At 28.8% G+C, this 72,089-nt stretch overlaps 1 protein-coding gene and 1 long non-coding RNA gene across 2 annotated transcripts; one reads left to right on the forward strand and one right to left on the reverse strand.

The window, feature by feature from the left end:
* Positions 1-2,492: 2,492 nt before the first annotated feature.
* On the forward strand, positions 2,493-29,768 carry LOC129966784 (vacuolar protein sorting-associated protein 45-like). The gene is made up of 15 exons (XM_056081347.1): positions 2,493-2,715; positions 6,276-6,471; positions 8,542-8,621; positions 10,563-10,631; positions 11,770-11,907; positions 12,098-12,208; positions 15,247-15,381; positions 16,574-16,684; positions 19,633-19,800; positions 23,299-23,457; positions 23,580-23,687; positions 25,723-25,844; positions 26,496-26,627; positions 28,783-28,858; positions 29,402-29,768. Exons 1-14 carry the CDS (start codon positions 2,623-2,625, stop codon positions 28,835-28,837), a joined length of 1,677 nt encoding a protein of 558 aa, XP_055937322.1. The 5' UTR covers positions 2,493-2,622; the 3' UTR covers positions 28,838-28,858; positions 29,402-29,768.
* A 7,158-nt stretch (positions 29,769-36,926) lies between these two features.
* LOC129965413 (uncharacterized) lies at positions 36,927-45,515 on the reverse strand. Its single transcript, XR_008784209.1, has 2 exons — positions 45,384-45,515; positions 36,927-37,248 (listed from the first exon to the last, which is right to left on the reverse strand). It is a non-coding gene; the product is annotated as an uncharacterized LOC129965413 (long non-coding RNA).
* Between the last annotated feature and the right edge of the window lie 26,574 nt (positions 45,516-72,089).

Raw genomic sequence — 72,089 nt, forward strand, 5'->3', positions numbered from 1 at the left:
TTAAATTATAGTTGAATAACAAGGCATATTCATTTTTTAAAAACTGAGCAAAAAATTTTGTTGCGAATTTTTAGAGCAAAACTCAATTTAAAAATCCAACAAAAATCGGCCTATTTTTCACTGAAATTTTTAAAAATTTATTTCCCCTATCATTTCTAACAGGTTACTCTAATCGTTAAATCTAGTTAATCTGATCGTTCTTTAATTTTATTCTTATGAAAAAAAACAACAATATTAATCCCAAATTCTCATTTCAATGCAATCAAGTTTATACAATTAAATTTAAATGAGTATAGAAGAATAGTAAAATATGCTTCGAAACATTAAAAAGGGATTGGCATAGTGCAATACTGCTCTTATTTTCAATGTTTAAATCCCGAAGATGTGGTGTGGAAACTTAAAGAAGAAGAGAACTAGGGAATATATCGTCCTGATTATTTAACTGTGGCTCAAAATTACTAAGTCCGTATGAAAATAATCTTATTGTTTCTTTAAAACGGAACGGCAGTAATAAAATGTTTTCATAAATCGAACTGATTAACCACTTTCGATGAAAAGATGGATTGTCCCAGAAGTAAAAATGATGCTCGTTCCAGTTGACTGAGATTGTTTACGGGAACACAGTTTATAGCAGAAAAATCTTAGACCGAAAATAAATTCATTTAGAAAATATAAATCGTTTTCTGATTTCTATAAGATATCGAATACTTCGTGTAGCCTCGTTGCAAGTTACAGTGTGCAATTTTGACACACGCACTTGTGAATTTCGCACTTGTGAATTGAAAGTGGTTAAAAGAACTTCGAAACAGAACTTTAATATAACTAAACTAATTTCATTGTTTAGATCTACTTTTATCGAATCAATTTATAAAAAAAAATTATAAAAAGAGAATTTGGGACGCTCATTATTTTTCTCAGCCATTTATTTATTTCAATCAATATTCAGTCAATAGCACAGTTTATCGCATTTATACCAAAACGGAAAAATAAATGTTGTTTAAAAATTTTTTACTATAAATAACAGATAATTAATTGCTTTAGCAAAAGAAAATGACCGATTTTTGTAATGAAAAACAATTCAGTCTTTCAATTTGAGGGAATATCTAGTTAAATCAATAATAATAACTTTGTTTTATTATAAAATGTATAGAATATATTCTTAAAATATTAATATATAATATTCAGAAAATATTAACATAATTTTTTCGAAGTGGTTACGAAGAATGATTTGTTCCGAAGCATTTGCAATTGTAGAATGTGTTTAAGAAGGAAATATCCGGATCAAAGATCGGAGTTTGAATCTCATGCCGTTCTAAATAAATGTTTCTTTATGATTAATATCTGTTCCATTTAAAAAATGGCTAATATCTTTCAAAATTCCTTAATTTTCCGTATGGTCAATATCTTCCCAGACAGTTCTATAATTAGATATAGTGGGATAATAGATATAGCTTAAATAAATGACGCCTGTATCGATATACAGACTTTAAAATAGCAAAAAATGATGGTGGAAGGATCATGTTGACTTTATCCACAATAGGATCCTATTATGGACAAAATCTTGAAGTTTCCCGGAAGATTGATGCTTTGTTCTCATTATGATCAATTATGCTAACTTCTAATTACCATCAATTATCCATCATCAGTTTTTTTTCTGAAAATAAAAGAATGTTTTTATAGAATGCTCAGGTCGAAAACTTTTCTTTTATAAGCAAAAATTAAATTTTCGTCCTCCTCTTCTTAAGTAAAATTAAACTAATTAAAGGCATTGTGGCGTAACTTTATGCTACTCAAATTTCAAATAATTTTGCTGGACTCACATCTACTGGATGTCTTGAATGAATTTAAAAATATACTGAATAAACTAGTATATGACATTTAAAACATTTAATCACAGGGCATACACAACATAAAGTTACGTCAAGAAGTTTTCTTAGTATGTGAAATGTGAAAATAAAGCAGCTGACGTCAGTTCTGGTTAGCTCTAATTGCTTGATAAAGGGATGTCATTTGCAACAGCATTTTACTTTTGATATGATGATATAGAGAGCATTCCTTGCATGCTCTGAAAGAAAATTGTACTTTTATTAGAGCTCATATGACATTTATAGGGCGTGTTAGTTTCAAAACAAAGCCTAAATAATTTGATTGAAATTAGAGTTTATGGTATTTTTTAGCCTCAAAAACAAGATAAATAAATAAAACAGAACACTACATTTCTTCATATTTATATGTATAATAGTTTTTGGACCATATCATCTCTTTTCCTAATAAATAATTTAAGCAACAGTTACTTATCATCTTTCATCAAAAAAAATGCAAGAAAATTTGAGTAATGACGATCAAACGGGAAGCACAAATCTTAAAAAATATCAATCATTCCAATTTAGGCTGATTTTACAACTTTAATTTGTTTACTACTATGTTCGTTTGGTGCTAAAAATATCCATTATTTATATATCATTTCGTATTTCAATCTGGCAGCAGTGACTCTTAATGTACCGACAAAACAGAAACTGCTGTGATTCACGGAGAAATAATATTTATAAGCAATTATAACGGAGAAATATTATTTATAGTATAGGCGCAGTTAAGAAGAGAAATTATACAAAAGTTATTAAAATGAATGCCGCTACCGCAATCAAACTGTATGTAAATAAAATGATAGATGACTGTGGTTCGGGAATGAAGGTTTTATTGATGGATAAAGAAACAGTATGAAATTTATTGAAATTTTATGTATGATTATTGGGGAGACTTAAAAATAATGTCCGTTATCCTGCCAAATATGTCAAAATCATACCAACTCTTCAGAAACGCACCTGATGTTTTAAAATTTTGTACGGTCACAAAAGTAGCAGTAACTAACTTAAGATTACAATAAAAATTGTCATAATTACCATATTTCATAAGGTTTTTTTAATTCATTTGTGGCGAACGGACATAATTCTAAAGTCGTTTTGTGTTATTATATATATATATATATATATATATATATAATGTAACTTTATGAAATAACCATTATGTTTTAAATTACTTCTTTGCAATAATTTATGGTGTTTAAAGCGAGCAAAACATTCGTATAGTTTTCAGTTACGGCGAATTATTTTGCATTATTTGTGTTAACTTAGAATATGTATTCAGTTTTCTTTTCATATGAATTATTTGATTTTTATTAATGAACTAAAATATGTAATTATATATTTTTAAAGTAAAATGCTTTATGCTGGTATTTAACTCAGTATTTATTTTTCATTTAATTCTTTACATATAAAATCTATAGTGATATGATACAGCATATCCACATTATATCTTTAAAGTTATAATTATTAGATATTGAAAAGCATGAGAAAAAACGAAAAGTCTGCGCGATTAGGAAGTTAAAGAAGTTGGCAAAACAGAAGAATTTTGTAGAAGGCTTCTCGTCAAGGCCAGAAAAATTCGAACCAAATCTGTCAAAACTCACAAAAATAACTTGTATATTAATTATAATTAAATTTAAGTAATTAAAAAATAATTAATTTTAAAAATGGGAAAAATTCTAATTTCTCTCATATTTATTTGCTGAGTGTAAGGTAAGGTAAAAAAAATTAGGAACTTATTAAACTTTAAAAAAAAAATTTATATAAATGAACAATTTTAAACTAATGTAAGTACAGTATCAATTATTTTACATAAATTATATTGTTTAATTATCAACCTTTTAGTTGCAAAGAGTATTAATATATTTTCCCGTTTAAAAATTTAATTAAATCAAGAACCAGAAAATCTAATTTGGTTTTAAAATGATTAATTATTGGACCAGAGGTATAAATTACATTTAGTTATAATTCTTCTTCAAACCTTAAAATAAATGTAGCTTAAAATGAATCTAAATCCAATAAAAATATTTTCAAGCTTGAATTCTTGAAAAAATCATCAAAACTATGTTTTTTACTTCTTTACTTAAAAATTATTCATTTTTTTCTTGTATGGTATTTTCTTAATTTCTTAAATTTAGATTTTATTTTAATGCCTCATTAACATGTAAAATTTCCTCAGTTATGATACATGTGAGAGCTTAGCTGTTCTTTCAGAAGTCGGACATTTTTTTTTTTTTTTTTTGCTGTTAACTGAACTGAGAGTGTTGAAGATTCTTTCAGATGTATAATAGATAATCTGAAAAGTGCAAAGGCACTTCAAATATAGTATTGGTTCCATGCAAATTCTTCTACTGCCATATTGGACATCTGTTCTCCCCACCGCCTTTGTGGACTCGTTTTCTTTATTCCGTCCCATAATATTTCTCTTTCCCATAACCTATCCTTCACCCTATAATTAATAAGATCTGTCTTCAGCTGAATGTTCTCTAACTTTTATTTATAAAGTTAAGCCATCAAGTTAGTCAGATAGTTTCAGATCCACTTCTTGTGTCATTTGATTTAAAATCTTTGCTTTGAAATGAATTAGACTAATACCAAATTCTTTCCTTCTTTTAAGTATACTGAGAATTACCTTTTCTCCATTCTTAAGGAAAAAAAGTTGTTGGAAAATTTAACTAGATATTTTCTAAGATTGTTCAATAATGTCCAAATTAATTTGCTGATCATTCATTTTAAAATATATGATTAAACTTTATTAGATTCTAAAATGCAAACCGTCTTTAACACAATCCAAAAAGAAAAGAAAAACTTAAATGCCTTGAACCATTTTTTTCCTGTTTGGTTTCTTTTCCGATTCTAAGAGTAAATATTACTTACTGCCAAAAGATGCAGTACAAACTTTTAAATTTTGTATATATATGAAATTGCTTATCCCATTAATTTTTACAGTAAGATTCAATAAAATGGCAATATTGATTTTAACCACAAATGTTTTTTTTTAATAATTTGGTAAAAATGATTTCAAAATATTATAAACAATATATATATATATATGTACATGTTTCATTTGAAAAAAAATTTATCTACACAAATACTTTTTTTTTTTTTTTTACTCTCTCATGTATCAGAAGCATACAAGGAGAAGTATTGTAATGGATATTAGTGTTTAGCAGTATTGTATTGAAATATCAAATGGTTCAACATCAATACTTTTATTAATTTCTACATGTCAGATTTCATTCACCCCCTCCCCCCCAAAAAAAATAATCTAATTGTTTCTGACTTTGAAACACAACAATTCCAAAGATGTTTTTAGCTAGATGAACGAAATCCGGGTATGGTCTTTAAACCAAGTTTTTTTATTTATATCAAGTTTTGAACAAAATCTATTCTTAGGAAATATATCTGCTGCGAACAAGTCAACATGATAACCACAAAACATGAAAAGTTAGAGAGATAAAATTTGTTACTCAGTTTCAGAGTTTAAACTATAGATTCATATCAAATTTTGCACAAAATCTATCTACGAACTGATCATCTATTAGTTGCTACATTTACTTACATGTACATGCAAAGTTTTAGATAAATGAAATCTTACATGGGATCATGCATTAAAATTGTTGTTTTGTGTTAAATTTTAATTTAAATCCTTTAACAAAAAGGCATCAAAAATGCATTCCCTGTCTCCTTTGCTATACTACAAAGGGCTCTACTGCAAAACAACAAAAAATAAAAATCTGAGCACTTCTGTTATTCATAGATTTGCTTAAGGCCCGTAATTTTTATGCTGAGAATGTATAATTTTTTTGGGGATATGTGGAAGAAAATTTTAGAGACTTTTCTCTAGTTTTTTTGCAAAATAGACAGTTCCCAGGTATTAATCCAATCCTTGGATAGTTACACAAAAAATCTCATACATGCTAGATATTTACTCTCACCATGTCACTAATAGTAATGACTCTGATCTTTATTGATATTACTGATATTTTTATGTCTAATGAAGTTTAATCTTTAGATGGCAAACTTTAATCAAGAATATTATGTATTTGAAAATTTAATGCTAGTTATAATTTAGATTCTTTAGAGATTCATTCTGTTATAAGATAGACATTTATTTAAAAAAAATAATAATTCTTTTTAGATTTTAATACTTATTAAAATAAATAATATTCTAAAATGTTAAATGTACAAGCTTTGTAAATAATCTGTATTTTGAGAATTTAATTTATCATGGCTTCATTATGATCAATGATAATTGATTTGTATTTTTGAAAGATAATAAACAATAAAAAAAAGAGAGAAATTGTCTTTTTTTTTAACTGACACATACAAATTATTTTTGGTATATTTAATTTGGTATATCAAATTATTTTTTATATGTTACCTTAATTTTTCTCTCTCTCTTTCTCTCAGACAAGTATTGTAAGTATGGCATTTGCTCAGTCTGAAATACTGCAAAAAGAAGTCTTCCTTTTTGAAAGGTTAGATATGACAAGGTCTGAACCTATGAAGCATCTGAAATGTATAGCATTCCTTCGTCCTACTAAAGAGAATATAGATAATCTGGCCTGTGAACTGAAGTATCCCAGATATGGGCAATATTATATATGTGAGTATCTTTCTTTTTAATATAAATAGCTGATAATTTTTATATAGTTTAGTTTTTAATACATATTAAAAATTCTTATAATTTAACATTCCATTTTTACATCTATTTTTTAATCCTATATTTTTTATAAATGTTACGTGATTTCATAGAATTCACACACTCCTAATAATATCCTTGCTCATATGAGTAAAATATTCTTAAATCTTAGGTTTATGACTTGCCATTTGATAAAGTTAGCATTGACATTATCCATTTTTTTATTCTCCTTTGGAAAATAAGAGATTGGATTTAAAAATAAAAAATTAGATTATACATCTAATCCTTTAGAGAGTAAGAGATAGATGTATCATTTAATTAAATCTTTGAAAGCATTTTATTATATCAATATTTAATTAAATTTTATATTATTCTTTAAATATTATTAAATACTAATATTTTTAATTCATTTTAAAAGATTGGGGATGTCCTTTTTTAAAAGTATTTACTTTTAATTAATGCTTTTAAATCATTATCTGATTTTTATACGATTTTATTTAATTTCTAACCACCTTTGGCAACCAGTTGATTATCAGGACTAATGCTGTTTAAATTTTCAATTAAATATTTATGTACCTTAGTCTCTTAATAGATTCTTCAGCAAAATATTTTTAAGCTTCAAATATCTTTAATCACATAATTCATATTATTATAGAAGTCCTCAAATATTTTTTTCATTGTACTATATATTTCTTTAATTTGCTGTCAGTTGCCATATGATTTAAAATAGAGGATAAAACAGTTGCCATATGATTAAAAAAAAATGGAAGATAAAACTGCAATAAATATAAACATTTTTTGCTGAAACCAATCATATTTTTTAAAATATGACTACAGAAAATCAACTTCTTCAGTATAGTAATCTTATGTGCGTCGCAGAATATACTTTTTTAAAAAAATTTAAAGAATATTGAAAGAATTATTCTATATTCTTTTGTCAAAAGAATTTATTCAATAAAAATTTCTGATTACAGTTCTGACAGTTAATTAAAGTTCATTTTTTGTTAATTATAATAAAATTATATAACTTTGCACTCTTATAAAGAAAATATAATTTGATTTTTAATGTCATCATTCATATTTTAATTATAATATAGTTATGTAAAGTTAATATAGTGAGTGTTAGTTAAGTGATAATTTAGTTATAATATAGATATTTAAATAATCTTATTAATTTGTCTTTAGACAGCTATGCTTAATTAAATTCCATTTCATTCTTTAAAAGCCATTTGTAACTTTTGTAAAACAATTAACCTTTTATGATTTTTAAAAATCACTTGCAAAGTTACCATTTTTTTGTAAAGCAGCAAGGTTTAAAGATTTTTTGATGGAACTAAAATATTTTATGTATACTATAACATTTAATTAGAAAATTTTTCTTACTTAAAGAATATTATATACTGATATTTCATTCAGTGTTGATATTAAATGTATTTTTACGTCCTTACAAAGTGATGTAATGACATTTACACCACTTAACTATCAGCAGTACATTTGATTAATATGAAATATATTCTTTGATATAAGGCAAAGCACTTATGACAATTAAATAAGCATTTTTTTTTCTCTTAGTAAGAAGTATGAAAATATTTGCATTCCAAATAGTGTGATATAATATTGTTAAAACATGTGTCCTAATAATTAATTGTAAAATAAATTAATTTTAATTAACTTCCTGGCTTAAAGTGTTTTTAAAATCATTATTTCCTACTTTATAAAATGGTATATTTATTTTGAACAACAAATGCTTTTCTTTCCAATCATATTTAAAGAATTTGTTTATAAAAGTGAAAATATGATGCAAAAGATCTGTTCAAGCATTAAAAGCTATGCATTTTTTATGAATATTAAAATATTTGCATTTAATAACCATGAAAATGTTTATATTTTTTGCTATAATATTGAAAATGATAATCATACATATTAATTAAAATTGTTTAATCATAATTTTCTGGCTTAATTTAGAAATTCAATGTTATTCTTCTATATATCAAATGCATCCTGTTATCTCTTGATTTTGTTATACTTTTGCAGATTTCAGCAACATTGTTAGTAAAAGTGATATCAAAATCTTGGCTGAGGCTGATGAGACTGAATCAGTCAGAGAAATTCAAGTGAGTTAAATTGCACATATTATTTAAATGCATGCAATGGATATTTATCTTTAACATAAATATTGCATCTATAATTTTAATAAATATTTTATTCTGTATGTTATATGTTTTTAAAATACTTATTTATTATCAATAATTCATATATTCAAAAAATATCTAAATAATTAAAATTTTTATTGAATGAAATCTTAATTTTGATTATGTGTTACTTTAAGCAAGTTTGCTACTTTCATCATTTATGAACAATGATCAAATCACTGTTTGATAACATACAGTTCACTCAAATTGTAATTTAAAATGGAAAAAATATAAACAGTAATTTTATTGTATTTTGTGCAGTAATTAATTATCCAAAATTGATTTCTGCCTTTGCTCCTGGGTAAAGAAGAGGTTAAAATTGAAGCATCTATTTTTCATATTTAAATAAATGACTAGTTATCTTAGAGAAAAAGATTAAGTTTAACAGTTTATAGATAATGAAAATATACTTATAAAATGATATAGCTTAATTAGAATAACTTAAAATAATAAGTAAGATAGCTTAATTATGACAGAAACAAATTTAATAGAAGTGTAAATTTGGAAAATATTTTTAATCTCATTTAAATCTTTAGAGTTCCATTTAAGTATGTGTTACACAGAAGGAAACATTTGGAAAAAGTTTAAGGTTGTAGAATTTAACTTGTAAGATTCTTATAATTTTGGGCAAATTTCTGATACAGTTTACTAACTAGTAAGTTGTCATTGTACTAACAGCCATACGATTCTATTATTGTTGTAGAAAGTTTAATGTTGTGTATTTCTCTGCTATAACAAAGGAAAATGAGCATAATGAGTCAATCTGGCCAAATCATTTAACTTCAAGCTAATAAATTTGGCTTAAATTTACTTAAGAAGATTGCTTTATGCACCTCACAGTGGTTTTTGCCTGTTGAAATTTTAATTAAATGTTAACCAGATTTTGGCTTTTTTGGGGGGTGGGGGGGTGATAACTTCCAAATGTATTATGGCACTAAAATAGTTTTACATCATTTTGAAAGTAAAAAGAAAATTACTCCTCTGATTACTTTAAATAAGTTATGCAGTTTTGGACAGTTTTAATAAAAATATTTTTTCTATATAATTTTCAATAATACATTTCATTGTTTCAATAAAATTCAAACCATTTTCATCAGATTTTAAATTACTTCCATTACATAAAAATAAGAAAAATTGTTTCTATTTTTTTTCCACTATTTATTTGAGAAATAAGAAAAGGGAGCTACTATATTGCAAAAGATAATTTACAGTTAAAAGGTAAATTATCCAAACTATGTTTTTAATAGATCTGTGATGCCATAGGATTTGATCCCATTAAGAAATTGTATTAAACAGGTATAAGACCATTGAAATAACAGATCTAAAATGTCTATTAAAATCTGTGCATCAAATTGTTTTATTGGGGTAATTTTGCATATCAAATTAAAGCATAAAATTTTACTAGAAACTAAACATAATCAGTATTCCTCACAAAATAGCTGGTTTCCGAAAGTGATTATTCTAAAAAAATTTTCTTTTAATATTAATTTATGTTAATTTATGCATGTATGAAATAATTTGCTAGTTAATGATATTTCAAATTTATAAAGTACTCTTTTCATCATCTTCTTTATTATTTTCATATGATACATTATTGAATGTTAGGTTAAGAGGATTATTAAATATTATGTTATTCTTTCTTTTATTTTTGAGCCCACCCCCCTCAAAAAAAAAAAAGTTTCTTAGAGCTTTTTAATGAAATAATCACCAATTTTTGGTATTGAGAAACATTGATACTTGTTCTGTTTCTTTAACAAAACTATTTTTTCTGAGTTTTGTTTTTATTATTTATTATAGTATATGCCAATATTTTTATAAAATTTTTTTTTCATATAAACTACAATTATATTACTTTTTTTTTAGGAATTTTATGGTGATTTTGTTCCAGTGGCTCCTCATTTGTTTTCCTTAAATGTTTCGCCATGTTACCAAGTAAGAATTTCGTAATAATTATTTGTAGGGGTAATTGTGTTCTGGAATATTTTATTTTTCAAAATTTCCAGATTTTTTTTATTTTCTCCAGTCTGTGTCTAATTAAGACATATAGTTTCCTTATAACATTAGATTAGGAATTTTTTCTCAAACAATTACTCATCAAATGTGACAATTTGGACAACCTTTAAGTGTAAATATTCATTTATTTCTTAACACAGTTTTAATTTTGGTCTTGGAATTATCTCATAAACATCTTGGGCTTTTAAAGGTTTAATTCATCGCATTGAATCAATTTTCCCTTATGGGTAAATTCTGAGATTCTTTAAAAATTATTTGGGGGTTTAAATTCTTTTAAATTTACTACCTTGTCCAATATATCCTAAAAATCTTTTGAAAAAATAATCTAATTGAGTTTCAGATGCATTTGATTCATTATCTCCTAAAATTATTGCAGGTGAAAAATCAGAATCATTAAAGTTATAGACAATATCTTTACCTTCACAGCATCTTCGAAAATCCGTTCTAGAAAGGGTAGATATATATTAATTTTTTTCATGATTGTTTGCTAAGCATGCTTTCTTTATCTATTCAAAAAGTTTGCACATGCACCTGGTTAGAGCAACCAGTCAGTAATTCTGTGAATCCTGTGGTACTGGAAATGCAAATATATATTTCTAAATATCTGGAAGGAAATATTCTTTCATTATATGGTTAAACATTTAGCTTGTATTTAGAACAGATGCTATACCGTGGATTATGTGATTTTGTGAAGTCTGTTTGACAGTAGATTAGGCTTTGTGTGAGATTATTGTTATATAACAGATGTTTTATCATTTGAAACTATAACTTAGTTCTTTCATTGTGACTTTTTTGTGGAAAGAAAGGCTCTACATAATTAGTTGTGATAGTAGTTTATGATTATGGTAGAATATGATTATGGTAGAATAAATAATATTAGAAAGTGTGTTCTTTTCTTCCCTAATTTATATTTTGTTACATATTTATGCATACATTACATTTTTACAAATTTCATTATTTTTTAGCAAAAAAATGCTGCTTTTAAAACTTGAAATTATTATATTGTATTAAATATGATATTACATTTACATCTTATGTTTAATACGTTCTATTGCAGAGTCGATCTTGGAACCACAATCAGTTGCAGAGATCTGTTCAAGGTATCATCTCTGTTTTACTGGCTTTGAAAAAGGTTCCTGTCATTCGGTACCAAGATTCATCAGAGTGTGCTCGCAAGTTGGCTGAGTCTGTCAGAGTGTGTTGCATTATACTTCTATTTCAATGTTTATTCAGTTATTCTTGTGAATTAATTTAAATTTCTGTTACTGTGAATTAATTTTAGTGTTATATACTTGTACAAAATGAATATCACATTAAAGTTGTAATTTCTATACTTAAATAAAATTACTAAAGGTACTGTGTAGTCATGTACTGTGCTTTTGCAGCAAACCATATCAAAAGAGAATGCCCTGTTTGATTTTCGGCGACCAGATCTTCCTCCTCTTCTGCTCATTCTGGATAGAAAAATTGATGTGGTCACACCACTTCTAAACCAGGTAGATTAACTTCAGTTTTTAAAGGGGAATTCTATAAAGCCATTACTCTTTCCCCCCCCCTTCTTTAACCCCACTAATTTTCAAATCTGAGAAATTTAAAAAAAAATATATAATCTGATTATTTTTATATTCCTGCTATGAGCATCATGTAAAATATATATTTGTACTAAGATATATTTCATTATAATCAAATATTTTAAAAAAACTTCAATTCAGTGACTTTAATATTCTGTTCTATAAATATCATGCCTATGTAGGATAAAAATTAAAATAATCAATCAAGTATATTTTGCATTTTTAATTACATGCATTAAAGTTTAAAAGCTCTTCAAGGTATTATACTCAACTTTTCAAGTATATCTGTGCCAAATTTGATAACTCTAGGTCAAATAATCTGTCCTGTAAAATGCTGCACCTGCATGCAGGCATATGCACACACATTTGCCTTTATTATGGATAGGAATATATTATTTTGACTGTCATATTTTGTTGAAATTTAATGTTTCTTTATCATTTCACTTTTCTTTGTTTTAAAAATATGTATGCTAGAAATAATTGTAGAACTTGGCGTTATCTACAAGTTTAGATCTAATGTGAAATCTTTACATGAATTTTATACAAAAATTTCTGATAGTCATAGCAAATATTATATTTAATAAAAACCTACAAAGAAAATAGAATTAATGTATTTAAAAGTATTATATATCTGTATACAATTTATAAAGCTCTCTATGCTTTAAATAAGACAAAAAAATGTTAAAATGTTAAAAAGAAAAAAAAAAAATCAGATGTTAAATATGTTTTATTGCAATAATAATTTATGTATTGTTTTTATGTTTAAATGATAATTCTTTTATTGAAATTTTTTTATTTAATTGTTCTAAAAAGGCAGCAAAGCAAAATGCATTTAAATTTTTCCTTTTTCATTTGATTCAATTTTATTTCTTTTTCTGGAAATTTATCCATCATATGTCAAAGTCAGTTAATCTACTTCTAAATTTCTTTCTTTCATTCATTAGTTGAATTCAACCTACTTGCCTTCTTAGAAAATTGTCTACAAAAAAATGGGGCACTTTGTAACTTTGTTATTTACTATCGCATTTTCACAAAATTGATGTCTTTGGAGATGCCTTGAATGGCAAGATTTGTATCAATTGATAAGATGTTTAATTTCGAATTTTAAGATTTATTATTTCAAAATTTTTCCATTATGAAGTCCAAGATTTTTTCAATAATTTAATTAGATCAGCCTTTTATATATGTGTATCAAATTTTATTCTGAAATTCACTGTAGATCTTAAGATATATTTAATTTTATTTGCTGAAAATTCTGCCTACAAACAGCAAACTTAGAGTTGTACATATTTTAAGTAAATCCAACTTGTTAATAGCTAAAAAAAAAAAAAAAAAAAAAAAAAAGTTTATTCACAAAAATTTCTGAAGAATAATAAACATGATTAATGATTTCTTGTTAACACTAATAATAAACAAAATTCTTAAAATGGGAATATTTTTTGAATTTATAAATATTTTATTGTTTTAAATAAAAACAATATATTGAATTGAATATTTAAATAAAATATTGATTTATTTCTATTACTTTTTTAAGAAATTCTTCCTGATCAGTAAGATGCAAATTCGTTAAAACATATAGAATTCTACAGTATTTTAATTATTTCAATACTCTGAACAAATGTTAAATATTTTGATTTTTCTAATAGCACTTTAATAATAAAATTCAAATTACAAAAATATTATGGAAGTGGAAATTAATTACAGGAATGAAATTCAACTTATCTGGTTAACGAACTGATTGAGGATAATGTTTATTATGTTGAAACAATATTTTAAATAAATATTTTTTATATATAGCTTATATAGTACAAATAACTGTCTTCAAATGAATCGACCACTAAATTTTAGCAAATTTTCACATTTCATACCGCTAGGAGTCTGAATAAAAAAGCATATTTGAATTACATTCATTTATATGTGAGTGTGTTAACTCAAAAATTGGGCATGTTAGAAGGATGAAATGTTTTATATGATCTTTGCATCAAAATTATTTATTTTAATTACATTGTGAGCAAAAGCAGTTTAAAGGAAGTCTCTTTGTCTGCTAAACTGGCATACTGTCTGTAAGACAGAGTGACAGATATTTTTTCAGTTATGCAACAGCTGGTGCATTCAAGACGACCTTTCATGTCAGCTTTGGTGTAAAATTAATGTTGGTTCTTATTAATATAAAAAATTTTCCTACGTTACAATTCACTTTTTTCCAGATTCACACTTAAAAATTCTTAACAAATATTAAATGTCTGTTATTTATGCATTTATTTCATGACTTTATGAGATAAGATAATTGTCTTTTAATGAGTGGACATTTTTTTTCTAGAAATATATCATAGTTTCCGAGATATTGCTTAATGTTCTTAAAACTTATTTAACATCGGAAAAATCATTCAAAAACTTATAAACATTAAATTTATTATCAGAATTCCATAAAATTTTATTGCAAGATTAATTTCACGATGATAAATCAATTTAAAAAAAATTATACATAACTGTAAAACTTTTGTGTTAGTAGTTAATTAACTAAGTTAACCAGTTTGTCAATTGGAACAAACCTGGCCTTTTGAGGCATATTCATTGATACTGATTGTGTGAAGATGGGATAATAAATAATATACTGGAGTTTATACATATTGATTATGATCTTGAAACAATAGGATTATTTTGGGTATGTAATAAAGGAAATATTCATTTAATTCATTGATTTCGTCATATGTAATTGAAGGAAAATCTCCATCAATAACAAACACTTAATTAAACATTAAAAAAGTGTATTATGATTTTCCAATTTTTTGATAAGGCTGACCAAAAACAGAAACTAAGGATATAACTTTCCCATTGAAATTATTCAGTGAATTGATGCTAGGAAAGATTTATATGAATTTACATGCTTTTGTAAAAAAAATTGTTGTGTGCAATTCTGAATTATTCTATTCTTTAATCATTTTATTTACTTATTCTTACAGTGGACCTATCAAGCTATGGTTCATGAGTTGCTCACCATTAACAACAACAGAGTAAATTTAACCAATGTGCCAGGAATCAGCAAAGAACTTCATGAAGTTGTTCTTTCACCTGATCATGATGAATTCTATGCTGCTGTAAGGGAGCAAAAAATCATTTTTTAAAAAAATTAATATATTTATTTTGGTCTTAAAACTTGTTCAATGTTTTTAAAAATAAAATTTTGCAATAAGAGTTTTACTAACTTTTGGTTGTATAGAAGGCCACAAATTTTGTATATATTTGTTTTTTTCAATAACACTATGCTATTTTAATGATTTTAGAATTTAATTATCAGTTATTTGATGATTTAAAAAAAATTGATTTAAAGATCCTGTAATATATATAATAATGAATCATAAATTCAAGACTATGAAGTAGAAAAATTAAAATGGAAAATGTTCTTTTTAATGATATGCTTATAAAAATTTTTTAATTTATTTTTATTAAATTGAATCATAAATTAATGACTGAAGTTAATAGAAGTATTTGTAATTGGAAAGTAAATTTATTCTTATAATAATACTATGGTACTTATTTTTTTTTTTTAACTCTGTCTTAATTTAATATAGAACTAAACATAATTGCATGTGTTTTTGTATATGCATGTATTCTTCAATGTAACTTACAAATATTGAAATTTGATAGAATAATTGTTAACTTTCAGAACAAAGCATGCATATTAAGAAAAAATATTGTCTTTAAAAATATTTGTAATAAACAAAACCTATGTATACTTTTACTGGCTGTATTCATTTGTGTAAAAAATTGGTGTTTATATTCTGAAACTATTATTTTGAAAAAAAATTTGTTTAAAAATAAACAACTTTTACTGAATACTATAAAAAATGACACTGAATGTTTACCATTATGCAGAAATTTAGAATCTAATAATATTTAATTCTTATACCTTATATAAATTTTGAATAACAGCATAAAATGTAATTTTTAAAGTTTTTTTTAATCACATTAAAGTATCTTACATTTATTTTCTATTAATTATATTGATCACTTTCAGTATCTTCAAATTTTATGACATTTTAAAAATTTTGATTTGAAATCTTCATTTTTATTTTGAAGTTATAAGTATTTGAAGTGCATTTAATCATTATATTTATTATTATCTGAAGCAGGCATTAGAAATCTTAAAAACTCCTATATTTTACTTTTTTTTTTTTTTTTTGTCGAAACTATCAATAGAAAAATATGTATTGTCAGTCTCATAATGATAACCAAACTGACTATTTAAGTTCATTTTTTAAAAATATATACCATTTGAATTATTTTCAGAATATGTACTCTAATTTTGGTGAGATTGGTGTGAAAATTAAAGAGTTAATGGATGACTTTCAGAAAAAGACAAAGAGTCAGAAGAAAGTAGAATCCATTGCTGATATGAAAGTGAGGAATTATTAAATCTATTATGTGTAATATCATATAATAATGATAAATAACTATAACTGATGAATTAAATTTCTTCCTGGGAATAGTGTCTATATTTACTATTTTTCATTAAATCGTTTTTTGTTGTTCATCATTTTCTCAAGAAAGTAATTTTAAGATTCAAATATTGTTTGACACTAAACTTGTATTGCTTTAATAATGTATCACCTGTTCTGCTTATTATGTACATAAAATTTGCAGATGGAATCAAGTTCCATCCAGTATAAATATAGTTATTAGGAAATATCTCTTCAGCTTGCACACTGTTTTTCACAGTAATATAAATAATTCTTTAATTTTATACCAATACTGAAAATTATATTTGGATTTTATATTAAAAATATTTTTAAAAGATTGTCAGAATTCAGAAAAAATTGCATGACAAATATGGTGATTCATTAAAGGATATATATATATGTTACCAGCAGAGTGTGAAACACCGACATTTTTTAGAATGCCTAGACATTGTATATAATGCCAGAAGTTTTTAGACAAAGAATGAAGTATGAAAATTTTTACATACATTCCTCAGGCATCGTAAATAATGCCATTCTATAGAATGACAAATACTATTTAGGCGAAACTATTAATAAAGGCTCTGATAATGCTATTATATAAATGATGTGTATTCCTCAAAAATACAAATGTTATTCTGAAAAAATGATGAGTGTCATTACAAAATTTATTCAAAATATGTAAAGAAAAATAAAAGTTGTACAAAACAAAATCTATGCTTTGCTTACTAAGAAAATTAATTTTCATATAAAAAATTTTAAAAATTAAAAGTTACCTACTTGTTGCAAAATGGTAGGCTTGAATGACATTTGAATTACGTTTTTCACTCAAAAGCATTTTATATTTTGCCACTTTTTTTTACACATATATTTGACGAATTCTTGTCTTCTTCTTCTGGACTTAGTAACTGACTGGAGAAGAATTTCATAGTCAGGAATATCTTCTAAGTTAGTTCTTAGGGCATAAAGTAAATTGTAATTGCTGGTAACATATATATTGCATTTTAAAATAGTTTAAAAAATCTTTTTTGAGGGGGGAGGGCTAATGTTTTTGGAAGTTGTCTTAGGAAAAGACAAACATTTTGATAAATTTGTAATATATTTAAAAAAAATAGCTACTGAAATGCACATTCTTACCTTCCAAAATATATTTGCATCAAATCTGGTAACTCTAGACAAGAATCTAGCTAACAGAGCACCGACACATACACAAATGCACATTCTTTTTTATTAATAGAGATGGTGAATTATTTTTTTTAACTAATCTGATTGTAGGAATTAGAGTTGTAAATAATGCCTTTTATTATTAGAACTTTTGTTACATAAATTTTGACTTTTGACTAAACTTTTTTTATAAATAATTGAGACCAAAAAATTAGTTACCCAACCTCAACAACTAGTCCAATTTTATCAAGTGTGTGTTTTTATAAGGGCTCTTTCATATGGTATTAATGGTGACTTGTCTTAAAGCGCACCCTCCATATTTGTAGAAAAATTTGAAAAACACTTTTGCACTGTACTTCTTTGTGGGGGGGGATTGATAGGGCTCCCCCTCAACAGCATATGTAAAAAGTTTTATTTCATTGGAAAACGTGTGATCACTAGATAACATTACTAGTGGTTGATTGCCCTCAACCACTATCTATTTTAGGAAAAATAGGAAGGTGAAAGAAGGACAACAAGTGGACCAATTTTCCCACTTTGAAGTATTTCTAACCAGTTGGATTGTTCTATTGTTACTTTACAAGTATAATTTAAAATAATACTTTCTTTTGTACTGATAAAATTTAGTTCATCAAACTTGATTAACATGACTAAATTGACTTTATTAATGCTAGCTACCTGCAGTGGTCATATTAATGGTATAATGTTGGAAGCATTTTGTAATAATTTACAGAGCTAAGCAGTTTTATATAAAGAGATAAATTGATTAAATTAGTTAATTAGTATAAAATTGCAATACTTTTATTTTTCAAGAGTTCATATTCTATTGCAAGACGATTTATCTAAAATTAAAAGCATAAAATTAAAAACAATCTGAATTTCAAATAATTTTTTCTGTAATGCATTATGTGATTATTACCTGTGATTATTCCCTGTTACCATTATTTATACTTTAATATCGCAAATTGGATTGTTTTACATTAAAACCAAATAAATGTGATGTTAAATCTCATTTGATATGTATTTTTAACTTTTCCTATAACTTTTATCCTGGTTAAATACTTTCATAATGCTTTCAAGACATTTTTGGTTTTTAAGAAACAGAACAACAGTGCAAAAAAAGAAATGTATATGCTTAGAGACAGAAATTGAAGAATGATGTGCTTTTTAAACAGAACAGTCTGTTGAATCCACTCTAAATCTTAGGATATTCTATCCTTCTTGCATCCTTTATTTGAAAATAGTTTGAAAAGAAAGAATCCTATTCTATTTCTAGGAAATAGAATAGAGAAATAGAATTTCCATTCCATTTCCCTATTTCTAGTATAAGGTTCCCACCATTATAGGAAACCATTTGTTGTTGGAGAAAAAACATTGTAGGTTTTTTAATTTCAATTGACTGAGAACAAAAAATGTATGAATTTTAGAAAAGGAAGGAAATAGTGTACAACCAAAGCTTAGCATCATATAAACATACTTTATCATTACAATGGTTATGAATGAATCAGGACTATGATGTAAAGACATATAAATATATCCATTGAGCCATTAAAAAAAGCAGTGAAATCAGAAATAGATAGGAATAGAATTTTATACATTTTCTAAGAAACATTTTTATAAAGAGGCAAATTATTTGATCTCTTCTATAAAGGATGATAGTAATTATTTGTATTTTCTTGTAATATATATTGCCTAAATAACAATTCATTGTAAATATATTTTTTGCAGGCATTTGTTGAGACTTATCCTCAATTCAAGAAAATGTCGGGAACAGTTGCCAAACATGTGACTCTGGTAGGAGAATTATCTCGTCTGGTAGGAACTCATAACCTTCTCGAAGTTTCTGAAGCTGAGCAAGAATTAGCATGTGAATCAGATCATAGTGAATCTCTTAAAGTAAGTTTTCAAATTATTAGCGTCACTTTAAAATGGGAATATTTACATTTTATATGCTTCAAGATACTTAAAATTATACCATGTATCAGTACACCCATTTAAATAGAGATAAGTATGATTGTAATATATTGAAAGGTGATTTATATATTTCATTAAGATTTAAACTTTATTAGTCCATGCTCTATGTAATGAAACTATTTGAAGTGAAAACTGTGCAATTTTAAGAATTTCTTTTTAAAACCTATAGCATGTAGAAACAGATGTCATTCTATATAATATGGTCACTATGATTGCCTGCATGGATTTTTGTTCATTACATGCATATTGTCAATAAATTCATTGCAGGCTTAAGTATTTCAAATAAATATATAAAATTAAGCAAATGATTATTTTATAAATGTAATTTTGTTTTAGTTAGTTTATTTCTAATAGCATTTATTTCTATTGAGTAGACATTCAGCATTCTTCAATATAAAGAAATATTAGGATTATAGCCTCCCCCTACCCTTTCTTTTCTACCTACCCCTTCTCTTTCAAGCCTTTTAGTTATGCTCACTTAATTCAAATTCTTTCACAAATGCTTCTTTACAATTGCATCTAACTACTTTTTTGTACTTTGTTTGTTTTTAATGCATTTCAATGCAAAAAAAAAAAAAAAAAAAAAACTTTATAATTTTATTATTTATTTATTCATTTTATTTGTAAATTATTAATAATGAAAACTGCACCACTGCTTACAAAGAAATTAATTCAATTCTCTTGTTTTAGAAAGTAAAGAAGATGTTTTAAAATATGTTAACAAATATTTATTTTTAAAAATGATTGCATACTACAGAAAGGTTATAAAGGTCATTATATGATGGTCATCAGGCACTAAAAATATAAGAGCTATAAAGACTGAACATAAAAATAAATCTAAAATTGTGAAGAAATTAAGAATTTATAACTCGGAAATCAGTAGCTAAATTCTGAATCTTAAAAACATTTTTAAAAAATCATAAAGTTTGAATATATCCATTCTTATAAAAATACATTTTTATAATCCCGTACATACATACCCTGTACAAAAAAATTCCCAGTGAGTAAAATGTGCCCCATCCTCTAATAAGGTCATGTACAAAATTTCAGAATTTTATCATAATTTGTTAAAACAAATTTCCCCTCTCAGATATGTTAAAACAAATTTGGTGAAGAGTCAATCACAAATTAAAATGCAAATGTTTAGAGCTTCATTACAGATGATATGACGCAGGAATGCATCATAAGGAAATAAAATATGCTTTATATCTTTAGTTTTAAATACAAATTTTAAAATCTATGCTTCCTAAAAAATAATTAAAATTTTATTTCATGAATTACAGAATATAACTTAAAAATAGCACAGTCAATGAACTTGTAAAAAAACTTATGTAATCTTCTCTTTAAATAATCTTTCCTTTTAGTTATTATTTCTACAAATCTTTAATAATTTTGAAACCAATAACTAGCGAAACTATTATTTACTTATTCAATCTTTACTTTCTTTGTTAATTTGTGTACGACTCCTAAAACACGAATATCCGACTTGATTTTTTCTATTTGCAAACTTATATCCAGGCATCAAAAAGTAGTTTAAGTCATCATTTATGTAGTTTCATATCTTTTTTTTGGTAAATTGTTGAAATTTTGTACATGACCTTATTAGAGATTGGAACACATTTTACTCACTGGGAATTTTTTTGTACGGGCTCCGTATAAAAATTCAAATTTTGTACTTTTTTAAGTTTAGTCCCCTCAAAATTTTAATCAATTCAGTAACATTTTACACCTATTTTTACACATCTTTGTAATTTACAGTATATGTCTATGATCAATATTTAAGGAATAAAAGCCGCAGTCAAAGTTTTTGTGAAAGTTTGTTTATGAACATTTAGTGTTATTTATACAATAACTGTGATTTTCTAAGATAATAAGAATAAACAGGGAACTTCAGTAAGAATAGACAGGGTCGCCACGCCACCAGAAGGAAAATCTGGACAACAGAAAACACAGGGAATTATTGTCTTAAAAAAGCCTGGGAAATTTGAAAAATTTCATAAAAAGCTGGGAAAATACAGGGAATTTTAAGTTCCTTAGTTGTTGTTTTTTCCATCTAAAATATGCCTATCTTTAAAGATTACAAGAATAAAAATCAAGACAAGAATACAAGAAACTCTCATCTTTTCTACTCTTTCCCCATTTCTTTTATATACATCAGTCCAGTCATAGCTTCCAAAAACATAACAGTACCATTTGCGACTGTGTAATGTGGAAACTAGCATCTTTTCTACTCTCTCCCCTTTTCTTCTATATAAGATCAGTCTAGTTTTGATTTATGAAAAAGGCGTTCTTTTTCCATAAGATTCCTGAATCGCGGCTAATGAGCATGCTTGAGACTTTTGTATTTGTGCAAAAGATTGAAATACATTTCTCTGGCAAAAATAGTAACATTCAATCTGTGGATGCATAGCAGTGGACTTGGTCACTCACACATGAGTTTATTGAATAATTTGTTAATCATTTGAGGAATTGTGTGCTTATTCAGAGTAGATTAGAAAGTTTTTTTCTTAATTTCCTTGGCTTTCTTTCCTTGCTTTTTCCGCTCCCTAAAATCAGATTGCATTGCACATGAGCGCTATTTGCACATTTTCTCTTATCTTGAGTTCACGTACAGGAAAAATGCAGGGAATTTTTTTCTCTAGATTTGAGTGGCAACCCTGCATTAATATGGAATTCAATACTATTCTATTTCTTGAAGGAATACAAAATTGAATTGAATCAAATGTCTCAAAAATTGATATTACTAACATCAAACTGTTAGTCTTTTTCAAATAACCATTTTTAGCAAAATAAATTCATAGTTGAACATTTTGGAATGAATCCAGGTTAATCTGATAGAATTAAACTTCTAAGCTTTCTGAAAAGCTTTTTTTTTTGTATTTTATTATTTCAAATATTTTAGGCAAATTACTTATATTTGCAGCAATTCATTTGTCATAGCAATATTTTTTATTATCACTTATATTATCTTTTTTATGAGTAAGAATAATTTTGTTTTGTCTCCAAGCATTATGAAATACGTTTGTTTTCAAGAAAAGGAGGTAATTAAAAGAGGATAAGTAAACTATGCTTGATCTCCTCTCTTCCCCCATGTAATTTCAACATTTAAAGATTTCAGCTTCTGAAGCAATGTTTGTTGATTTGGTGGGGGGTGGGGTCCCCCAAGCATGAAAAGACATTCCAAGTTTAAAAATCTTCTTATTCATACCAAATTAAAATTATTAATGCAAAATCTCTGTTTAAATAGTCTTGTTCAAATGTTGATCATTTAATGTATATGCTTTACTTTCAAAATCTAGGAAGGTATTATTATAAATTGTGAAAAAAAGAGATATTAAATAATTAAATGTGACAACTGGAAAATTAAGTAATTCTAACCTCATTCATTTGCTGCATTAAAATGTTTTAACTTCAATGTAGAAAATACGCAAGCTACTGAACAATGATAAGGTGCGAGATATTGATGCTGTGAGATTGGTTATGCTGTACTCCCTTCACTATGAGAAGAACAGCAATAATGATATAAATGGTCTCATTGAGCTGCTGAAGAAAAGGAATACGAGTGAAAAATTAGTTAGAGTGAGTACCACTTTTTGTCTCATCCTTGTCTTCTGATTTGTAAATTCAAATATCTGTTTAATATGTGTGAATGCCAGTGGCTTCACATATTCATATTTCTTAAATTGCTCTTGAAATTTCAGATGGTACGTGCAGTGTTAGAATTCAGTGGTAATAAAGGGGGAAGAAGTGATCTTTTTACTACTGAAAATGTTCGAGCCTTTACAAAACGTGTAATTAAAGGCTTAAAGGTAAATAAATTTCTTTGTTGAATCTATTGTGTTATCATGTTATGTGTTATTGTGTTATCATGAATAAATAGAGTTTTTTTTAACATTATTGCCACGACATCGGAAGAACCGGTAAAATACTGGAAATTTAAAAAATCATCTGAAAAACAGAAAAAATGCAGGGAAATTAGAAAATTTCCATAAAAACTGGAAAAGCACAGATCCCCCCCCCCCCCCCGATCTAAAAAATGTCAATTTTTGTTCATTGCAAAAATAAAAGATCGTAGCCATAACTCTAAAAACGAAACACCGTTCGCGACCATACAAGCCCAGAAACTCACTCCCTTCCTTTTCCTCACTCACTCCCTTTTCCATTCGCTCCCTTTTTTACTTTCTTGTATACATTGTATATAGAAAATATAGTCATTGTCAAAAAAAATTCGAATGCGAGATGTTAACAAATGTCCATTTTTTTAGACTTCATTGAGTTTGAAAACCACATTTTTGGAAAATGTCCGCCTATATTTGACAAAAATAACTCACAAGTGATTTGAGCTAGACAATTGAAATTTGATATGGAGTCTTTACACCAAATTTGTATATTTCTGTCAAATTTTCAGTAAAATCAGTTCAGAGGAAGTTCATCTGCCGGCTCTTCGAATATTAATTAACACAATAATTACAAAGCGAAAGAAGCTAGATAGATAAAATTCGGTATACAGATTTAACATCCATAGTGTAGACACCAGCCAAATTTTCAGTCAAATCCAACTACAGTTGGCTGTTGTTACTCTGTACTTTCAGAAACGTATAAACGCAATAATTCAAAAATAATTCACTTTAAACTTACTATATGTGTTCTTGTTTTATTACTATAAATGCAGTTTTGTGTCAAATTTTTGTTTAGATTCTTGGATTACAGGTAATGAGCTTACGTGAGACTCTTATGGCTTCATGAGAGAATAAAACAAATTTCTCTGGTGGTAATAGCAACCTACGATCTGCGGAAATATCGTGGTGGTGTTTAGTCACTCAGACACGAGTTTATTGAATGGTTTGTTTATTATTTGAAAAATTGTGGACTTATTGAAACTAGATTAAGGTTGTTGTTTTTTTAACTATAAGCTGGTTAAAATCCATATTTAATATAAATTGGACGGATAAAAGTATGAATCTTGACTTTGCTAAATGGGTTAGAGAAGTTCCGCAGAATCCGTTTGCTACGCACTGCTCAATTTCTGAGACAATAAAAAGCTTAAGTAATATGGGGAAGCAAGCACTTACTAATCATACTAAAAGAGAAAAACATACAAAATTACATGCCAGTTCAAAAAAGTCACCAATGATATTGGTTTAAATGGAATGCAGGAAAAGGTGACATGTCAAGTCCGAAAATGTCAAATTTGAAAATAAGCCGCTTTCGAACTTTTTAGTTCAAGAATAATAATTTAAAGCTGAACTTTTATAGGCATTAAAATTGTATGTGTATTTATGTATTATTTATGTATTTAATGATATATTGGAATTTTTTTCACATATATTCATCGATAGTGAAATAGCCAGAAATTGTACGTTAGGTGGTACAAAAATGACATGTATTATTTGAACCTTCGTGAACATAATGCTGTATTAGTCTTCACATCTAATTGTGCTGGAATAAATATTCCAAGTGTTTTTCTGTGTTGTTGAAGATGAAGACTTGAAAAACAAATCAATTTAAGAATTTTCCTTATATATATATATATATATATATATATATATAATTGTGCTAAGATGTCGCACAGTAACTTTTTTATCATTAATTCAAACAATTTCTTTTCAGAGTTCTCTTTATATAATTTTAAAAGTTTTATCCCCCATATTTTACACTTTCATAATTTTTATTGTTATTTTGGGGTTTTTTTTTTTTTTATTTCTGAAACATTTTCTGAATGCCTTTTATTGCATGAATGCAAATTAAATGTATTTAAGATTAGGTTTCCTTTTGAAAATAAGTTTTTTTTTTTTTTTTCTTTACATTACTTTCATTTTGATGTTTATTAATGTTGCTTTCCAGGGAGTTGAAAATATCTACACACAACATAACCCACTTCTGAAGGATATCTTAGAAGATATTGTTAAGGGAAAGTTAAAGGAAACTTCTTATCCTTATTTGAGTGGAACACAACTTCGTGAAAGGTAATTTCTGTTTTTTTTATACCTATAACTGGTAGATTGTTTACAGAAATCCAACTTATTGCATTGTGTCTAATAACTTGACTTTAGAAAAATTTACACAAATCATTACTAGTCATGGTTCATTGTACCCCAAAATATTATTGTTCTGATATATCTATATGTATAGCATATATTATACTGTTAATATGACTCATAGAGTTTTTTTTATTGGATTTGGACTACCATAGCATATATTATAGGAAGGTTGAAAATCTCAACTGAATTCCTTAATGAGCCATTCAGCACAGATGGATTGAAATTTCCCTCTATTAATATCATCCTTGAATGAACTTACATCATCCATGAATGAAAAGTTCCACAAACAGATGTTTCTTTCTGTTGGAAAATTTCAAACTGCATATATTTCTTTAAGGTATATTTTCACAATTTGGCTTTTAATATTTACTGCTGAAGTGAAGAGTAGTTATGAAGCAGTTAACAATAAAAATGGGTAAACTTCTAACACTTCTTCTGTAAAATTTTGATTTTTACATTGTGCCTGTCTTTTACTGAGCAAATTATATAAGTTTTTTTTAATCCTATATTTTATTGTTTAATCAAACAAAATGATCGTTTATTAATCTTTGCAAATTATTTCAAATTCTCTTAAAGGCCTCAAGATATCATAGTATTTTATATTGGTGGAACAACTTATGAAGAATCTTTGGCAGTTTACCAGCTCAATAAGCAGTCCTTGGGAATTAGGATCCTTTTGGGGGGTACTGCAGTTCATAATTTTACAAGGTAAGTGGCATTTCTTTGTTATGAATGCATTTTTTTTATCAAATTCAATGTAATTATACATGCTAATATATTAAAGGAAGATAAGATTTGTGGGGATTTTAAGTGTATTTATACAGGTACCTTATGCATTAATGCTTGCTAATCCCTTCTATTACTACTTAACCCTAAGAAAATGGAGAAACTTCTGGAAAATCATATTCTTCAATCTTATTCAAGATTGAAGAATAGGATTTTCCAGAAGTTTCATTGATAATGGATTTTCAGTATACGCCATATTTTTTTTATATATCTTTTGATGAATGAGTTCGATTGAAAATTTTGTAGATCAGTTGTTCTTTTACAGCATCAGAGAGAGTCATGTATTGCGTCTTGATAACTGTTGATGCAACAATTCATTGTTTTCTTGATTCTCTAAAAATTGCACCTTCATTAGTAGATAAATCTTGCATATGATTTCCTGTTGTTGAAATCCGAACCTCAGTTAGAGTGAGTTAACATATCTAGTTAATGGCTTTTCATGTTGTTTGACTAGAAATATTTGATTTTAATTTCTTTTGGGGTATTTTTGATTTATTTATTTATTTCAATTATCCAATACATCCATCTAGTTGAATTGGCTTGTAAAATTAACCACATGTTGTTATGGTAATGCGGCAACAGATAAATACATCAGTGATTCAATTAATAATCAGGGTGTTATATTCTTCATCTCTGATTTCTGTTCTTTATTCTTTGGATTTTTTTTTTTCTATCTCTGCTCTTTATTCTTTTCACTTTTTTTTAATTTTGTGCTTGTATCCTTGGGAGTTACATACATTTTGTTCTTATGCAAGGTTTCATCAATATAATTTGATTGAGACATTGTTAAACTGCTTTTTTCTCATTTGAGTTTAATTTCTAAACAATTATCCAATTGAAAGTTTCTGTTAACTCAATGCAAGTATTATTATTAATAGTTTTTGTTATTTGCAGGTACCATTAATCAATTAACATAAACTATTATAATGACTTCATAAGATGTTTGTTTCATGTGATAAATTTATTAGTTAGCATTTTAATAATTTAAATTTTAAGAGATTTGAGTTTGTTGTCCTCTTATGTTATATCATTGCCATGCTATTTATTATACCATCATATGTTAAACCATGATGTATGAGGCTTTAGTTGGCATGAATTCGCAGAAAGAAGAAATTCTGTTGGTGGTTCCATAAAATTTTCTTTTACATAAATCATGACAAAACATGACTGATATCCATAGTATTGTTTTTTAAGCAATTACAAAAGAAACTTAATCTTGCTGCAAGAGAAAAATTCTCATTAAATTCTGTTTAAAATATTTTTGTGTATGAACTTTTGTTTTAAGCCATTTCTTTTGAAAAAGAAATGGCACTTATTTTAATGAAAATTATATTAGTTTGCAGAAGTTTTAACTCTCTGCAGTCTCTAATGTTGTTTGTAAAAAAGTCGTAAAACTGTAGATAAAAAAAATTTTCAATATAAACAAACTATATGGTGCAAAATTAACAAAGTCATCATATAAGCATAATTTAGAAATAAATTTTGCATTTTCATTGTCTAATTTTATGTATGAATATATTTTATAATAGTTTTCAGCATGCTTTATTTTATATTTAAACATTTTTTAAGTGAAAATAAGAATTAGTAAGAAAACTGTTATAATTGTAGGAATGGGCTTTTTCTTTCTAACCAAACATTAGCAGGCAAAAAAAGAAAAAAATGTGCAAGATGATAACTGTATTACCATGTTGCTGACTATTTACAAAATCATTTAGATTGATATTTCAATTGTAAGTTGTTTTATGCTCTCAAAAATGAATTATTGCAAAGATGACATTCTATATTAAAGTGTATATTTTACTTTATGGAAAGAATTGAATTTAATAAAATATCAATATATAAACAATGATTAAAATATTACATGTGTCCAGAAAGAAAGTTAGAGTATACAAAAGTGCTGATTTGGAAGATTTCCAGGAATATGTATATAAAAAACTCAGATAATTCAAAAACACCGTATTTTTTGCACTAAGACTTAAGTTTTAGGAAAATGTAAAGAAATATCTTTTTGTTTATTTTCAATCTGATATGCCATGTGGTTTATTACTGCAAAATAAATTTAAGATTTTGTTTTCAGCTTTCTAAATGAAATTAAGTCAGCTGAGAGATTTAGTTCTTATTCACAACACTGAGTCAATAACATTCAAAGCAAAGTAAGTGTTTTTCTTTTTTACTATACATAAATTTTATATAAAGATATTTTTGTTATATCTAACTACATTAAATTTATGTTTACCTTTTATTTATATTGTGAGTTATTTTTCTATCGCATTCATCATATACACTTAATTATGTTTGTGGTAATATTTTGAAAATGGGACTGTCATTTTTTTCCTCTTTTCAGTTTTCACATTTAGTCTGTTATTTCATGCAGATAGAATACAGGTTTCTCTTTGTATTTATATGACATCTGAGTAATTGTAATTTTTTGAAAAAATGGAATCAATCAAATTTCTTACAGACATATTTCTTTGAGGGAAAGGAATAATTTGGATATCCAAGGAGAATACATTCCTACATTTTCTTTCCATCTTTTTTCTATATTTAAACAAAAAAAAAAAAAAAAAAATCTGAAAAGGAAACATTCATGATTTGATTGTAAAATGTTTGCTTTTGTAAATCAAAGGTCATTTTCTTTATAATGCTTTTTTACATTTTTTCTTTTGCTATTTTTAATTAGTATTGTTATTTTACAGATTCTGTGCATAAAGCTAACAAGTTAATATTTTGCTGACTGGTCCTGGTTGATTAATTGGATGTTTGATACTTTTTTTTGTTTTGTAAATGAAATCATTTGATGTAAATTCATTCATATTATATGCATTTATGGAATGTACATAGTATATATATATATATAATATTATGCTATATGTTGATTTTTTTTCTTTGAATATGAAATTATTTATTCTCTGAGCTTTTTAATAATTTATTTCAAGCATAAACTGTCTTATATTATTTTTTGGGAAATTTTTCATATAAAATATATCCAGTTTGTTTATAGGAAAAAATGTGAATAATTTTGGTTTTTTATATTTAATTTCTTGCATCATTGCAATTAATTATCGTGATATTTGAATCTTATGCTTTACTAGTATATATATCATAAATATGCACTGTAAACAATTTCTTCTATTGTAATAAATATTAAACATCATTTGTTTTTTTTATCTTATTTTCGTAATTATTTAGAAAATAGTAGTTATCTCACCTTGAAAACAAAATCAGAAGGAAATACATACAGTTTAACCCCCTCCCCCATATTAAATTTAGAGGTTCTAAAATTTTTTATTGATAGGAATTTTGATTAACAGAAAAAGAAGGGAGGAAAAAACTGATTTTTTTTTTTTTTTTTTTTTTTTTTGGCTGCTCTAAAAATATTTATTTACAGTTAATTTTAAGGATTAAAGAAAAGTAAGTATATTAGACAACTTTATTATCTGACAATTTGATGGTGTCATAAACATGAAGTTATACCTAAATGATTTAATTGAAATGAAATATAACCAATATCCCAGAGGAATCAACTGAGCGCCAATGGTGGCTGTTTAAAAATAAAATCTAAGCTATTGTGGATAACTTTGAGTGCTTTTATTCCTTATTATTTGATTAATTCCTATTTATTGTCATCAGCATCTTTGGAATCTCAATCAAAGCAGTGTCAATGATCGATGACAACTAATCAGTTACAATAAATTTACGTTCATGTGTAAAAATCGTTTAAATTCACTAACGTTATTTATTTATCCTAATAAAATTAGTTTTTTCCCTATTTGTTTCATTTTTTTGCTATCTATCTTCAATTTTTTTTCTTGATTTCCTTCAAAAATTTCTTCTGCAATACCAATGATAGCTTGACAATTTTTCATTGTAGTGAACAGTCTGACTACATATTATTTCATTCACCACTGGTATAACAAATACGTCGAAACCGAGAATATCATTCGTTAAATCGGGGGCTATTCCTATTATCAGGGTTCAAAATAAAAAAATTCTGACATCTAATGAACAGTCCTAATAAGCAACTAAACAAAAGTATCCATAGTTAGAAAGTGGATATTTTTTATTCAGTAACTAAAATGAATAGCTACAGCAATTAATTAATTAAGTTGAAAAACTGAATTTATTTGAAATTTTAAAATATGTACTGAATAATGGTTGACATTTTTTTTTTTTTTTTTTGACTCCTAATTCGAAAAAAGTTCTTTATCTATTTTATGGACAGAAGAAAATACTGCATCCTTTACATCCTGCTGCAGTAGGCATGCTTTTATAGTTTCCGAAGCATCAGAAAAATCAGTAGTTTTAATGGGAATTTTCATTATCGATTTCTGCATCAGAGTCGCTATTCATTGGTTCTGATAAAAACAACAATTACTGAATATTTTGTCCATAAGGTCTTTGTTTTTAAAACATCGCAACTTTATTTACAGTTCTTCATCTCACAAACACTTTCAAATTGTCAATTCCAACAGCATTAATCGCAAGCAAAACCAGAACCCACCAAAGATTTTTTTTATTATTATTATTTCTATAACAAAGCATTTGATCGGATTGTAAGTCATAAAACGTCTGCGTTGTAAATATTGGATGATGAATATTCTTCATTCAGCTTGCGCAACTTTTCTTTCCAATCTTTTACTAAATTTTCATTTCCATCCACCTTTTCTCTTCTTTTGGACTACGAGGTATATTTTCTTAAAACGATCGATCCAAGAATTGGATACTGAAAAGCCTTTCACTTTACGCTTTTCGGCAAATTGAAGGGCACTTCTTTGATCAAATGCCCAATGACGGTTAATTTTTCGGCACGAACGATGATGTATCATTTCACTTTGTCAGATTCAAGAACAGAAAGAGGAATGGTTTTTATTGACTTTCTTATTTTCGACGCTTTTTCTTCACACTGTGCAATTTCAATTTCTGCTCGTTGTTCAACAAAATAATGCTAACGTGGAGATTTCAAGGTGTTACGCTAAAACTTTTTATGGTCCAACTTTCTTCTCGAATTTGCGTAAAATATTAAGTTTTTCTCTCAATGAAAAGCGTTTTCATTTCCAACAATTTGGTATACTTCATAATGTTTTAAAAATTAAATGTTTCTCAAAATCGAACGTCCGATACGTCTTACATCTATGCATTGTAGAGTGGGGTGAGTTAAGAAAGGAATTTCTTGTCCTATCTATGCGAAACCTGTATAACAGTTTACACTCCTTACTCATCTAATCTGTATAAGATAGTTATTGTGATCATTTTTAAAACAATCCGATATTTTTCCAACCCAACTTAACAACGGAAAAAAATTTCGTCTCTGCAATTAATTCGAGATTTATTATTTGTTAAATAGGGCTTTTTACTTTCATTTTAAACAAGAAAAAAAGAAAGGTACGTAATACTGCTAAATTTGGTAAATAAGGGTTTGTTGATTCGTAGAACGATCGTATACAGAAATAAAAATAAATAGCAACTTACGTAATATGAAAAGGAAAATGGCTTGATATAATTAGCTCTAGCGCATCTTCACAAATGGAACTCTGTTAAATATCTGATGAAAACGATTTGAATTTAATTGCAATAATGAAATATATTGCAAAGTGATGCAAAAAATGATGATAAGAACTTTAAAGAAATTGTCAAAATCGTGCAATTGAAAAGATATTTATTTTTGCTTTTTAAGAATGCGTAAAATTCATTTTTGTGTTATAGCATTTTCGGAAGTCATTATAGTATAAAACGCCAAGATGTGGCTTCATTTTTACTTCATTTAAATCTTTACTAATAATAAAGTTAAATTTATATGTTCGTATTATCTCTCGTTCTACAGGTCAGACCATTTGACCTATAGTTAACGAATTAGCCACATTTATACTTTGGAAAGCGGAAAAGTACACCTTGGATCCATTTTTTGAAATTTTAATTAGAATTTTGAGTACTTAAAAATGAAGCTGAATTCTGACATTTTTCTGCAATAACTTCCGAATGCATTATTGCAATATTTCTGGAGAAACAGTGGGTCGTCTGAGGCAATTAACTCTAAATAAAATTTAAAAAAACTCTTTTCAAGGTGCCCATTCCAACTCTGCATATATGTTTGTTACAAACTTGATAGCTTTCATTTAAAACGGCCTCTAGATCTCCATAGCTTACACACATATTCTGCTTTATTAATAGCAGACCAGCTGTTCACCAAGAATATTGATTTTATTTCATTGCTTAATATTCAAGATGAATGAAGTCCTTTTAAGCATCGAATTATGACAGACATTACATCCGTGTTATTTCATCATTTTACTTCTGCATTTTATTGTATTGTAACTGTATTTTATTATTATTCATTAACTGTTTTTGGCGACCATTTGGCTGCTAATATAAATGATTGCTGAAAACTTCCATTCAATATTTCGTACAACTTAACTATGTGCTCTTAATGGCTCTCTAGCAAAAGATTTTTAAAATTCAAATTTTGATATATATATAACGCATACTATTCTAGATGCCTTACATTGTTCTATTTATTTCATTAAGCTTTTTCCTACCTTTCTCGATATCTATTTAAATATACAGAGTAAAGTGCAAAGGGGCGCTTCAGCATTGTTTTCTATTGAAGTTCAATTTGAAGGCATGCGCTGTCTTATTCATGTAGTGCTTTGATGGAGGGATGCAACTTAGCATAAAATTCGAGACATGTGGTTTTGAATGGCTCATTTAGTTGTGCCATGTTGAGTGATGTGAATAATATTTGAGATTCTCGTGTCATTGATTCGGATTCGCTCCCAGTTTAAATTTCAATAGTTTATTTAAAAATCCCTAAAAAATGCAATGCATCATCAGAATAGATACCAGACTCAGTCGAGCTTCTCGAGGCACGCGCCGTCTTGTTCGCACTTAAAATACACAGTGTTTTTAAGTAGGGATACCTCTTAGCATAAAATATATTCGGAAGTCGAGCCATAGGGCTTTAAAGGGCACTTTTAATCTTGTCATGTTGAATGATGTGGGCAGCGCATTAGACTCCCATGTTGTTCACTTAGACTCGTTCCTAGTATTTCGTTTTACTTTTTCATTTATCATTATATCGGTTATAGAAATTTCTTTTTATTTATCTTCTATATAATGTTATTTTTCCAAATCTTTTTCAAATTTCAATTTATTTCAAAATATCTAGGAAATACTATATATCAACAGGTTAGAATACAATACGAATCGAAAGCACGTGCACAGTCTTATTCTCTTTTAATATTCACAGTTCTTTTCAGCACGAATACATTTTAATGGAGAATTATCCGGGTTTTTTTTTTTTTTTTTTTTTTTGTGTGTGTGTGTGTGTGTGTGTGTGTGTGTGTGTAGTACCAAGATGAAGACACGCTCATATACACACATTCCCTTTTATGAATAAGAGAGCAGTTAATATATTTTATCACATCGGCTTCAACTGCAAACTTTTTAGAACTCATCTGCAAAAATGAATTAAAATTAAAACGTTTAATTTTTAATTAATTAAATGTTTTTTATTTTATTTATTTTTTTATCTACAGGTTTTTAGTCTCCTTTTAACTTCGTAGTATCTAGAATTCGGAATTTTTTTTTCTGTGAACCAATACTGGATTACATTAACTACTGTTGAACCAACAACCATAAGGGCTCAAAATCTAAATAATGGAATTTCAACATTTGATTCAATTTTTAAGGAAATTTGAATACTGCGAATTCTAAAATTGTAATCGTGTAAATGCAGATTATGGAATAAGTTCGGAACCAATATTACGTTTACCAAGCAAAAAACAAACACCATCAAAAATATTTTCAAAATATAAGCTGCTAGTTGATATCCGACACGTTGCTGCCGCAGATGAAATAATTTTGCAAATATCATTTGAAATAGTTATATTATTTAATTAGGAATGATATGTATTTTCTTGTCGACAATGAATAAATGAATTGAAATTAAATGATACATAAAGGAGAAGTGTTTTTATGTATTAGATATAATAATTGTACTATGCCTATAACCGTCGCGCAAGTGCAATAAGTTGGCAAAGTTTTGTTGTAATCAGATGAACGGTAAGGCAGCGCATAAAACATACGAACAAACAAAAATTCATTTTTATATATTATGTTTTCATAAGCTTTCGTTGAGTGCACATTTTGTCTTGTTTCCTGAAAATTTACATGATCATTTTTTCCGAATTTTGTAATTATTGTTTGTTTGAAAATTGCTTGTTTTTTTAGAGTTGATATTAAGGATTTTCTTCATTATTACATCATGTATGAAATCAAGAAAGTGTCTGATATCAAAAGCGTTTAGTTTGTCGTCTTTTTATTCGCTCTAGTTTGGAAGTTTTTTGACTCCTATGAACTTGGAAGTTTTTGAATTATTGAATAATTAAATAAAAGAGAATTGTCGACTTTTTTAACCTTGCATATTGTCATCATTTCATTTAGATATTGTGAAATGGCATTCAGTGGGATATTGAACCTCTTTTTTTATTATTTATTCAAAGATTCGCCAGTGAGAAAAGAGGACATTTCTAAACTTTTCAGAAAATGAGAAATTTCCCGAGAATTTTCTCAAAACCAAATGGCTAGAGAATATATTTGCTGTTAAACGTTGGCCAATTTGTTATATATTGTAAAGGGCAAGTTTATTGCAGTTTGTTTCCATGTTTATTTTGTATAAAACAAAACAAGAACCGACCCTTTCTGTCATAGTGAGATTTTTTTCTTGTCGTTATCCAAAATTACCAACCATTTTCTGCATTTGACATTTTTGATGCAGTATATATACAAGAAAAGCTTCCTTCTTGCTTCTTGAAAGTCTTCAGTATGCAATTCACTTGTAATAGAATCTAACAGTTTTTTGGAAGAATGTGGCTTGCAATTTAATAGAAGTTGAAGATTGTGAAGCATTCAAAAATCAAACTGAACAGTTTTTATCAAAATATTTAATAGATTCAATTTTTGAGTTTTTAATGAAAGATCGATCAGAAATTGTGGGTAGAAATAAGATTCTAATGATACTCTCCTATATCCAGACCACAGTTAAAATGAGATTCTTCTTAAATAAAAGTGTTCAAATTGAAAGCTTAAAAAAATGATGTGTTGCAATATGGTTTATTTTAGATAAATTGAAAAAATGCGGTGGACTAGAGAATTTTCGAATTACAAAAGAACTTGTATTATATGCAAAAAAAAAAATGTCTGTTCTAAATATATTAGAGTAGGAAAAGACTGCAATTTCAAAATGATAAAAAGGGTATAAAAACACCGCCTTATATGTTTTTAAAATTTAAAAAGAAATGGAAATTGAATAGACGATTTCTTGATTTCAAAAGTCTGCTAGCAGACCAGTTGAAAAAGAGGGGAGGGAGGGGGCGGAATAGTGATTCCCAAAACATAATAGAATCGAATAAATTCAGGAATTGAGATTAACAGAACAAATTAAAACGTAAATATTTTAACGGCAGTCTATCTCCAGATCCTTTCTTTACATGTGAATAAAGGTTTATCTCTTCAATTTTCCCTTTCATTCTCCTAACACTGGTTAAATGTAAGGTTAAAGTTTCTCGAGGCATTAATTTTTTTTAATGCATCTTGATTCAACTAAAATGTCATTAGTTAGCAGTAATTTCACTAGCTAGAGTGTTGGTATGTTTGTGAAGTGAACACCCAGCAATAGTTTGGGTGAAATTAGCATCTGGTAGTAATCGGGTATTTATTAACCTTAAAAGAACTTGTATTTTTATTTCGAAATTCATTTTGAACGGTAAATTTTGATTTATTTACTGAAAGATGAGTGAGGCAGATGCATTTGATGCTCTTCCCTAAAGCATTTAGAAGTAGTAGACGAGAAAATAATGATTGATTTAAAAATTAATATTGAAAATATTTTATTTAAGTTTATCATCTGCTTATTTATACTAAAATCTGCAGTTTTTATACAAGTAATTCTTGAATTTTCGACAAACATTTTTGTCACGAAATTTGATTTTTTTTTTTTTTTTAATAAGGATAAAAAAATTAAGTTCAATACAAAATATTTGCTTTAGCTCTCAAGAGTTTATAGTTTGTTAATGCACATTTTTGTTAATGAACCATAGAAATTTGCTGTTTATAATCAGTTTTCCAATACTAACCATTTTCCCTTGACTACTTTTAAAATTAATTAACTGAAATTTAAACCAGTTTAGTTTATGTATCATTTTGTTTTGGGACAAAAACAGCGAATAAAAACAAATGAAGTTTATTTCACAAACATCTATCATAAAGAATGAATCAGTATCTGGCTTTACATCGATTTTATAACAACAACACCCCTCTCCTGAAAACATCAATTAGTTATATGAAATCACAAACTTGACAGTGTATTTTTTTTTTTTTTCTTGATCAGAATTCCTCAGAGATTCTGATGCATTTGTAACAGATTCGTTCATCTCCAAAAGCTGTAGAAGCGACATGAAGAATTGGGTACATCAAATCACTGTTCAAAATAAGTCCATCCGCTCGGGCCAGCATTCGGAGAGAAAACAAGAGTCCGGAGCACGTGTATCTGGAATTTGTAGAATAAATGGTAAATAAAGATTTGAAATATAAATGAAAGTATTAAAATAACGCTCAGCGTTCTTATGGTGAACTTTAGTAACAAATTGTTCGTCTGGAACATTAACTTTCCAAGCTTTTGAAACTGTTAAAGGAAATTTTAAAACTTTTTCTTTATTACGAAATGAAATGTACTGAATCTATTGAAACTCCAGTGCTAATGTCTTTATAAAAGTTATATAAGAAAAGAATTTTTAAATATTTTAGATATATAAACTTAAGAAAGTAAAACTTTGTAAAGAAAAAGTAACTGTTTTAAAAGGAAATATTGCGCTCTATAACAAAATAAAAGTGATAGGGAAATTCTTCACGCGAATTTATTTTTCTGGGCTAGCTAGACTCTACATTTTTCTTTTCACCTGGGCATAATAAAATCAAAGGACAATCAACATAGGACTAATTATATTTTTAACAAAAATAAAGTCATGCAGCATGCTGACGTATTTTGTAACATACGTTATGAACACATACTGAGTTCATATAATCTTCGGTAAGATACGTCATAAGAATATAAAATTCCCCATAATAAAAAGAAACAACAGCGTGAAGAGATAATAATTTTCCTGTAAATTATCAAGCCGCACTGGCCTGGTGGTAAGGCCTCGAACCCGAAAGATTTCAAGTTCGAGACCCAACTCCACAATGTAAGCTGGTCTGGTGCACGCCTACCGTCCTGATGTGGTGTGCAAACTTGGAGAGGGGGGTGCCAGATCAGGTGTCGTCCTTGTCATCTGACCGCGGTTCAAGATTACGAGGTCCATCCCGAAATAGCCCTAGTGTTCTTTTAAAACGGGACGTTAATATAACTCGACTAAACTTCTGTAAATTATCTAAGCAAAATTCTGATTTAGATATTACTACCATTTCACCCTTTCTCTTTTTCAGGTGCGAAAGATCGATTCCAATGCAGATCCGCCCCATATGTGCGCCTGTCGTGGGTCGGACGTAGAGAGTAAAGTTCTATCCGATTAGGATCCAAAACTATCCGGAGAGACTTCGAGTTGTTTCCAGATGGGTCGTATCAGTGCCGTTGTTCTTAACTTTGGTAACCTAGCTTTATGACGTAAAACTCACTCATACAGCTAGATAACCAAAGAAAATAGCAACGTTATTACACTCCTCTGCAAGGCTCCTCTGCAAGGCTCCTGAAAGAAAAATAAGTATGGATATCTCTGCATGTAATATTTTGTGTATTTTGATTGTGAAACTATTTGAACGTGTTTACAGGACCATCATAATACTCGAATGCGTATGAATAGACGACTTAAAAGGATGAAAAGAATCGCTGCAAAATTTACTTATTTTTTTTAAGAATTTATTAAAATCGGAGAAAAAGTATAGAAAAATAAAATTGTCACTTTATTTAAATTTTATTAAATATTTACTTTATTTAAATTTTAAAAGAAAATAGAAATGGCGATAAAACGTTTCGAAGTTATAGAGAAAAAGTATTAAAATTTCGATTCATTTTTAATTAAACTTTTAATAAATTCTTACTTAGTGAGCACCCGCTGCTCAAGAAGTAACTGCGTACCATATTTCTATTTTGCAGAATGATTTTTGCATCATATCGTAATTTAAATCCAGTTACATCCAGCTTGTAAAAACTACCATGTTAAAAGTTCATTGCAATTTAAAAAACTGCAATTCAAGTTTATTTCTAATGAAAAAAAATATATCAACTGACGGTAGTGTAGTGATTAAATGATTGTTTTTCAATATGAAACCACGTTTTGCTATTGAGTTACGAAGAGTAGCGGTTTGACTAAACTAATTTTTCTCGGTACTCAAAATTTTCAATTTCTTTCTCCGAATTGCAGTTGTGAAGGTCACGGGAAAAAAATCGATAGCATTCATACTTTTCTTGAAACTGAATATATTTCCATATTTGATTGAAATTTTTTTTAAATATTTAACTCATTGTTTTTAACTTCTATAACTGTTCTCTTTCAAATAGTGTATATGTATATACTGAATTGTAACATTTTAGCTTGTTTTGTTCGAGTTGTACTTCAAGATATAATTGGAGGGTTCAGAAGCCAATCAATATTAAATCATTGTTAGAATTTTCATTTGCCAAACAAAGCATTCAAGTCGTTGTCTTCGACACGTTTAACAGTGGTGCAAAATGACGGGGTCTGTCCCGTTGGAGCTCGAGTGTTGCTTCTAAACAGAAGTAATAACTAAATTGAATTAGATATTATTACAACATCACTTGTAATCATCACGAGATAAATCAACAAGGGTGGTCTCTCAAAAATTTTCTCGTATATTTTCACTCCCTTCCTAAGCTTAAAATTGTGGACATTGGCGAAAGCCGCAGACATCAAGAGGGATTAATTAATTTTTTTTTTTTTTTTCACATATGAGAATTGTGTGCTTTGTAATATACTACTACTAGAGAACTAGTACTTGTGACACTGGTTATTTTTACGAACTAGCAATTACATGGCGAAAGTTATTGCTAATTATCAATCTTTGTTGATAATCTAGCGTGCGATCACTGGCATATGGTTAATATGTGAGAGTCAGAAAATTGAATATGAGCACTTTTTTTTTTCGATCGATTTAAACCAAAATTTAACTTAGAATTGTAATCACAAGACCACATATTATATTTATTTAAGCCATTCCGTTTACACGACTGGCAGACAGATAGTCAAACTTTGGTCAGATATCGTTCCAAATTTAATTGAGGCCCACATTTTAGATGCTAAAACTGTAGCAAATTTTATTTATTTAAATTTTTATGTTTTGTAACCGTAGTAGTATTTTATTTGTTCTAGGATAGACAGACTTCTTCAGAATGGATTTCATTCAAAATTGGGTATCAATCTACAAATTTGGCATAAACTTCATATACTTTCATCCCGTCTAACATAAAGCTTTTTTTTTTTCTTAGTTATATATTGTTCATAAACAGACAGACATAGTTCCAAAAATACATTTTCTGTCTCAAGGAAATCTGAAACGTCAAAATCCGAGGCTGGCGACTTCTCTTTGCATACGAGAAAATAAAAAAGGGGGAAATATTCAGATCGACTGTGAGTCAAGGTTTATGATGAAATATAAAATTGTTCAGCTCAGTGAAGAAAATACAGCATTGTGAAGATGAACTTCTTTTCTAATAATAAATCTGGCACATAAAGACGAGTAAAATTCATCCCATTTTTGTAAATGGATTACTAAGCATTGAAAGTTCGTAAATATTTTCCTTTAACATAAGCTTTAAATTATGCATTCTTTCAAATTCTATTTTGGAATTTATTGCAAATATCACATATGACTTACATAGATTGATTTCAAAAATATTGTAGTTTTGAACTATAAAAATTATGATATGACTGATTCTATAAAGAAACTTTACGAGATGATCTTCTTTTCTATAAGATATGTATTTCAAGGACTGTATGGGAAGAATGGCTTTTCAGATCCCGCTTTATTCAAACTTGTATAAGAAGCGGGTGTTTGATCCATTGCCGTTACTACTGTTTCTATAAATATGCCCACATTACAGGAGGGGGAAAAGCGATGGTTCGGAAACTTATTGAAAAGTTTTCTACTGACAAATTCGATTCTTTACGTTAAAGTAATTTTGTTCTATTTCGGTTGCGATAAATTTGTTGCATTGTTATTTTTATATAAGGAGGGGGTTATATTGTTTCAAAAATTTATGTTTTGACCACACATTTTTAATGTTTATTGTTTTACACTGAATGCTTTCTAAGCGTTCTAATGGTGCTAAGATTACATAGAATTTTTATGTCGTTTGAATATATCGTTTAAGTTTCTGATTCCAAAAATTAAAAAAAAAGTAATAAAAAGGGTTTTCGTGTGTCTTCCAAGATTGGCGCATGGAGTATCACCACTTCATAATATTCAGAAAAAGGAAAATGCACCTGAATCTTCTTGTGACAAGAGGTGCTTATATGGGTAGTATCAGAATTGGATAAAAATCTATAAGGCCATTTAGATAAGCTAAATTTCGCACCCCTTTCAAAAATAGAATATATTTATTCATTTTAATATCCATAAAAACAATTTTTAAATAACAAATATTACACAAAAAAAAACTGAAATAACAAATCAATGAGAGATGATCTTCAAAAGAGTGCACTTTATCATATAAGCTAAAGAAATATTAAATTAAAGCAATTTTAAACAAAGTGTTTAAAAAAATCACGAAATATTTTTTATGCATTCTAAATTCTCAGAAACAAAGTGTGCCAGGCTGCTATCTTGTGAATTAATCAGTCAAATGCAAGAAAAAAAGAAAAAAGATTTCACTAAGCACTGGAAATAATTTGGAAACATAAATAAAATCAATCTTAATATTCTAAAATGTAACGATATTTCCCTTTAATTTGAACGAATAGACGATCTGGATGGTTCATATGAATTAGATGAGCCTGAAGGAGCCCCACACACACATAAGATAATAAAAATCACACACCCTCGGAGGTCTCTGGACTGCTACCTAATCAACACTGTTTCATACATGAGAAAACGAAATTAGATTAATTAGGTGCGGCGTTTTTACAGGTGAACTATGAAAACATTCGAACTCATTTATATTCCAATTTCAAAAGTGGCCCGACCGTTTTGAAAGAGCCGAGAACTTTCTGTGGCGCCCGTTTTTGAATCCCGACGCACGTACCCGCAGGTGTCCCTGAGCTGTCTGCCCACAGCCCTCGTCCACTTCTCTCGATATTTATCCGCGACCTTCAAGACGGCGCGAGATCGTGCACTGAAGAAAAATAGCTAAAACTGGTTATTTCTTATCACAGCTCTGGACGAGATTAGGTACGGCCGGGGGAAAATTCCAGTACGTCTGTCTGCATTGCCGCCACTTTGAGATTTCGGAAAGAAGCAGCTCTCACAGAAAAAATTTTATTTTTGAAAATAATAATAATTAATTTTTATGCCGGAAATCAGCTAAATAATAATTGTGATAAATATATTCTACTAAATTAAATTAATTTTTAAAAGGCCATTTGCTGAATTTGTAGCCAGAATAATCTATTTACCTGAATCCACATCCCAGGCAGCATAAAAAGGAAGGAATCAGACAATATCCAAAAAATAAACAAAATAAAATTGAATAAAAATCATTAAAAAAGAATGGGAAAAATAAACCTATTAAAAAAAAAGAGCAAGAAGATATAAATAGATTCTTTTCAAAATCTCCTTGAAGCTTGTTTCGTCATAATTGCCATACCAATATTCTATGTACTGAGAAGAAGAATTCTTCTGAAGGCAACTCAAATTTTAGTGATTATGATTACTGTAATGAAATTTGATCTATCAATCAAATAAACTATTCAATCAATTAAATCTATTCAATCTATTAAAACTAGTAATTCCGGACAAAGAGTCGAAATTCGGGCATCTGCTCAATTTAATCAAACATTGGCAATCCACAAAGCACGGATAATGTTCTTCTTATTCGTTTGACTTTTCAGAAATTAAGCAGAAACCAGTCACAAGGAACTTGACTGATACACATATTTTCAAACAAAAATATCTCAGATTGTATAGTTAATATATTTAAAGTAATTTGGAAGACCAAAGAACCAGCTTCCCTGTCTCAAACACTGATCTGATTTTTAAAATTTTTAACTCATCATTTCAAATTTTTAGTTCATCATTTCGAGGAATTGGCATCATTCGTTAGCTATTATATGTAATTAAATCTATAGATTAAATTATAAATAATTTCTTAAAATTATAAAATTGTATCTAAAAGTATATGAAATTTTAGCTGTTTAGCGCGAAGTGATCAAAAATAGAAAGTCAATAGCAAAATTACAAAATAGCAGGCTTTATTGACGTGAAGCAAATGAAGTTAAATAAAGATATGCTGACGGCCGGGGCCTGAAAACAGAAAACTATACTCATCTTCATGAGTCTGAGGATGGGGGGAGGGGTAAACAAAATAAACAGATAAGCAGCACAATTTCTTTTCAAAATTCTTTCCTTATCGGGCAATGCCTTATAGGATTTCCAAAACCTCTGGGGAAAAAAATATTTATGAAGAGAAATAATAGCTTTTTTAGAAATTGACTAAAATTTTTACTAGAAAATCACTTTGGTAATAGCTATTATAAAAGCACTGTGAATTTCTAATTATTATACCTTTTATAATTTCACCGCTACCATCAAATCTAAGAGAAACCAAAAAGAGTGTAATCATTTGTCTCCCTTCAGAAAGAAAAAACAAATAAAAGATGCCTTCTTCGATTCGAGCAAAACCAACAAAAGTGATGCCATGCTCCGCTGATTCCTTAAAACAATAGATCGGCCAATGGCCTCCAGCCATCTTCTACAAGCGTTATTTGCAGAATGCCTGCTAATACACAAAACAACTCGGGAAGTAAAAAGGACCGCAACAAATCTGTAGTGGTTTTATGTGCTTATTTATTTTTGCTTCCATGAAAAAATACCACTGAATTGTTGATTGTTTGTGGGTTAATCCTCGGTCATTAAAATATGAAATGAGACTGATTTTGTATGTTTGGATTTTTATCTTTGATGCATGAAATTTATCTTACTTTTTCGTATACGAAGTGCACAAAAACTTAGAATTGTACTACCCACACGAGATTCCGATTCAGCAATTCCGAAGGGTTTTTTTTTAAATTTTTTTTTAAAGAATATTATTTTTCTCTCTGTGAGCATAATTATTCAAAAATGCAATGATTTAGATGGTTGAAATTTGATATGTTGTTTTTATACCTAAATTGTAGATTTCTATCATATTCTGGACGAGTTTCTTCTACCGGAAGTCTGACTGTTTGGCACAATATTTATGTGGCCATAATAATTTGGAAACACAAACAGCAAATAAGGAATAAAACTTAGCATAGATTTGTATCATTTATATTTGTAAAATTTGTATTTACTTTTTAAAACCCTTCAAATAGTTGACTGTCCGTCTGTTCTTTCGCGTACATGTCAACGCGATAACCCAGCAACACAATAAGCAAGAATCAAGATCACAATCACATTTTTTTACCGTAATTGCAAATAGGAAATGATGAATCACATCGATCAGAGAGATGAAGCAGTTTTTCAAAATGCATACTCAACAATCTTAGCCATGTAACAAAGCTTATCTCAGAGCATTGCATGCTGGTGTTGAGTATGCTTGAAAAGTTCAGAGCTTTTGAATTAAGTTTTTCTCGACTTTTATTTCATTGTGATTCTTCCAAAAACTTCAATCTATATATATAAATGATGAGCACATTAATAGGTGAATCTATTAAATTGCTCAATGTGGGAGCGTCGGATAACTGAAAGGATTCCTAAGCGATATTCCTTTACTTTTGGGTAGCAATTGGTTGAAGATTACTTATGGTTTCACCTACTGGAATATGTAACCGCATAGAAAATCATAGGAGATTATTTAAGCGATTTTATGTGACGAAAAAGTTTACTTCAGATCAATGGCATATGCAGCATTTTTGTCCCATACGGTGTGAGACAGATTTTGTGATTATAAAAAGCTTGCAGTATCAGTATCTATATAATTATTACACAACAGGCCAGGCAACAAAAACAGACAGGATTTCCTTGTCATTTTGCCAGATTTTTTATTCTAAAATGGCGCCGAACGAACGAATCAATGAAATACCGTTATTGATAAATTCTATGGCAGTTAACTCTGTTCATTGTTCTCATGTAATTCGTTTTCATGCTGATTCCCTTCATTTCTTTGTGAAAAATTATTTAAAAAATAGTATCAATGATTAGAAGACCGGACTGTTGAAAGACTGAAGCACATTCAAGCAGATTTCACTGACTAGGGGAATGCAAAAATGTTGAAAATTCTCAGCATTATAGTTTGTAAGCATTTAACATTTTATTTGCATTTTTTGTTGAAAAAAATTATCGATTGAAATGTTAAAAAAAATGAACTTAAATGTCATTTGTCAACATAGCATAATACTTATTGTCTAATTGGAAGCGTCATATATTACTTGCAGAGAAGTAATCGACATGTTCAAAAATTTTCACATTTTATTAAAATGAAAATCCAATTTCAGTTTATTTTAGAGGTTAAAAAATACGATAAAAAAAACACACCTTCAACATCGATTCTTGGTGGGAGAAAATATGTTACATTTGCATGTGTCTTCATCATTGGCGCAGGTTTCTTTGACTTCTGGCCCTAATCAATTAATGCCAGATAAATTAGTTCTTCATTGTGAAGGACTTAAAAGGAAATATCACTGTGTGAGAGAAAAATATTTAATCAAATATTTCTTGACAGTTGAAAAGTGCATTAGTTGTACTAAAATTATTAATGTAGAAGAAGAAATGTAGGGAAGAGATTTCATTCCGTATGAAATCAAAACTATTATGGTTAATGATAAATTATGGTTATGGTAAATAGCATTGCTATTGAAGTTGCTAATATAAAAAAATTAGAAGAACAAATAGTATTAGAAAGGATAACTTATTAATCTAAATAGTTATTTATTAAAGAATATTAAGTGAGAGAAAAACTTCCCACAGTTTCTTTGACTGATTAATTTGTATTAATAGTCGATAAACTAGCATTGCCATTTAACCTTAAGTGTGTTCAGGCAGAGCACAATCACCGTTTCAAGAATTTTTATGTAGAAATTATCATAATTTTTATGATAATTTTTTACATTTGAAAAATGACCCTAATTTCAGAATAAAGGCCAAATATTCACTTTCTGATGATAACATGGGTCGGATTTTCAAGAAATTAGGGTCATCAAGAAAATCACTATCTTTCTCCAGTAAAAATCTAAAATATTGGGACCTACTCTCATCGTCTAGTGCTTATAATTGGTTTATTTAAATTTTTTTCTACCAGTTATTTAATCATTTATCTGAGAACGCTTCAGATGCATGATTAAAAGATTCTGATTGATTCAAATTCAATAAGAGATTCAGATTCTTCTCTGACCATGCAAAAGTTTTTAAAAAGTGTCACTGCATCCTTTTACTTACCCATCGCTTCGTAAATGCTTATGCTCCCAAATAAGAGTGACAACTGCAGTTATTTATATAATGCCAAAGTACTTAAGAGCATATATCTTTCAAAACACATGTTTCATTCATGCAATAAATTTTGGCCTTCCTCATCATATTTTGGCTGAATTTAAATTCTGATAGCAAAATATTCATCAAATGTTGAAATTTGGAATCCGGATTTTCTCTGAATATCTGACTTATACATTTATAAAATTTCAAAGGAAACAGAAGTGAAGCCAACTGTTATGCCCATAGCTGAAGATCAACAATATTGTCAAAAATGGTCATCTCAGTTGTAGCCAAAAACAGCTAACTGTATGCACTTTTTTTTTTTTTTTTTTGCTTCTGGTCATCATTAGTCCTTAGCAAATTTGATTCGTGAATTTAGAGTTGGAATTCAGGGAACCTGGTATTTTGTCTATCCTTCCATCTTATTATAACTGCTCTACTCATATTGCTTCTGTTAGTCCTATTTTTTTTATTGCAACCTTTCGGAAAAACGGTCTGTGTTACTGGTTAAAAGACCATGAAAAGTAAACAAATGAGAGGGGGAGGGGGAGATTCTGTCATGTTTTTTCCACTTCACTTTCGTCGCATCTAACAAAGTGTGACAGCATTAATGTCCCTCGTGGTAGCCTGCAGGTGTCTTTCCCGGTAATTCCCTCAGCCCAGACATGTATCAGGGTGTAGGTATACGCACACGGCTGGTTGCCGACGTTTTAATGGACAAGTTAAACATCCCGTCCTCCCCCACTGGAATCGAGATGAAGGTTGGCAAACCAAGTGGAACAACTCCGTTGAAAGAGAGCCGTAGCTGAAGCAGAAACATTTAATAAGGAGTTGATGCGGGCAAAAAGCTTCTATTGTTTTCGGCCGAAGTCGTTTGCAGTGGAACGACTCCCTCCCGCCTTGACCTTTTGCCGAACTGAGAAACGCGGAAAAGCACAGATGATTCGTTCCCAAGTAGACTCGGTTAAGAACACTAGGAATCTGATAGATGAGTTCGTTCTTCCAGAACCTCGCTTTGTGCAAAGCGAATACAATAGAGCATAATTTTTGGGGAGCATTTCATCAATGATCAGAAAAACAAATTGCTTGGGAGAATTAGAGGGAACAATAATTACTCCGTTACTCTTTGAAAGAATTAGATTACTTGAAAAATTCCGTAGAAAAGTGTCATAAATACACTTGATGATTTTTCTAAAAAAATGTTTAGTTTTAGAATGGATAATAGAAGCGATCTGTCAGCTGCTTGAAACAATTTCCTCCTGTCATAATACTGAATCGCGAAAAAGCAGAAATTCGGTTAAGAAAGTTGGATTCTGGTTGAGGAGTCCGTTCTTCCAGAATAAAAAAATCAAATCAATTTCATCAAGAATAAGAAGAACAAAATATTTAAAAAAAGTTAAAGGAACCAATAGTTGTTCTAGAACACTGAAAGAATTATGAGACATAGCACATGCTGAAGAAAAGAATTTAAAATATCCCTAGAGATTAATCATTCAGAAAGGATTAGAATTTACCTCATGGGCCTAGAACTGTTTGTTCTAACTGCAAGCTTCATTTAATGCTTAAAATCCTAGTTTTGTTTTCAAAGAGAAATTCTTCACTAAAGTGTTACCGATATAGAATAAAAGAACTTTAAACTTAAAAGGTTTAGAAATTTGGCAATTTCTACAGAAAGCATATTTCTAATTTTGAAAATCTAAAAGAATATTTGTTTCAAATAAGACCGTTTAGAGCAGGATGGAGGCATGACCTCTTATGATCTTTTTTAGAAAATCATCATGGAAATGGTTATATCAGTTTCTATTGATATCTTTTTTTATTTATGACAATTAATTCATAAATAAAAATTAAAAATTTATATATAACTTAAAAGTCAGTACTTTTTAAAATTATTTATTCGGATAAATGGCTCTAATGTTAAACGTGATAAAATTTCCGTTCTTAAATGCTTGTCTCAAATAAAAATTAAATATATTATAAACAAGACAAGTGAATGTGTATCTACAATATCTTATAGCAATGCATATAGGCCATTAAACACACGATTACATTTGAGATTGAAAAATAGGTTCAGTTTTCATTTTTTATGCATCTTGTTTATTTCTTTAAAAAATTCTATCTTCAAGAAGAATTCGATCTGTTTTCTTTGTATTTCAACTACTTTGAACATTGATTTCGTTGGTGAACTTCATATAGAAGAACTTTTTTTTCCAGATGCTTATATGTATTAGAAAAAAGAAAAAATCATTGTTATAATTACTTACTAATATATATATATATATATATATATATATATATATATATATATTTAAATTTTTACATTACATATGCTAGGGTACATTTTACGAATTTTTCACATGTGCAAAATTTATAGGTAAATGTTATATTAAATTTTAGCGTTTTTTCATAAAATTTTTACAATCTGTAATGTCGCAAATTGTTAGTATCAACTTTTCTGTCAGTGCGGAACTTGTGAAAAGCCTGCATTTGTAAATACAGACTGTAATTTCGAACAAAAATTATTTTGCAACGCGTACCTCATTTTCGGACTGAAGGAGTACGTTTTTCCTTCTACAGATTTTCATGCAGATTTTAACCCGATTGCAAGACAACGTAAAAGAGCTGTAGAATGAAGCTGTCACAGCATATTCTTTTGTTTTGGCCAGATTCCTGATGTATTTAGGATCCTTTACCTTCCTCCTGCGGGTACGGGTTGCATCTCATAATCATCTCGCTGCCGAGTCTTCCCGGTGATTTAGCGCTGCCGTGACTGGGAGCACTGTATAAATTTGCTGGTACGACATTGTCTGCGAGAAGTTGCGCAAGCGAGATTTCTGGAACACTCGAGCTTTTTCTCATGCTCTACTACAACGAGGATTTTAACTTTTTGTTATAACGGAAAATGACAGTAAGCGTCAAAAAATTCGATCACAGAATTCTGAGAAATTTATTAGGACATCTTTAGAAACCATCCATGGAATTAAATTTCTTGCGTGTCTGTCTGATAATCTGAAGACAGAGCGTATTTTAGGTAGATAAAATTTGGCATGTGGTCTTCACACTAAATTTGTAGATTTCCAGGAAACTTTGAATGAAATCTGCCTTCGGGAAGTCTGTCGAATTTCAGCAGTCGTCCGAATGCAAATGGCGACCATTCAAAAACTTACAATGCAAAAAGGTTGAAACTCACCGGACGGATTTCTAATCGAGGTTTTAGATCTGTGCCATATCTGTTTAAAATAAATCTACCAACGAGATAACTATCCGTTTTTTAAGATAATCGCTCGTATGGGAACACAGCAAGCAATGTAAATGACATTTTATGAATTGCCTTGTAAAAACTTTGTATTTGTAAATCTAATCCGCCGGACGGAAAATGCATGCTCTATTTTTTTCCACTTTGCCACAAATGTGCCATTTTGGGTTAATGCATTGAAATTAATGTTACCGCTTATTAGATAAAGGAATATCACCGTTGGTTTAAAAAAATATTCGCGGCAACAATGGTTTTTCTAAATTTCTTATTAGCATATTTTGTCTGTACAAAAAATAACTTTTTTTTCTGTTTAATTTTTTAGACGATACTATTTAAATAAAATGTTTAGAGGTAATTAGTATTCCCACATCTAGTGTTTAATAACTAAGTGTAAGTTTATTGTTTGCGAACAAAATTGAACAAATTTAGAGGATTAATGACATAGTTTAAGGAAAATGACTAATTCCATTCACCATTGCACCGGCTATTAATAATAAAAAAAATACCTGTAACTAACGAATTTTTAAATGATTTTTATTTTTATTTTTTATTGACCCGAGTCGGCTGCGAAGTCAGTCATTTGCCAGAGCAAAAAGATAAATGTTTAAATCCTGCTATCATTCATGTCGTACTTCAAGCAAACTTGCGCATGTGTAGGCTGTTCGCCCAAAAAGAACAACCCTGCTCGACAAGACGTCGCCGTGACCCTGCAAGGAGGGGGAATAGTAATGGGGGAAGGGGCGGCAACACGTGGTTGAGGTGAGCAGCTTTGGCAACCCTGAGGGCAGGTGAGATGTTATCTACCGACCCCCCCCCCCCAACCGGTACACCGGCGGAGAAGACAAACAGGTATGTGGAAAGGACAACATTCCAGAGGAGGACCCCGGCCTCACCCTCTTAGAATCGTCTACAAGAAGACTCCCACGGTTCTTTTAGAGTGTTCTTTTTGCTCGATTTTGGTTTCAAACACGGGGGAGGGAGACTTCGGGTTACCGGATAAAAGAAACGCCCCCTCCTGGAGTGTGGGCTGACGCCTCGTTTGCAAAGAACATAATGAGAAATCGTTTGGATTTGTTTTTGCTTGCGCGGTTGGCAATACTACAGCCCAAACGAAAGAATGCGATTACCGATAGAGGCTATTAAAGTGACTGGGAAGCGGTTCAGTGGCAGCAGCAAGATATGAGACCCCGGGCATTTTTTTTTTTTTTTTTTTTTTGTTACTTTGCCACTTCTGGTTTTAAAAATAGACATGTTAGTATTTTGTCTTCATGGTGACCGGGGAAATCAAGCTCACAGTCACTCAACTATAAAAATATTGCTTCTAAATGCAAATCAAGCAAGAAAGTGAAGAAACACATACATTTAATAATAAAAATACATTTCGGACACAAACTAATTCTTTTTTCTAAATTTGATAATGTTTTTTAGGTCGGTGTGTTAAGAAAATTGCATGTTGCGAAAATCGTTTCTCACAGAAAGCAATGATTGCTGCTCAATTTAGAAAGAAGCTCCTTCTTGGGTTCCCTACAGGTATCTTTGGGTTGGGCTGGGTTTTCGGAAATTTTGGTCATATTTTCAGTTTAAAAAAATGCTTTGCTCTTTTTCTCAACAACTTCAGAATGTTATCGTGGCAAAACAATTTTTACAATGCATTAAAGTATCTTGAAAATAAATTAGATTTTCAATGCTGGGGGTAGATTTAGATTAAGTTTTCTTGGATTTTTTTAAAATTTGATTTAGCATAATTTTGAAAATTAATATAAAGACAATCTTCTAACAATGCTTTTTAATTCTGTAATAAAATTCAAATCAATTTTATTGTTTCATAAAATTTTTTACTCACATTTTATACCAGAAATTTCGTTTTAAAAATGATATTTTTAGGTTAATTTTCTTTCTGTAAACTGAATATTGAAATCTTCCCCACGGAATGAAAGGATCGGTGCAGCAAGATATCCAACTCTAAAATATCACAGTTCTTTTATGTTTCAGAGAAGAATTTTTGTCTGAATTTTTTAACTGCATCCGTAATTCTTAATTTCGACGTTTGGTCCCCTTCACAAACATCAAATTTTCAGATTTCTAATCCCAATTTTGGGCCGTATTATGTTATTAAGCATTAATTTGCTACTGTTGACAGACTAAAATTGAAATAAATGTCAACACAAGGGTTCCTTTCTCTTAAAGCACATCGTGGGGGGCAGAGCTACGTATGAAGGTAATATTGTGAATTAAATCAAGTATGAATTTTGCACTTTTTCCTGTTGAATAATTGCAATCAAAATTACAATTTTGGTGTCACGACCACATACCAAATTTCAAATTTACATCTTGTTATGATTTGAAGCATATACACAAATAAGCAAATTCTAAGCTCAAATTTGCACACTGACCTACAAGTATGGTGCTAAAATCATATACAGTTAAACCAGTCCCAGCACTGAATTCGAAATTCTTGTAGGAGGGGAAAATCAAATTATAAAAATTTCGATTTATAATGATATATTTTTGATATTCCACAATATCAATAAACAGAAATTTCATCATTTCCATTCATATATTTTTTACAGCCATGCTACTTTTTGAATTCATCGAGCCATCCAGAGCTATTTGGGAAATTCACAAATTTGAAGCATATTTAGCATTATCTTCGTTATGGAATTTCGACAATGCCAAGATTCCATGAATTAGGTTTTAATGTTATTATGCTGACTTGCGCTAGGACAAACATACTTTTTACATAATGGATTTTGTCCTAAATGGAGCAGAAGTTGATGCTTTTGTCTTTTAAGCTGACGCATCAAATTTTACCATCTCACTCATTTTTTTTTTATCCGTTCTGAGGCTATTTTGCTGGTGGACGAACATAGTTCCCAAACTGCAATTTCGAACTAGAGGCATTTCTTAAACGCAGACATCATCAAAATCTGGAAGTAAAATGCTTTGATAACTGCAGTATTTTTGTATGCTTTATACGATGAATTGAATAGGCAACGACATTATGTACAACTTTATATAAACGCCTTGCCAAATCGACTAGTTAAAAATATTAAATACATTTATGAATGCACGAGGTAATGATTGAAAGTAAGTTATTTTTTTAAAATCATTGTGAGAAACCGAATAATTAGAATCGTTGCGAGTGAGAGAGACAGCGTTGAACTGACACTTTTTCATTTTTTTAGAACGGCATGAAAATAGTTTTGTTCCGAGTCAATTCTCCAAAAAACCATGCAAATTCCAAAATTAGGAACAACAATAATAAACCATTTATGGATGCTATATGAGGTGGCAAAACTCAAAAGAATCCTTTCAAACCACAGATTGAACATTTTATACAGAAGCACACAAGAGTATTCTCGCTTTAATTATTGATAGAACTCATGGCCAGTATACACTTGTATCAAAAAGTATTATTATATTTCTTATTACTTCAATTAGTATTCAGTATTAAACTTCCTAAGACAAATATATACACTTACTTGGCAAGAAATCGGCATATATGTTTTGTACTGTTGATCGAGCACCTAAAACAGAAAAACCATAGATATGTATACAACTTACATTATAAAAACACCGAAATTATTTTCAGAAGTATTGAAATAAAGTATCCATAAACAAGAAAATAAATGTAAGCTTAAAAAATTACATCATCATCACTTTATGCTTTAGTTATTTTGCGCATTGCCTTCTGGAGAATGTCAGACCTGAGCGGGAACTTTTGAGGACTTGAGACAACTAAAGCTAAGCTTACTTTCTCGGAATTTAGAGAAAAAAAAAATTTGATTACTCTTTCCAATGCGATTTCTTAAATATGGAAAAATGAGTTAAAGAGGCTTCAAGTAACAACTTCGTTCATTTCTTATTATAAAAGACAAATTTTATTTTTCGAAAGTCGGACTGTTTTTATTCTCTTATTTTGATGCAATTCGTGCGCTTTAATCCAAACATCTAAACCAATTACTTTCGATTTGCCATGTTACATTTTAAATAAATAAAAGTGAATTCAAGTGTCATTTATAATCCAAGCTACAGAATCGAATTTTTCTAAGCTACAAAAAGAAAATTTCTTGATAATGAACTAAAAGGCCATTTTTTTTATTAATGAAAAATATGAAAGCATTTTTACCAAGATGAAGCTTGTACATTAACACAATATAATTCAGTTAATTCAATCAATAATAACGTAGCAAATTAAATTTTATAAAATGAATTGGAACGCAACATCTGTACAATATTAAACTCAAGAGGGCTCCATTCAGGGTTTTTCCGCAATAAATGATTTTTTTAAAGACATTTTTTTAAACAGTGGTATTTTCCAGTGTAAAATAGTGTTTTCAAGAAGAATGAAACAAACAGACAAACAAAAAAACTAAGCAATGACAATATTAATAAACACCTAGCACAACTTTGCATAAATAAGATTGCCTTTTTTTAGTTGGATTTTTGTTACTCTGGGATTCCAGTATGGGTTGCTTGACTTTTGCACTGAAGGGTATCCTTAAAAAAAAAAAAAAAAAAAAAAAAAAAAAAAAAAAAACAAGGTTCCGAAAACGTGGTAGGCAAAAAAATATTTCTCTGAATAAATCGAGAAGAAGGGTATAGAACAAAATAGGGCTTAAACAAACAGGAAAAAAAAGAAAGAAAAAAAAACCTTCTATTTAAGTTATCAATTCCTAATCAATGCATGTTTACCAGCAGTCAATTTCTTATATTTACATTTGAGATAGTTATTCTATAAAATAAGGAATTAAAAAAATGATTTTGTTTAAAGTAAATGCGTTTGCATAAATCTTAGTTGCTGTTGAGCAGATTTTTCTTACTTGAAAAAAGGATCACATATCAACATGATGTTTTAGATTTGAGAGACAGCATATGAACCGCAAAATTATTAGAGGATAACAGCATCTGCCAAGCAGATGCTAGTGCATTATTTTTTTAGAATGGGGTTCATTTTACAATATCATAAATTGTACAAAAAATAATAATATTAAAAATAGTTGAGTTAATTACTATTTCTAATAATGATATATCAATAAGTATCACTGCTGTTTTCAACAATGAATCTGAAATCTAAAAATGATTGTCCATTGTGTGTAATCAATGAATGAATTAGAGTTAAAGCAACGCTATTTATGTTTTATAAAAAGCACATATTTGTGTTCTCTTAAATTGCAAATAAGTAATATCTGGATAGAAGTGGGAATGAATCAAAAACTAGCCAGTGTTCCCCCTCTGATATTCTCCTACGCCAAAGAAAAATAGCGCCATTTGCGGTTTTCCTATAGAAAATCGAGTTTGTACTTTCGACATGTTACCATTACCTTTCAGATCGGAAATCCAACACAAATGAACAATATTGGTGGTATGCAACCATTTCATTTCCCATACACGAGATCAGACAGATGGCAAACCCGTTGACCAGATAAAGATCTGATTGTAAAAATATGTGCCATCATTTCTGTCCACTTTGAGTTCACAGACGGACGAATACCAAAAAACAGTTTCTCCGAGATTTCGAGGTGAATGAAAGCAATGCTATCTCTTCTAGCACGAGAAAAAGACACTTTGTAGCACTTAAATCATGGGCTGCCATTGTCTTCCTATGGAAATCATATCTGACATTCTGTCTCAACGAAAGCTCTTTCCCACATTGAAAGAGACACACACGCAAAATCATTTTAATCAAAAGTCATAGAAGCGAAAAATTGACAGCCAGAAACTAAAAAGAATCCTTTTCGTTCCGAAAAAAAGAATGTCCTTCTAAAAGAAGGGAGGGGAGGGGGGGGGCTGTCGCATTGTTGGGGTGTCCTTTTGTTCAGCTTTTAATGATTCAATCACGTGTAAATGAATGGATAGTTTCGCATCGTTTGTCCGCGGTTATTAGAAGGCATCCCAGCGGCCCCCTGGAGCGTGAAGCGTTAAAATCGGAGATGACAAATATATCAATTGGGATACTTGTGGTCAGGCCGTTACTTCACCTCGCTTCCTTTCTTACGTTCTCATGGGTTTCCCGAGAAGGGGAAGGGGGAGCGGAGGGAATTCGAGTCACTTTTGGTTTCTCTGTCTGTTAACACAGAATGTGTTGGATAGGTGAATCACTCTACAGAAAAAAAAAAGATTTGAAAAAGATTAGATTCGATTGTAACTTTTATATTTGGATGAAGCCTACTAGAGAAATCCTTTCAAAAAAGCAACTTTCTGAATAAATTTAATCAAAACAGTTTTAAAAATGCGCCCATAAGAAATGGAAATAATATTTATATTAACATTTTCTATTTTTAGGTAGATTTCTATAGGAAGACAACCTATTGCAATGGTCCATATTATTCTTGGGAACAAGATAACTAGAGTCATTTTGTTTCGATTTTAACCGTCTCGAAATATGTTTTTAAAAATGTCGGATGAGTTCGTAAATGGGCCATCTAGCTAGCCCAAAGGGGGATTAAATGATGGTGGTGATGGTTGAAATTTTCATTCCGCTATAACTTCCTCAATATTGAAGATAGAAAAATAAATCAAACTAGCCGAATTAAGGCCTCATTAAGACGAATAACTTTAGTACTTAAAGTTTTTCGATATCTGCAATAGCTTCGGTATAAAAAGGGATTTTCAAGCCTTAATTTTGACTGTTTCTAACATCAATAATTTATATTGCCAGTTTTGAAAAAAAAAAAAACTTCGACTTTTCTTTTATTTCTATAGTTTGAATGGTAGAGTAAAGATTAAAAGTTTGAATAAAACTAATGCGGCAAAGCCCTAAGTTTGCCAATGGCATGCAGTTCATAATAAATACAATCATGCGGACAAATATTTAATTTTAAAAAAACTGGTGATAAATTTTCTTTACTGCAATTAAGAGTTATAATGGAAATTCGTGACAATATATCCAATAAAAATGAAAAATTAAACAATAAATTAGTATTTTCTACCATAAAACCTTCTTGTTTGCATTTAGTTGAAAGAAGAATATTTGTAAACGATAGTTAAGTTCTTCAAAATACACTTAAAGTGAGGAAATAAATTTCAGTTCCTGCCAACTAATACACATTTTCGACACTCGCTAAAAAATTCCAATATTTTCAATAATATAAACTTAGTAACAAGCCTAGAATTGTATATTATTTTTACAATGTTTGTACTTTGATATTATTTACTTTTCAATAAATACTAAATTATTCGACAGCAATATAAACATTGCCTAAGACTGCTTTAGTATGTAGTATTTCATTTTTACTCTATCGTAAACGAAGTATAGAGAAGATATTGCAATCGTAAAAAAAAAAAAAAAAAAAAAAAAAAAAATTCAAACTGGAGATTTTGAACTCTTTGTTTCGGAGGTTCCTGAGACCAAAAAACATATTTTTATCATTGTGGCTCTTTGTCAGTCAGCTTGTCTGTCTGTGGCAAAGATAACTCAAAAAGGCTTTGAGGTAGATAAATAAAATTTCATATACAGCCAAATTCACCAAAATAATTATGGTACAGTAACATTTTAAGCAAAATCTGCTCAGAGGAAATCTGTCTGTTCTTTACTGCAATTAATAATTATAACTGAAATGCGTAACAATAAGTCCAATATAAATGAAAAATCAAACAATAAACTATTATTGAATTTGAGTGTAAAGGGACTCAATAATTACAAAACGCAATGAGCTATATAAATAAAATGTGGTACACGGGTTTAACTTCTAAATCAGAGATTCGAATCAAATTTTGAATCAAATCTGTCAAGCGTTTGACCATCTGTCGGTCCCTAATTTCTCATATATGTAAATACTATAATTCACAAACGCTGTGATTTAAATCAATGCAATTCGTTATATTTATTTTTACTACAATTGTAATTCCGTGTCAAATTTTCGTGTGAACTGGTCAGCAAAAAGGCATCCAAAACACGTATTCTCAAAATAGATTCAGTAAAAAATGGTATATTCTTGATAAAGATTAGTTCTTTGTAACTACCACCAGATTTGCAATTTGTAATTACTTTGCATGGCGTTAATGAAATATTCAAGATTATTCGTGGCCTTATTCAAGGTCCACCATTTTATGCGGGAAGAGAGTGAATAAAATGAATCGGAGGCTGTGCGTGAATATTTCGGAAACACCATTTCCGTTCGTTTATTATCTAAGGTTTAAAAAGAATTTGCAAAATAGTAACTTAGATGAAGAAGAACCTACCTTTGCCTTCCAGCTAGCCGAGAGGAATTTTTAGGCTTACATTTATAGATCATTATTATAAACATTATACAATTTTGGAAATTATTTTTTTTTTCTGAAATTTATTACTAGTAGTACCACAAGTACGGAATCAAAACTCTAATCAAACGAATCAAATATTGAGAAAATCATCGGGAACACACAAATAAACAAAATTTGAAAATTTTAGCGGAAAAAATTTGATTTCATAATTCTATCTTGGCAAATATGAAATAAATCAAATAAATAAAATTGATTTTTTTTTTTTTTGAAATTTTTGGAAGTTGAGCTCTAAAGTTACACGAAAGATCTTTAGAGATCTTATCAGATCTCATCAGATGACAAAGAAGGCATCAGATTCAACACCTACACGAAGGAATTGTGTAATTGTTGCATTCTAATCTGATCAGAGACATATCAAAAGTAAATATGGCCCAGGGGATTTTTTTTTCAGCGCCACTCTCATCATATTTAGTTTTAAAAAGTGACAAATGTGCACTAATATTTTGTCTACGTATCTTATCCTATGACTAGAGCACGGGAAGTTTCTAATCTATTCAGTGGAGGCTTTAGGCATTTTATGGTTGGGCTATGCCCAATAGGATGCCCGACTTTTAATAACAGATAGATTTAGTTTCTCGACTCAACGCATCTCAATCAACATTTGTTTTAGCTTTTTTTATATTTTTATTATTATTATTATTATTTAACACCTTTTTGAATGTATACATGATTTCAATTATTTGTCTTTAAAATGTATATCGTGGAAAAAGAAAGTGACAAAAGTAATAAAATTTTTGACAAATTGACCATCATTATTAGTTAGTATTTACTATGAAGGATTATATGGAAATAATATAATTCAAATAAATATTGTATTCGAAGTTATTATTTCAAACGACCTATCTAACAGAATATAATATAACCAGTTAAAAGAAAATTTATAAACCTATCTATTATAAATAAGTAATTAATTATACTTTAAAAAATGTTTTTAATTATTAATTAACTCACATTGATATAATTTAAATTTATATGTATAATTAAAATAATTATGTAATGTCATTAAAATATATAGATTTATATAAAAATCAATATTTTATAATTCATGTCATTTGTTTATTTTACAAATTTATTTGACAACTAGTTTAATAATATATTTTAGTCTACATGCCCCCCTACAGCTCAGTGAACCAGGATAGTGGTTGAGGATGCCTAATGACAAAATAATGTATGTAATTTAAAATAATTGATATACCGAAACAGAATATAGGTTCAATCGTCAATAATCCGCGAAATAAAATTCTCTAATCCTAAAGAAAAAAATTGTTTATAGCCGTGTGGTTGTATACAGTTCCTAAGATACATTCATCATGATGCTGTCGCCTTTTGCTTTCTATGCATTATCAATAAATAGTGGCTTGTCATCATGAATCATCATTGATCGACCTAACGATTGCGAATGTGACGATTCGATATGAAATGAAGCTATCTGCAAGCTATTCGTCGAATCTCCGTGAGAGAAAAAAAAGTTCTAATGCGTTCGTAATGTGTCATTACAGTATTCAGGGATTAAATATCTTTTGGGTGGGTGGGATGTAACCTAAGGCACAGGAATTTCAAAGGTCATAACTGAGTAATATAATTCAATGATAACAGAAAAATGTGTTTCTTTTAATGTATAATATTATAAGGATATCTTAATGAGTTGAAAATACTCATCGTTAAAGAGAATTGTGACTTTAATGATTGCGCCAAATACATATATAAACATATTGCCATACATATATGCAATTGAAGCCATTAAAATGAAATATTAATTTTAGAGTTCTAATAAATTTTTCCTCTCGAATTAACTAGTATATGTTTGCTTTTTTTAAAATCAAATGACTTTGGTTGGTAATAATCACATTTCTCTCAAATTGAAATTTGATGAATAAAACTCATTCTCATTTATTGGAATAATTCATTTAAGAAAAATTAAGTAGACAATACCAGTCGATTAAGATTTTTTTTTATCTTGAAAGCCTTTCTGTTATATACCAGACAATGTCAAATCTTCTAGGGTAACATTCTTCATTCAAATGAAAAATAGCATTCCCCATTGAAATAATATTATATTTAAAATGGTTTACTAAACTACACAAAGAAGATCGTTGTAGCGACGACTCTAGATGCATATTACATTAATAAAATAAATAAATGAAAACTAGTAATACTGATCCACTTAGTAGTAGGAAAGCACTTATTCTATACATGATTTTTTATATTTTCAATTAGTTTTCAGACTACTTCCTTTTTTTAATATAAAGCAAAATTTAAATATTATCTGCCTTTCTACAGTTTTGATTACAATCTATTGTGTTTCATTAGTTCGGATCAATTTTCATTTTTATCTTATAGACATTTTCTTCTACAAAAAATTGGAATTTATAAAATCTATTAAGCTTATAATAAATTAATTTGGCTCCGTAATTCCTATATTATTATTAAATTTCGATAATAAAAGTATATTTTAAGAAAATATCTGATAAAATAGCTGAAGCTGAATCGAAATAAATAGATGACACAAAATAATAATTTTCAGCTTATTTCGCATAATGATTTTTTTTCTTTTTGCAGAGTTTTTAAATAAATCAATCATAAAAAAATGACAAAAAAAATGGCATGACAAAAAATTTTAATAATGTATTTTATGCTAAATTTACATCGTGTATTCTTTTTAAAATTTTAGGTCTCAATAATTATAAAGAAATAATAAAAGTGGAAAACTATAATCTCATTTCAAAATAATTGAAAGCTAAATAAATGGATGTTGAAATTTTTTTTTTGTGAAATTAAATATAACCCAAAATATTTTTCTCCGATTATTTTCATTTTTGAAGCTGAAAACGAATTCATTTTCAGAAGAAAATATTGTCTCATGCCTTCTCTTATTTCTGGCTGCATTTTAGAAAAATTCGGATTTAGAACTTTCCAACTTTTGTTTTACATTATTTATTTGTAGCTGGAATTCATATAATCTCCCCCTCATCCCCCATTAGCATTTAAATATATAAATGCTAAAACATCAGCACGAAATTTACTAAAGAAATATCGCAATCTTTTAAGGTTTCGTGATTTAAACAATTTTTATTATAATCAATGTCGGATTTAGGGATTTTGCGGCCCTAAACAATGTTATGGAGGTCCGCTTTCTATAATTAATCAATTTAGTTTCACATTTCAATAAATTTTATCAAACATCAATTTCAGCAAACTTAATCAACATACTAATTATATATTTTAATTTATTTATAAATAAAAAGTTGCTTTTATTTAAATTAAATTAATAAATTCTTTTGAAAGATTAACTATAATTATTAATGGTTTTCCTATTTGCAATTAAAAATATTTAATTGTTACAATAAAATTATTCGAAAATAATAAAGAAATACAACAATAAAAATTGTTATTTTATAGGACTTGTCAAATGTAATGTAACATTACTAATTAATTAATATTCCAAACTATTGTAATTAATTATTTAATTTTCCTTCCTTTAATTATTTAATATTGTTTTAAGTTCTTTTATTTTATTCAATTATAACTTTAATAATTAAATAGAGACACACATTTTAGTTCTAATATTTTATAATTCATAGAATTTGTATCTTATACTATTTATTTTGTTATTTTTAAATCGACTTTTCTGCGCCCTTCGTTCAGTTGTCCTAGGCATATACCTAATCTAACTAAGAGGAAATCTGCCACTCATTATAGTCATTCTAAGTAAAAAAAAAAATGTGCCATCTATATATTTGAGATTTGGGGTGGGGGAATTAGGAATAGAAGAATAGTGGGAAAACAAACAATTGCAAAAAGTAATAAAATTCAAGAAACTACGAACTTTCAAACAATATTATTTTAAAGTTTTTTTTTTCTGGTATTATAAACGATGTATGCATATGATCAAGAACATTTTATTTAATACTTAATGAATCAATTTCATGTATGTCGCATTGACTATGTAGTGCTATGACTTTTTCATTAATAGCCATACAGGTGAATCCCTCTCTCATTTAATGCAATCGTTTAAATTCCAAAGAAAAAATTGAAGGAATTTTTCTAACAAAAACATAGATGAAAAGCATTATTTAGCCGTTTCGAATGTTCGAAAGTGGTTAAAGGTGTAAAAAACATTTTGCTTCCTTATAACACCAAAAACTGTTTCATTCGGTATAATTTTATGAAGTTAATATAATCAGTCATTTAAAAGTAAGGAAAGTCATAATCCAGTATATTCTATCATTTTTAATATTTTGTGAGAAGTTCATAAAAATAGAGCAATTATTTTTTTAATGGGGGCTGATTTGTCAAAACAGGTGGTGTGTGGCGAAGTAAGCAGCATAGACAGTTGTACGGGCAGAACATTTTGTCAGATTCTGTTACGCGGTGAGTAAAATTGTTCTGCCGCTTCGGTTCCGTAGATATGATTATATTTTTTAGTCATTTGTTATTTTATCAGCGCTGTTTTCTCTACGATTTCTTCTTTTTATTTTCACTAAAACAATAATTCATTCGGAATTAGAAAAGAAAATTTTCATTTAATCCCATAAAATAATTTATTATTTCTGGTTGGCATTTATTTCATTTCCCTTCGCCTCTCAGTATACTGAATTTAAAATTTTACATTTAAATTCATAGGGTAAAAGAGGAACATAAAATGCTAATATTTTTTTAAATAAATCAAAAAAATTATATTGCTATTTTAAAAAGCACTTTTTTTTTTTCAAATTTCCAAAAAATAATTATTATTTTAATATTAGCTTAAACAAATGTACTCATTGTTTTGAAATCAATATCGGAAGAAAAGTAATAAAAAATTATTTTAAATTCATTGAAAAGATAGATTTAAATTGTAAGAAAGCTGATATTTTTTTCAAAACATCATTACACCTGTTTTGATGGGAGGTGGTGAACTAATTTTAATCATGAATAATTGGAAAATGTTATTTCGAAATAAATAATGATTCATTGTTTCCTTGAAAATTTTTGGACACATTTAGGATGAAACAGAATAGAATAACAAAAAGATTTCTCTTGCACTTTAGGGTTCGGATTAGAATTCGGAACAATTCAAAATTGAATATAAACGTAAAAGCTTCCCAGGGTGAGTATGGGGGAGAGGTGAAAAAAGAATCAATCGTTAGCGAAAAAGAATTTTTTTTCTTTTGCGTATGTTTGACTAATGCTTAATTTCTAGTGTAAGAAAATGCTTAATTAATTATATATAATAAAAGCTGGGAAATGCATTCATGATTTCAATTATTATTATTTGGATTTTTTTTTTTTTTTTTTTTTGTCATTTTTAAAATTGTCTGAACAGAACAACAATATTCTACTCCTCTTTGAGCGAAATTAAAAATTCATGAACAAATCTAATAATATAATATTTTCAACATTTTTTTGTCCATAAAAAAACATAAATACGGATAACTGTTCACATTTTTTGAATAACACTATAGGCATTTTTATATTTTACATTTTTAATAAAGATCAATAAGAATTCAATTGGAATAACTGACAAAATTCTATATCTACATTTAAATGTTCTAAGCCATGTTATTTATCTTTGTTTAAAATTTTAAAGTCTCATCGAAGTCAATTCATTATTAAAAATTCTGATATAAAATGATTCTAAAAACAAATCAGTTCTTTTGTATGTAAATGCAGATATATGATTGGAGAAATGTATATATGTAAATTTGGAGAAATGTATATATATAAATGCAGATATTACTAATGCATCGAATATTACTGTACACAGTTTAATATTTTATGTACAATTTCCTGATATGCAATATAAAACTTACAAAAAAAAAAAATCAAATAATTCGACTTCGAATTTTTTCGATTTCATGCAAAGCATTTCTGTAAGAACAAATAACCAAATTTATCCAAAGGGGGGGGGGAGGGGATCGGAAGGATTTTACATTATTTCGCTCGTAGTTTTCCTAATTATTTTCAATGGCATTAAAATAAGTTGTTAAATTTTTAAAATTAATTTTCATTGAAATTCAGTTTTAGAGAAGCGGCAGAAGACTGGATCCCCGTCGAGGTCGTACAAACGATATTGGGTTCGCATTGATTTTCAAAGTAGCTTCTTTGCTCATATTTCTTCACTATCAAAAAAAATTATAACGAATAAAACAAAATTTGTTCTAAATACTTAAATTAAATATACTATGGAAAAAATTCTTAATTTGACTTATTTTTATTCATCACTAATTATTGCCGTATTTTCTTGTCTCGAGAGACTTTTTTTTCATGAAAATGGGGTCATTAATTTTTAATTTTATCTGAAAGGGACTGTAAAAGTAATTCAGGTGCATTCAAACACTTTTCTAGCGTATTTACTATTCAAAAGTTATTTTAGGGAGATACAGTAGGGATCATATGAAGTTGAAAATAAATAATTTATTTTTAATAAACACTAAATAGGAAAAGAAAATTAAATTCTGAATCAACATTGTAAAGATATTGAAAAAGAAATCCTCGATTCTAAAAATGTAAAAAAGTTTTTACAAAGGAATGGGTGTCTTTCTAGAAGTAGCCTGATTTAATTTAGTTATATTTACGTCCTGTTCCGGTGCATTATTTAAAATTAATTAAACGGTTGTGAGAGTACATGTTTTTGCATATTTTCTTGTAATGTAACCAAGATTTTTAGAATGAAAAGGTCAGCAAAAAGTTATTTTATTTTCTAATTATTTTATGTGAAATTTAATAAATAAACAGTAAGTAATTATTATTGATAAAAATGTTTCGTGTGAATGAAGAGCCTTAAAATCAATTACTGAAATCACAAGGCCCGAACATACTTAATGAATGAAAACTAATCAAAAATTAAAATAATTTCAAAGTTTTGATTATAAATAAATCAAAGTAAATTCGAAATACGAGGGCGAAATTCTAATAATATTCAAGAGGAAAATCAAGGAATCAGTGAAAATGCTGATGAAATGCAAATAAAAACATTCGTATCAGCCAATTCCCATTGCATACGAACGTTTTTTTTTAATCCGTTTCCAGTGTAACCCAAACGATCGGCCAGAAGAAACAGAAATATTTAATAAAGTAAAATTTCCAATAAAACAATATAAACTTCGGCTATTACAAAATTGTGAAGAATTCTCGTTTTTCAGTGCACGTTTAAACTACAAGTCTGGCATATATTAATGACCTTTTTGCAAAATTTAAAATATATTTTTTCTATTAATTCAGTTCTGTTTTAATTGCCGAATAAAAAAAAGCACATCTGGCTTCATCACTCGCTTCTTTTGAGACAATCCTCTATGCAATATTTTTAATATTAATTTTATTTTCAGAAAGAAGGAAAAAAAAAAAAAAAAAGAGAAAGAAAGAAGAGAAAAAAAATGGTCAAAGCTAAATAAAAAAATTTAAAATTTTCAAAATTCTTAAAATTGAAAAAATAAACACTTGTTGTGGCACGTTCTTGAAAATGCATGCTTTTGAAGCAATTTTCCCCAAATTGTTTATAAATAAGTAATTTTCCAAATTTTAGTCTTTCGCTTGATTATTTAAGCAGAAGAAAAAAAATGAAATTTTCTTACCTTTTTCTCAGTTCATCATTCGTTGAGCAGGAAAAGTGAAATAATCTCAACAGGAAAGAAGCGCGAAGCATCATGTTCTTACCTGCACAGCTTTGGCCAGTCGTCTCGACTTAACAACTACCAGCCCACCTCTTAGATGCACCGCCACTGCGGCTGCGCGTAGGTGTTCTGCCAATCCACAGGTTCTTCGATGGCCCTCCTCTCTCTACCTGTGGTCTTGTGGGGGAGAGGGGGTAAGACAACGTTCTTCCAAGAGACCAATTAAGTTCCTAGTCCGGTCTGGGACACTGGAAAGAGGGGGGGGGGATAAAGAAGAAGGTCCTTGGCATCACTTCGGGGTGAGTCTCATTTTCGAAACGGCTTCGATTTCTTTTTTCTTTTCTTTTCTTTTTTTCTAACTTTCAGAATGGCGAAGTGAGGCGTCATTTTGCTCCTCGCTTAACGTCTCGTGATTCTTCCAGAATAAATAAATAAGTAAAAAAAAAAAAAAAAAAACAAAAAAAAAACAGAAGAACATAGGGAAGGGAGGGGATTCTTTTAGTAAAGTTCGTGTTAGAAAAAAGTTGAAAGAGAACGGAGTTCAACCCAGAAAATGGGCAGATTAAATATTATAGGGTCTGTCGCCCGAAGAAGTGTTCTCTTATGTCGAAATTGAATGACACTTTTTTAAAATTTCCGAATGTTCCAATAAGATCTTAATCTTCCTCCTTTGTTTTTTAGCAGAGTGAATTGCCTTTATACTTCTTTATACTTTTAAACTGAGCTTTAACGAGATTTTCTTATCTAAAAAATTTTGAATCATGAATGTACAAAATCAAATAACCAAAATTAATCCGAGGAGGGGACGGCGAAAAATCATTATGTAACATTAATAATTCTTTTATTTGCTTTTGATTTAACAAGGATTTTCTTTTTTATCGTTTTAATAGATTACTACTACAACCATCTGACGGTTTTTGTCAGCAGCTATTAACATTAAAAAATATTTTACTTCTTTATGAAATGCAATTATTATGCGTTAAAAATTGAAAGATATCCCTAGCTCACTGTTAACCTTTCAGATATGATTTCCGTGAGTTAGGTCGTTTAGTTGCGACTGTATCTGAAAAGTTCTCATCTAAATAACTCTAAAATATTTTTTCATTAGAGGATTTTACTTTAATAGTTATTTATTCCCAGGATGTGATGGCAAAATATTTTTAAAAAGTCGACTTTCAGAATTTCCTGGATCTACGTACCTTGACGTTTCAAACCTCCCTGGTTTTTGGAATTATACTTGTCTTTGTGCAGGGTTACTCGATAATAAAACAAATAAAATGGATGAAATTTGATATTATAATACTTTCCAAAGAGAAGTCTGTGTACGCAAGTGAAAACGATTTCCCAAACATTACGATCAAGATGGTGCATCATTGAAATTGTAGATGTGTACAAAGTTCTGAGTCTTATCTACCATGCGCGAATGCTCTCACACAATGATTTAGAAGAATGGAAATTTCAAATTTCAACTACGTTTTTGGGCCATAGATCTGAATAAAATCCATGCTCTAGTCGGTAGAAAGATGCTTCACTCCGCACCATATCGTGCACTTTTTCGAGAAGAGAAAAGAGAGAATGCTCGTCAAAGCTCTGGAATCGGATTCACATGGAAATACAAAAAGGAATGTTTTAAAAATACATTCGAACACTAGAAAAACGGAAAAGAATTTCGTAGAAAGCCAGAAATTTTGTTTTGATGTTTCTAAAAAATTTTCTTTAAAAAAATGCAGCGAAAGGGTGGCGCAAGCAGAGGAGAAACAAGTTTCAACCGATACTGGTTCAGCATAAATTGTTCTCCGGGAACCTGATTGTTATTAAACTTAACTGTGTTTTAGCTAATTGACCTTCAAAATGATGCATATGCAGTTCTTAAAAATAAAAACTTTTCTTATTTTCCTCTTGATAAAGTAAAAATTTGAAGTACAAAATGAAATGGCTTCTTTTATGGTGAAATTTCATTATAGCATATATATTGAATGCTATTATGGAAAATTGAACGAACAATTCAAATATCCATAAATTAAATTATTTTATAGTAATAATAATATAGTACTAAAAATAGCAAAAAGAATGTTAATTTTAAGATGGAAATTCTGCTTTTCTAATTCTAATTTTGTTTATAGTTAAATTATTTTTATAGCCACCAAAAATTTTTTTTATAAAGAGCTCTGAGGGAGAAATTTTTTATTTTCACTCTTATGAGCATGGAGATTTTTTTGAACAGTTTTATTAAATTCTTTGACTTAGCATCACAAATTATCAGTATTTGCGGTGAAAACGCTTTCCTCTGATTTTATAGTTCTTAAAAATTTATTTAGCCATGCTCCTAATTCTAGTAACAGCTATAAATTTATCACGCAATAACTCTTGTTTCTGTGTAACACAATTAATTCTTTTCCAAAGATTTCATTCATAAACTTATAAAATTGTTGTCCAGTGACATTTAGAAAAAGACTGTAACTTACGATGACGAATCGCGGCTTTCCCCGGGCTCTGCTGTCCACTGCCAGGACTCACTCTCCTGGCGGCGCAGTCAATGGCAAAGCATATCCGAAATTTGCAAATTCAGGTGTGTTTGGTTTCACGCAGATCAAAGCGATTGTTTTCCGTCACTGAGCTTGGAAGAGTTACCACTATTCCCCCATCGGAAGAATTTCCCATACAATATCAAAGCAGACACGCTCATTCATTTCTGATTTCACATTTTGATTGGATTTCGTATGGATAAGCATAAGAGAGAGCATTACTGTTTCTTTTCTTTTCTTAAAAAAGATGCAGTAATGAAACTTTTATAATAACTCTTTTCAAAATTAAAATCAAACGCTCTCTCTCTTTCTCTCTCTCTCTCTCTCTCTCTCTCTCTCTTCTTATTTTTTAATAGTTACCTTGACACAAAAATAAAATGAAGAATATAGATTTTGAAACAATAATATAATAATTTTTATTCCTATTTTTTATTATTTCATTCTTATTTTGAGAATCTAATGCAATTCCTTGACATCAGAATGTATATTATTTTGGTAAAAAATTACTTTAATTATAAAGATAACTGGAAGAGTTGCCATGAAGCAATAATTGAACGATTTACTGACTTATTTTAATTTAATTCAATATTTTAGCAGCCAATTGATATTGCTCATTCGAAGAGTTAGTCGTCGAAGTCGATAATTTTCGTCCTGATTTTCATCTGCTTGTCTTTTTAAACCGCGCAGTAAGTCGATTCCGAGTGAAATCTCTTATTATCGCCGACACGTGTTGATGCTCTGGAAAATACCTCGGAATTAAGAATCATTAACAGCGCAGAGGGAGCGCTCCGTTCCATACTTTCTGTATACGAACGTAGTGTAGCATTCGCTATGAGAAGGACCGTCTGTCTTTAAAGTGATTAGATCTAAAGCTTGACACAGATCTATAATCAAGTTTGCTGACCGGACCACAATCTAAATTTCATTTATTTAAGTCATTTCGAGTTTAAATTTTCGCTTTCATAGACATATAAATAAACAGACTGTCACTCTGACAATTTTTGACAGGTTTGCTCCAAATTGTGATTCCTTTCTAGTCATTACACCACTAAATTAAGTATTATTTCGCCTTTCTAACTCTTTGCAATTTTGATCTCCAATTTAGCATACAAATCTCGGATGGATTTTTGTTGATAGATTTCATCTAAAATTAAGTAGATATATACAGTTTTGAAGTAAAGTCTAAATGCCGAACTTGTATCTTCTAACTGATTGCTTTTTTGAGTTCACAAGCAGACAATTCCAAAAAGGATTTAAAAAGTCTAATATCTGGATATTCACCCCAATCTTAACTACAACTGCACAATTCGATAAGCGAAAGTTTAAAAAAATTTAGAAAATCATTTTCATTTAAAGCATTTTATTAAAATTCAGTTTGTTTTTACTTCTTGAGATGACGTTCGTTTTTCTTCTTTTCCAATTTTCAGGATGACGACAACATTTTTACAACAAAAACGATGTTGGGAATTCCTAGAATTGACAGAAACCAGTTCGAAGTTAAAACAGAACATTCAAATTTACACTTGCAAATTACAGAACATCTAAATGAAAGAACTGCACTTCCAAATTTCAATGAATGAGGGTGGGGCATTCCCTCCCTCCCCCCTTTTAGCCCCACGCGGGTGGTTGTTATAGACTCTCGGGACTTTTCCCTTTAATTTTCTCCACCTGGAACGAATCCCCTGACAGCGAAGAATATCCCGACCGAGTTTATCAAAATGAGGACCGGTTTTCCATCCCGAGAGCAGCCTTTCCATCGCTCGCTTGAGTCTGAACTCGGCGACACCTGGGTGGATGAAGCCCATTGAATGCAGATGGAAGGTTTCTGCTTTATGATATTTTTGTGAAAAGGAATTGCTCATTTTTGTCATGTCTAGAATTTTTGAAGAAATATAAATATAATAGGTATTTTATTGAAAATGGAAAATGCTTCGTTATATATTTTTCTTTTTCTTCCATTCTCTTACTCGAAAAAAATAAATAGGAGAGCAATGGCGACATTTCTTCCTGTATGGGGAGCATTTCAGGAGAATCAAATCACTGCAAGTCGACGTCAGTGACCTTAGGTAGTCGTAAACGATCCTACTTGAAATCTTGTATTATTTAATATTCAAAGAATAATTTTCAACAAATTTCGTACAATAAGCTTTTTGCTTTTAAAATATATGAACCTCTACCAACTGAATTTTTTTTAATGAACCTCTATAAATAGGTCACTTTTATCAATCCTGTAGGCCTTCATTCCGATTGTATCTGCCGGAACTGAAATGTGGAAACGAAAATCTCAGATCTGCTGTTATGTAAGGATTTTTCAAACTGTTTATTTGGTGAAGTAAAAAGTATCATTTTAAAAATATTCATTAAAAGTTCATTTTTGCCTCACTTGAACATTCTCGCTCACTTTTTTTACAAGAAGAATGTGTTATCCTCGGTCGCAGATAGAGTGGTAGATAGACATTTCGCTACAAGAGATCTTCTCTATACATAATTTTCACGAACAGCCAAATTAAAACTGAACATTAAAATTGAATTGAAATAAACAGTGATCAATTACACAAAGAAACTGCATTATCGTACACGCCAACTCCCTAAAAAATTGTTGGCAGAAAATAACTTCAAGTTGTTCTGAGAATTGCGATAATATATATATAGCTACATAATAACTTCCTTGCCGATTAGGAATTTCCACTTATATCTTTTTTCACATTCTTTACTACACTGAATAGAACTATTTTGTTTCATTTTTTCTAAATGATGTCTCTGTTACCAATTTCTCAGCACTATGCATATCATCATACTAATTTCATTAACAATATCTCAGCACACCCGGATTCTATTCAGGGTAAAATGTAAGCTTATGAATAAAAATTTCAGACCTCAGTTTATTGACATTTTCTACAATTTAGCATAAAAAATATGGATAAATTAAGAAATTTATAGTTCTTTAACTAACTATTCACCCTGTTTAGTTTTATTCACTCACATGAACAAACTTAGAACTGTCTGGTTCACTAGACGCCAAAGCAGAAGTTGGCCCGACGCCAAAAACAGTGTTACAGATTTCCTTGGAAAATTCTTTTTATTGATTAAGATCCTATTATTTCAATTCCATTTATTATTTATATTCCAATATGTTAAATCAATCTTCTTGTATTTCATTTGCGTTCTAAGGTGTGAAAGTATGTATAACGATATACAAAAGAGTGGGGAATATAGAGTTTATCATGCATAGAATACTTAAATAATTTTAATCTTAATTTCTAAATGTATAAATACGTTGAATGATGCCTGATACATGAACAAATCAATTAAGTAATTAAATGGATGCGCATTTATAATATAAAGCAGGAAATATGTGTATGTATGTATATTATAAAGGTAAATAATAACAACATGTAATATTTATATGAGGCTTTGGTATCCATTTTTAGATCAGACTACGTACCATGTTCCACTTTTAAAATTACATATTTTTTAAAGATATTTAACAATAACAAATGCTTAGAAAATTCCTGCGTTTTTTACTTACGTTTTTATCTTTGACTTCTAAAATAATTATGGCAGGAAAATAATTTATATATCAATTTACAGAGTAAAAAAATTATATTTGAATATTTCCAATTTAATAGAGCTTATTAATTTATTTTTTCAAAATTTATTTCAAACACAATCCGAAATAATGTTTTCTGCTCTTGTAAACCAATATTATTGTTTCATCCTTTACTCACATGTCTTAATTACGACTAAAGTTATAATAAAAACATCGATTTCTTTGAGAATTTATTTCGAGGCAGGATTTTGAGTTTCGTAGCATGTGTATTTTTAATTATTGCTTTAATCATTACACGGGGCTTCACTAATTCTTACATATTTTTAAACAACCTTAATCAATATGTATATCTATTCAAGATTACTGACTTCCATTTCTAAAGAGAAGATGAGACCTAAAAAAATGAAGGTATTTAATGCAATGTTTTCCTGTCCAGCTTGAAGGTCGTGATGGCTTGGTGGTAAAGTCTCAGCTTTAGAATCGGTGGGCTTTAGGCTCAAAACCCGATTCCCCCGAAAAACCGTCGTGTAATCGGGACTGGTGCATGTTAAATCTGTCGAGAACAAACGTCCTCTCACTGCCGTG

The sequence above is a fragment of the Argiope bruennichi genome, chromosome 4 (genome assembly GCF_947563725.1).
Source record: "Argiope bruennichi chromosome 4, qqArgBrue1.1, whole genome shotgun sequence".
Taxonomy (NCBI): Eukaryota; Metazoa; Arthropoda; class Arachnida; order Araneae; family Araneidae; genus Argiope; species Argiope bruennichi.

What these genes read in the sequence shown, in the direction of transcription:
- LOC129966784 (XM_056081347.1), top strand. Translation starts at nt 2,623, where the DNA reads ATGAATGCCGCTACCGCAATCAAACTGTATGTAAATAAAATGATAGAT. An exon ending in TCACACCACTTCTAAACCAG is followed by an intron (nt 12,209 to 15,246) that starts GTAGATTAACTT and finishes TTATTCTTACAG; the next exon opens with TGGACCTATCAAGCTATGGT. An exon ending in ATCATAGTGAATCTCTTAAA is followed by an intron (nt 19,801 to 23,298) that starts GTAAGTTTTCAA and finishes ACTTCAATGTAG; the next exon opens with AAAATACGCAAGCTACTGAA.